Source organism: Malus domestica, chromosome 08 (assembly GCF_042453785.1).
Source record: "Malus domestica chromosome 08, GDT2T_hap1".
Taxonomy (NCBI): Eukaryota; Viridiplantae; Streptophyta; class Magnoliopsida; order Rosales; family Rosaceae; genus Malus; species Malus domestica.
The window spans coordinates 23,058,742-23,130,830 of record NC_091668.1 but is presented as its reverse complement, the minus strand read 5'-3'; the positions used below and the strand labels follow the sequence as shown (position 1 = coordinate 23,130,830).

Sequence of the window (72,089 nt, the reverse complement as noted above, 5' to 3'; positions counted from 1 at the left end):
CTAAGCATAGAGGCGAAGCCAGTAGCTGAGGTGTCACAGATTGGAGTCTAGGAAGCTCCAAATCAGGGAAGCACGCTACTACATGTGGAACGGCATTCTCATCCGAAGATCCTACACCGTACCACATTTTCGCTGCTTAGCACCTCCTGATAACTTGAAGGTTCTAAGCTTGATCCACGAAGGTGTTTGAGGAAATCATTCTGGAGGTCAATCATTAGCACATAAAGCTTTTAACGCAGGATACTATAGGCCTACCATACATCGAGATGTTAAGGAGTTAGTACAAAAATGTGACCGTTGCCAACGCTACAGGTCGGTACCAGCACTGCCTGCCAGCGAGCTACACCCACAGACGAGTCCTTAGCCGTTCATGCAGTGGGCAATTGATCTAGTATGACCTATGCCACCTGCTATTGGGGGCAGAGGCATGATGATCGTGGCAACCGACTACTTTACCAAATGGATAAAAGCAGAGCCCATGACGACCACGACTCAGACGGACATAGAGCGCTTCATATGGAGGAACATCATTTGCCGATTTAGCATCCTACAGTCCATCGTCACCAACAACGGCCTTCAATTTATGGGTAGAAATTTGGCGAAGTTCTTCCAAAAGTATGGCATCAAGCAGCACATGTTCACGCCGAGATATCCTCAAGGCAATGGGAAGCATCTAACAAGATGATCCTCGACTGCCTCAAGAAATCCCTCACCAATAAGAAGGGAAAATGGCCAAATGAACTCCCTGGATACCTATGGGCATCTCACACCACCAAAAGACGAGCAACTGGTGACACTTATTTCTCTTTGGCATTTGGCTCAGAAGCAATCATTCATCCCAATGTCATCAAGCCAAGTATCACCGCTCTACTACTAAGCATTGAGCAGAACAGTAATGAGATGGCCACAAACTCAGATCTGGCAGAGGAGAAGCACGAGCTGGCCATCATCCACATCGCATCCTACTAGCAGCAGCTCCTCTCCAGCTACAACAAAAAGGCCAAGATCCGACAGTTCCAGCCCGAAGATCTAGTCCTAAGAAAAACCTTCATCACTGCCCACAGAGAATGCTTCAAAAAGATGGATCTCATTTGAAAAGGTTCGTACAAGATCAGCAGAGTAGACGACAAGAGTAATTACACCCTCGCCACCATGAAACGATAAAAAGATCGAAAAGCAGTGGAATGCCTATAATATGAGGAAGTACCATGTGTGACCTCCCGCTACATCAAAGCCCGAAGACTCAAGCATCTCAACGGGCACCACCTCACAAGCCGATGATCATTCAGTTGTTATGTAGTTCTTACCTTACAACTAAGTTCTCGTTCGTTCCACTCATTTTTCAATGAGGAATTCAGAAGTAAGCACAACTTGGCTCGGTTGCATGCTTACAACAACTGATCACTTATGCACTTCAAAAGAAGACCGCGCCCTTCTTAGGGACTTATCGCATGAATTGCACCCCCCGAAGGACCAATTATGCTCTCCAGTGTGAGATGGTAAACTAAGTACTATCCAGTGTGAGATGGTAAACCAATTCCCCGACACCCACATGGGTCAGCTCTCCAAGATGGGAGGATAAACTCTACACCCTGAATATCCAGATGTGGATGAGTTTGGCTACCCTAGTATAACTAGATGCACGATGGCTTGCACCGGGATTCCTAGAAGTAGCCACAATGGTTTTTTTCAAGACTTAGCTAACTGAATGATTTTGGGTCTCTTGGCCTAAACCGTAGGGAACCGGGCCCTAGAGACGGAGATGGCACATTACACAGTACATCCGATGGATGGCTGCCTTGGAACCCTAAATCTGCTACCGAATGCACTAAGGTAGCCTACTGTTTCTAGAAGACTGCCTACGACTTACCATTCAAGCAATAAAGCCATGCTAGATTTATACGACCGTACATTCTTGTGAAAGGTTAAACAAACTAGCATGCATGTATAAAGCTTTATCCACTGCCGACATGTTATGTAGTCGATAAGCTTCACCTCTGCCAAGCGTAAAACAACTTACACCAAGTCTTAAAGTGTTGTGATACTTGCTACGCAACCTACGGAATTGGAGAAGGCCAAGGTTAACAGTCTAGTGGTTACGCGGACTTGTCTACTTCTGTAAGTAAGGCATCTGGCTGCCAACCCTATGGCTAACAACTTTGCAAAGTTCTACGCCAACACCTACAGCTGCATAGGCTACGTGGGTCTATCTGCTTATAGAAAAGTAGCACGCCTGCCACTGGTCTATAAAGTCTAAAGGTTAGGGCATGAATAAAAGAAGCGAAGATGAAGAAAAACAAAGGAAGCATGTTTATAAACAACTAGCAAAGGCCGAATGAGTTCAAGAAAAACAAAAGCTACAAGGAAAAACAAAGAAAATCCTAAAGGCTACCTAGAAGACTACATTTCAGCAGCTTGGACATCCTACGACTACTCGGTCGCTACATCTTTAGTAGTCGCGACGCTCTTGGCAACAACATCATCTAGCACTTCACTTCTGACTGCCCCAACCTGGGCACCAACTTCTCCAACTATTTCACCAATGGAAGCCTCAAAAGTAAAAGCAAGCAAGTCTTCCAGAGAAATAGAGAAGGTCTCAAAACCTCAAGCCTATCATTCTCACCCTTCAGCTGCTCATTTTCCCCGAGCAGACCAACATGAACGCGCTGCAGCTCATCCACTTCATTCTTTAAACTTTCGTTGACCTTCAATACACCTTGAAATTCCAACACTTAGGGTATAAACTTATCTACGATTCTCTTGAAGTGGATCACTTAATCATAAGCAGTAATCAACTCTTCATCCTTTGCATGAGCAGCGAAACGAAGCTTAGAAACTGCAAACTCAAGATCTTGAATCTGAGGTATGTAACATCCAATCTTCTTCTCTGCACTTTCATACTTAACTTGGATCACATCAAGCCTAGTCTTCAAGTCAACGATCTCTTGGCAAGCATTCTTAAGCTACAGAGAAGTGGGGGCAGAAATATTAGACCTCTTCAAAGCAATGAGCTCAGAATCCAATCTAAGCAACGAGCTCAGAATCCAACATCTTGATCTACTCGACCGAGGAATAAGCTTCAGTTGCCATAGTTTTCGCTACTTCATTGGCAGCCTTGCTATATCTGTATCATAGCAAGCAGAGTAGTCCTTCTATATTGGGTCGTATACTTCGCAAAAAAACTTTTCTAACGCCATCAACAAACTTGGCACAAGCGTCCATGTCTTTAAGCAGATCTGGTTTCAAGAGCACACAAATCTCAGCAGCCTCCCTATAAGCAGGCTTAGTGGATTTCTCACAGCTGTCCATGTGAGCAGTCTCCTTCTTCCCAGCAAGCGAATCAGTCTTAGCAGCAGAGGGAGTGGGCATTGGTGCCACTTCAGTAGTAGAGTCTACCTTATTGCTCTTCATAATAGTAAGCATCTCCAAAGGTGAACCAGACTTTGCTTACAAAGGACGTCTTGGTACAAACTTTGGCACTGGGGGCATGATAGGACATTTACGCTGAGCAATCTTATCAACAATTGTACTAGCCATTCTCGACATGGAAGGCACCACGGGCTCAAATCTAGCAGCCTTATTTTTCTTCCCATTGGAAGAAGTTATGCCAATCACAGGCGTCTCGACAGCAGACGAATCCTCACGAGTACCGGAATAAGTCTTCAATTTTTTCTCAACCTGCATTTCTTAAGTAGGCCGGGAAGATCTCTTATTTCCATCTTCATTCATAGTAGGTTCCACGACAACAATTAGGCGAGCCAATGTATCCGCCTTGATCCTCTTTACCTCATCTTTCGGGAGCAACCTACCTTTCTCCCAGCTAAAAGAACTAAGCAGCCAACACTATTCACGGTACTCAACAGAATAGCTCAACCCAGCATTCTAGCAGGCAGGAGACCTACATGCCTAGCATTCCAGCAGCCCATGAAGCCCACGACCTCCTCATTTCTCTTAGTCGTCAGCCTGGCCCGAGTAAGGTCCAAGAGCCCAAAGAACATGAGCCATGCGACTCACCTAGCACTGTGCCCCAGTGCCACAATCAGCGACCCCAGCTGCACAAGCTGCCCTTGGCTCTAGCCAAGTCGAACAGCCCAAGCAGTGGTCCATACCACGACGCCTCATAGGCTCATGCTTAGCCGACTCCTGGCCTCTGCCAGCCGACGTGCTGTACTACCTCGACGGCTGCCCTGCAATAGCACTATCCAAGAAGAAGACAAGAAAAAATTAAATTTTTCTTACATCAGTGCGGCATGGAGAAGACAAAGAAATCAACGAAAGACGGTAATTTGCATGGGCAAGATGTAGAAGATTGCTAGAGGAGGGGGAACAAATATCCTCTAAGCTCTCTCTCTTGTAGGGTAGAATAAATCGCTCTCCAAAGTTGATTTAATAACCCACTTAAGGTGGACTTAAATACGCTTTGAGAGAAATTTATTTCCCTTTCCTAGAAGAACCTAATTTCCTATTAAAGAGGGAATCTACATCAAAATAGGAAGCAGTCCTACGTTTTTTAAAGCAAGATGATCTCTACACCTGCTGCCCTTTCCTATGAGCAGCCCAACATGTGTGGGGGCATTTGTAAAGCCAAAAATAATCACAAGACGACACGTAGATTTTGGATAAAAGAGGACAAAAATACCTTTAAGGCATGCAATCATCCCTTAACCAAGTCAAAAATGCCCAAAATAGGTAACAAATTCAAAATTATTTCATCCATCCTCATCCTATATTCTCCACAAGGTAATTATTCCATAACCTCCAAAACATTCCTTTTAAATTATGTTAATTGGCTAGTTAATGAATTTATTACCTAATTAATCTATTAATTGCCAATTAAATCACCTATTACACCCAAAAAATACCAAAGATGTCGGTCACCCTCTATCCTAAGGGGGTCGGCCATGTTCAATATATTCAACCTCATTTTCTCTAAAAACCTAAGTCCACACTCTTACAAAACTCCAAAAACTCTCTAAACACTTTTCTCTCTAAATTCTAACTTTGGCATCGGAGGTTCTTCGGCCAAAGCTCCCTCCCCTCAATTCATCGTGGGTGTGTGAGGCTCTTGGCCTTGACCTAAGGTGTTAATTATTTTATAGGTCCAATTTTGTCCAAGGAGAAGAATGCGGAAATTTGCATCCACATCTTGTCTTTAATGGTAATTGTATAATAGGAGTAGAAAAGTTAATTCAAGTTAAAATTTTAAGTTGGGTATAAAGATACAAAATATAGCGTCTGATCAATTTGGCAATCAAATTTAATTTTGGGTAAATTACATAGTAGCCCCTCAGGTTTGAACTCTATTGCAATCTCATATAACATCTTTAAAACATTTCACTTTCATACCTCAAGTACTATTTTATTTCAATTTCATACAACCGTTAGATTTTCCATCCATGGATCTGTTAAATGCTGACATGGCTGTCACATATATGACACGTGGCTGCCAAATGTCTGCCACGTGGCAAATAAAATAATTTTTTAATTTAAAAAAAAAAAAAACATATCTGCCACTTTTTTTTTCTTTTTTTCTCTCTCTTCTTCTTCTTCTCTCTCTTTCTTCTTCTTCTCTCTCTTTCTTCTTCTTCTGGGTTCGGACCTTTTTTTTTTCTTCTTCTTCTTCTTCTTCTTCTTCTCCCTCCTCCTCCTCTTTCTTCTTCTTTTCTTCTTCTTCCTCCTTCTTCTGGGTTCGGTCCCTTTCTTCTTTTTTTTTTTTCTCTTTCTTCTTCTTCTTCTTCTTCTTCTTCTTCTTCTTCTTCTTCTTCTTCTTCTTCTTCTTCTTCTTCTTCTTCTTCTTCTTCTTCTTCTTCTTCTTCTTCTTCTTCTTCTTCTTCTTCTTCTTCTTCTTCTTCTTCTCTTTCTCTTTCTTCTTCTTCTTCTTCTTCTTCTTCTTCTCTTTCTCTTTCTTCTTCTTCTGGGTTCGGACCTTTTTTTTTTCTTCTTCTTCTTCTTCTTCTTCTCCCTCATCCTCCTCTTTCTTCTTCTCTTCTTCTTCTTCCTCCTTCTTCTTCTGGGTTCGGTCCTTTTCTTTTTTTTTTTTTTTTTTCTCTTTCTTCTTCTTCTCTTTCTCTTTCTTCTTCTTCTTCTTCTTCTTCTTCTTCTTCTTCTTCTTCTTCTTCTTCTTCTCTTTCTCTTTCTTCTTCTTCTGGGTTCGGACCTTTTTTTTTTTCTTCTTCTTCTTCTTCTTCTTCTTCTTCTTCTTCTCCCTCCTCCTCCTCTTTCTTCTTCTCTTCTTCTTCTTCCTCCTTCTTCTTCTGGGTTCGGTCCTTTTTTTTTTCTCTTTCTTCTTCTTCTCTTTCTCTTTCTTCTTCTTCTTCTCTTTCTTCTTCTTCTTCTTCTGGGTTCGGACCTTATTTTCTTCTTCTTCTTCTTCTTCTTCTTCTTCTTCTTCTTCTTCTCCCTCCTCCTCCTCTTTCTTCTTCTCTTCTTCTTCTTCCTCCTTTTTCTATGTTCGGTCCCCTTTTTTTTTTTTTTTTTTTTCTTCTTCTTCTTCTTCTACCTCCTCCTCCTCCTCCTCTTTCTTCTTCTTCCTCCTTCTTCTGGGTTCGGACCCCTTTCTTTTTTCTTTTTTTTTTCTTCTTCTTCTTCTTTCTCCTCCCTCCTCTTTCTTCTTCTTCTTCTCTTTCTTCTCTTTCTCTTTCTTCTTCTTCTGGGTTCGGACCTTTTTTTTTTCCTTCCAATTTCAGGTTTTTTAAAAAAAAATTAAAAAAATATTTTATTTGCCACGTGGCAGACATTTGGCAGCCACGTGTCATATATGTGGCAGCCACGTCAGCATTTAACATATCCATGGATGTAAAATCTAACGGTTGTATGAAATTGAAATAAAATAGTACTTGAGGTATGAAAGTGAAATGTTTTAAAGATGTTGTATGAGATTGCAATAGAGCTCAAACCTGAGGGGCTACTATGTAATTTACCCTTTAATTTTTTATTATTTTAGCCATTTGGAGAATGATTTTTGTATTTTTATTTTACTTTTCTATACATTTTTTTCTCTTGTTTACGTTATTGTATTTCATTGTTTTTAATTTGTTTTAATTATCTAAACTACGTATTAATAGAACTTCCTTTGTTAACAAAGAACCAATTAACTTACAATTATAACCTTTAATACATAACTAAAAAATTGTGGTCATTAAAGTAATTTCGTACAAACAACTTTTTGTTTTTGTTTTTTTAAACCTCACAGCTATGTCACCCTATCACTATCTTCTAAACTCATTCTTTCTCTTTCTCTTTCTCTCTCCTTAGCCGCCAACACTTTTTTTTTTCTGATGCCTGCCATAACTCCTACCATCAAAAAATAAAAAACAATATTTGAGAAAAATAATATAAAAATTATATTTCTCACACTGTGACTTTTGCTAGCATATTTATAAGAAAGTGCAAAACAAGAAAAAAATAGTCTGAAAATCACTTTTTATTTTGGTTTCATCCAAACGTGTGACAAAAGTTTAAAAAATGCAATCTTGATTTTCTTCCACGCCTGGAAATTGGGGGAATTAGGTTAAACAAGGCCCAGCCCACAGAATTACGGAGCCCATCCACCAAGATAATCATTCACTGCATTTACTAATTCTGGAAAGTTTAGGGTTTCTTTTGGTAATTTTGCATCAAGTTTGCATCTAGTTCCAAAAATGGATGTTTTGTTTTTTAGTTGTGGATGCTAGAGGTGGACATTTTGGTGAGCCTACTGACCAACTAGACTAACCCACTCCGAGTTAGGTGTTGGGTTCTAAAATATTTAAAATTTATTTTTGAGTAAAAGCTTGACCAACATTTTAAAGGGGTTGGGTTGAAAGATTAATAATCACATAAATATCAACCTTCTTTATTTTATTTTATTTTTTTTAAAAGACAATTAGTGGCAAGTCCAGGTTATTCACTTATTCTGAACTCGGAGAAGCTATAGGGAATTCTAAACATACATGTATATTAGGTTGATGTAAATATACAAATATATATATATATATATATATATATATATATATATATATATATAGGGACAGTTTCGTGGCATCATAAAAAAATATAAGTTCTGACACAAATCTTAGACCATTAGATCTTACACTTTTAATAGTTGAAAAGTAAATGAAAGGTCTTAGGTACGGATCTCGTAGATGACGAATTTGATGCTAAATTAGGTTGTTCATTATATGGCTTAGCCGAAGTCTCATTTCCTCTTAGTGTAAAATATATTGTTGTACTAAAAAAACAAAATAAAACAAAAATAGTTGAAATGTAATTTTTTTTTTTTTAAACAAATGTTAGTATCTACACTAATAGGTTGGGGGAGTGAGCTAAGCCTTACAATAAGTTTGCCATAATAATATTATTCAAATACTCATTTTGGTGATAATCAAACTTAAGACCTTTCACTTACAAGTAAAGAAAAATACAACTAGACTGTAATAATAAGTGGCAGGTGAAATGTAATCATAGAGCATCTCCAAAGAAAGTCAAAAAGTCCGCATCAACATAAAAATAAAAAGAGATAGCATAAATCGAAATGTCAATTCCTACATGGCATGATGTGGGTTGATAGTAAAGGTTGTTGCTGTCAAATTCGGCAACAACTTCAAATATATTTTAAGTAACTAATAAATGTTTTTAATCATTTTTCTTATTATTTTTTGTTCTAAAATACATATTACAATTACGAAAAGTATGTATAATTTAAATTTTGTTGCAATTCTATTAGATTAGGAATGTGATTGTATAAATCCTAACATATCTAGGATATCCTTATGAGATTCTACCATATCTCTTAGACTAGATATTATCCTATTAGAGTTGCAATCCTAAAAGGGCAAGGAATTAACCTTCCCTACTACTATAAATAAAGGCACAATGGGGTGGAATAGAGCACACCTCAGAATTACATATATCTCTTCTCTCTCTGTTACCGCCGGCCCATCTCCCTCTCTGTCCTTTAAATAGTTCAGTCAAATAGGCTTACAACACGTTATCAGCATGCTCTTGACGCTACGCGAAAGAGAGTTTATTCTTCAATAAGGGGAGTATTACGTTTTAATCATTCTTTTTATGATTAATTTATTATTTTATTGAATTGATCTACATGTTATTGATTCAATTTAATTTTTCTTTATTGAACGTGATACAACACATTTGATATGCAATTCAGGCTTTCAAATAAGGATCTTCTACAAATTCAGAGGCTCAATTGTTTTATGCCAATTAGGTCTTTTAAAATAAATTAAGATATTTGAAACAACCGTGAAGCATGAAAACATTCCCCACAATGCATGAACCTCCTATATTTATATTTTCCTTTCAATTTTATATATTGTATATATGTTCATATATTTTGTCAATATATGCAATACGCAATTATGCTATGTGGAATTTGTGAGTCAAAGAATCAAAATAAATTAGAAGCAATTAGGGTTTTTTAAACCCTAGAATTCGAAAAGAAAAAAAATTCTAGGATTTTAAGCCATAGCTATGAGCCATGCTGCGCCTAGCTGGCCTAAAGCCAAGCCAAGCCGTGCACCAAACTAAACCACAAACAACAACCTTCTTTTGGGCTTTGCTATGTACGGAACCCAAAGCCCACACATTGGGCTTCTGCCATCTGACAAGCCAACAGTTGAATGGACTTGGTGCACGCTTAAACTACAAGGCTTCGGCTTGCTGTTCTCATATTGGACTAGGTCGCCAGAGTCCATGGTGTTCGGCTTCACGCTCGCGACCCTTAACCCAAAAGCCAACACATGTTGGGCTTTTTCTCACCCCACTTCCAGCAGCTTTTATGTTGCTGGGCTCTTCCCAACACAAAGCCCGCGTCCCAAACTGCAAGCCTGCAGCTTGCTTTGCATGTTGGGCTGCACATCTACTTTTCCTAAGCCCACTAGCAGCCAATATGTGCTAGGCCTTGTTCTCTCTCAGCCTGCTGCCACATGCAGCCATGACCCAAGCCCAAAGTCCTGCAATTTTTGTTGCAGGGCCGTGACTTTGCAGCCAGCCAATACGTGCTAGGCTGCGTACTTTTTTGGTCCCAATGCTATACTTTGGTATCCCCCACTTCTTAACCATACCCAAATATTTTTGGGATGTTTTTGGTTAATGCTAATTAATCTATAATTTACTTGTCACTTGGCCCCTCGCCAATTGAATCTAATAAGACTCGCATGTCATTATTTTTGCTTCTACGATCAACCCCGAATGATCCTGATCTATTGAATTTATTAAAAGTGACCAACAATCCATTAATCTAACAAGACATCCAAAATTATTGGCCTGAAGCCCACTTTTGGACATTAACAATTCAATAAATTATCTTTTTTTTTTTTAACTGTTGACTCACTTTCGTAGTCCTGAAGCACTCACACTTGAGTTCCTGAAGTAACCCAAATCCACTACACTTAGTTGTATATTGTATTCTGTGTTCTTACAAGTACCTCCTTTTATGAATTGGAAGTTCATAACCAAACTCGAACATGTAGTTTCGAATTTAGTGCCTTTGAAACCCGAAGTTTTCATAAAACAATACACCCATGAAAAATCGATTTTTTCATGTAAACCATGTCTTACAACCCGAATGTTCTAACTTTGATGCTTATGGATATTTTATTTTCATAGCACTAATCACAATCGTGTTCCCTCTATTCAGTGGATTGTCGAACCGTAACAAGTTAGATTTCACTGATTTGGATGTTTCTAGACCAAAACCACTTTATGTGGGGTATAAGACGTGAATCCCCACTTGACTATCAAGAAACTGAGAAATCATTGTAGCCAACAATGGCATGGAAAAGCTGAATAAGCCTCTGTCATGATTTTCACTCAAAGACTTATGCCCGAAGAATTACAAAGGGAAATACCTCCCGAACAATGATTCCATGGCTCTTTGGCTCTCTCTTATGGACCATTTAATCATGAAAGACATTGCCTGAAACACACCATGATTACGTCCATGAATGAGTACGATCCTAAAGCTTATAAATCCGATCGAATGTTTACTAGAACATATTTTTCTCGCCCTTCCATGTTTCTAACCATTCTTGAAGCAGCAGTGTAGAAAGCGAAAGTTTGCCAAATTCTCGAATCTGATTACTACTACAAACGTGAAAGAAAGGTATAGACCCAACTTCGACTAAAGTCTACCGATCGGTATAGACCTAGTTCGGCTAGAGTCTACCGAATGGCTTGATCTAGTTCTATCAAAACCTACTAAATAATGATGCCCTGCTTCGGTAGGGATGCACCGAAGGGCATACTCTATTACGACAGAGATGCATCGAATGGTATTGCTCTGCTTCAGCAGAGGCCTATTAAACAGACCCCTCCGGCTTCGGTTGGAGCCTACCAAACCCAATTTTGGGTCTGTCTCTCTCAATATCCAATTTCGAGTTTGTTTTTACAACGTATGGTAGAATAATGACCTGCCAAGATGTGGCATCATGCTCGAAGCGTGATCCTTGGCACCTAAGACCTAAAACTTTAAGAATAAGGGATAGTATTCCCAAACCTTAACCATGCAAAATGTACTTCCGTCTTGATGAAATAAATCATCGGTTATGCACATGTTCTTGCCCCTACCATTGTTGTTAAAGAGTACCATTCTAGTAGTCAATATGTGAGACTAATTTTACTCCATTGAACACCGTTAGAAGAGCAGAATTTTGACATAAATGGCCTTGTTGGCCGAATCCACTCTAGTAACTTTGGTTTACTTTGTGAACATTTTTCCATGTTCTTGGATTCAAGTTTGGTGTATGTTTTAGTTATGGATAATCTTATTGATATTGTCCTCAAATACAGTTAATTGAATCATGTTTCTCATATACATGTGACCAAATTCAATTAAACACATGATTAGGTAGGAATGTGGGAAAGTTAGTTGTCTTGATGAATGCAATACTATACACACTAACTTTATACCTAAATCACATTTCTAGCAACGACTTCAGGTCTATGCAACCTGATTAAAAGCATTGGCATGCTCCTTGTTGTATGAATGGTACGGAATTACCATGTCAGAGACCTTATATTCTCCTCGTTCCAGAAGAACGTTGTTGAGTTTTAAAGGATATTCGAGATGACAATGATCATGAATGAAACCCTTGAAGAAAATAGAATGAAATATCTTTGCACCACCTCCAAAAATGAGCCTGAAGCTTTGATTTAAGGCCAATGAGTTGTCTCCCAAACATGCCACATGTGGCCAGCCTGGAGACAAGTGATTGGGCAATTTACTTGCTTTGGCATGGCCATTTAGGACATTTAGGTGGAATAATGATGCTACGATCCATCTCCTTACCCAAAGTAAGGATTTTCTGCCTACAAGCACAATTTGCCAAGCCTGTTTGTTAGAGAAATTGATTTTCTACATCATCCCTTGCAAAGATACGAAATGACCCTATTTCACAGTGGATTCAAGGGAATATATATGGACTAATCCAACCAATATGCAGACTATATAGATACTTATGGTTTTGGTTGATGAATCGATAAACTGGTCACATGTTTGTCCACACACACATTGCTGCTAAACCTCCTGGCCAATTTTAAGGGTTCATCACCCTACTTATTCCTTAAAGTCTGGGAAACTGGATAATGTCGGAGATTTTATATCGACAATTTTCGATAAAGTATTGCATGTCTTTTGGGTTTGTAATTGAACATTGAATTCCCATGTTCACCCCCAAATAGCCTCGCTTAGTGATCATAAAACGCAATTTAAATGATTGCCCGGACCTTGGTGAACGTACCTATTGCCACCCAACCTATTCGACATTACAGTTGGTTACTGGGTACGAACCTGACGCTTCGTATTTATGTGATTTGGGTGTGCATTCCATGTGCCAAGTTGCGCCCCTGCAACATACCATGGGTCCTCAAAGAAAGATGTGAATCTTTGTCATTATGATTCTCATTCACACTAACTCTCTTAGAGCCCTTGCATAAGATCTCTTTACCGTTCATTTATGGGTTGCCACTTCAATGAGACAGTTTTTCCGCCATTAGGGGGAGATAAGAACGTCAATGTTCTTGTATAACAGCGCGAATTTGTGTGAACGTTGCACACTATATCTCATCTCGATCCTCGTATCGTACAAGTGTGATAAGCAAGTGTGATGAATTCTAGCTTTCAGAATGTTGCTCCAGACGCATTCCTCTGATCTAGCCAAAGTGACAAGATCATATACCAGCTGAAAACATGCCTACAAGGATAGACGTACTTAACGGACATCGAGTCAACATCCTTGGAGGGTGTGCCGCCCCTGTTGGATGGTCTAGTACACTGACAGATAGCCAATCAATCTGTCTTGGCCTGAAGCATAACATATCACTCGGTTCATAGAATTCAGTTCCCTAGAAAAGGAAGACATATCACAACAATGAATCCATATTAATCACTGTCTCAAATCATTTCCATCTCATGAGATTAATTCAGATTACTCCCAAGACATGAAGTTCTTGGTCCAGTATATTAGGTTGGATGAGTTAATGGAATTGAAATGAGATTATCATCGATGATGTTTTCACTTATATGGTAGCTATCGACATAAATGAAAAGCAATGATATCAAACTGTGTTCTGTTGATTAGTGACAATGTAGAACATATTGGACAACTAAAATTACAATCTAGATTAAATTCCTTACGTGTGTTTGGACTTGTAGTTTCTACATTGCCCAAGGTAACCCTGTGGGAAAAGAAGTGTAATGAGATTAATGAAATAGTGCGATATGATGCACGCCTTACGGCGCAAGGGTTCTCTCAAATGCCTTGTGATTTATAGCAGCATTATGAAATGTGGTTAGTGTTTCTCCATAGGGATATTGATACGGAGATTTACATGTAAGTTCCTGAAGAATTACATGGATTGGTTCCAATAGTTCTAAATCACGGAACGCCCTCTCAACTCGTTTGAGGCATTCACTTATGGATTGAAACAATCTGACGGATGTGGTATACCTTTTTAAGTGATTATTTAATCAGTCAAAGATATGAATGAATGCCCTTGCGTGTTAAACTATGAAGTCTTATTCTAAATTGCTAGATTTACAGTTTATGTTGTTGACATGAATCTCACTAAAACTCTAGAACAGCTTTGAGAAAACTGCCTCGCACCTAAAAACAGAATTTGAGATGAATGAACTTGGGAAAACGCATCTTAACCTGAAGTTGAAGCATTGTTCTGATGGTACTTTGGTCTCCCAATCGAACTGCAACCTGAAGGTGTTACCCTTGAGTATACATGTGATCGTCCATACGTTATATGCAAATGAGACATTTGAAGAGGTTATGGAATTCGAAATTCCATATCTAAGTTCAACTTTGCGCTTCGTTGTACTTAGCTCATTATATGAGATAGGACATCTCATTCGCTATTGATCTATTGGTAAAGATGCAATACTGTGCCTACACGCAATCACTGCATTGGTATTAAAGACGTACCCTAAAGGTACTACAAATTTGGGCAAATCCCAATGCATCTCGAGCAGATCCAACCCCCTGATCCTCGAAATGATGCTTGACTTGTTTGTTATGCTGATGCAGGTTACTTATCAAACTCGCACAAGGTAAAATCCCCAAATGGTTATGTCTTTACTGTTAAGGGATATCGCAATATCTTGGAGGTCCACGATATGGCTTTAGTTGCGAAATCTTTGACACATTTCAAGATTCACCTCACTTCACTACGCCACAAGTGAGACATGGTTAGGAGTTCTTGTTGAGCATATTCGAAGTATTTGTTGTTTTCATCCATCGTTGAGTCCCAACAACAATCCATGAAGACTATGCCGCATGTATCCACCCGACCAAGACACGATACATCAATGAAGTCACCGCTAAGACATATTGTGTCTACATCTAGATCAGCAAAGTATCAGGAGATTGAAGTCACGTGAGCTGATCCCAGACAACCTAGCTAACCTCTACATGACGTTATTGCTGAAGACAACCTTCCAGAAGCTTGTCTGAGGAATTAGTATGCCTAACTATTCATATGCAATGCTTGTAGTTCTCATTTGGAAGTTTTGTCAAACTTAGGGGGAGTATCTAGAAGTATACTCACTTGATCTTAATGTACTCTTTTTCCCTACGATTAAGAGCATTTTTCCTACTGGATTTTTGCTACCTAACTAGGTTTTAACGAGGCACCCATCCTAGGCTAATCATACCTTTGTGAGTTCTTCTACTTACGTCCAGAAGACGTATAGTTTTGACTTAATGCAACTTCTCACTTTTCTCCATAGCCTATGGGTTTTCTCCCACCTTGGGTTTTACCATAGCGAGGTTTTGTGAGTTTTACCTTTTATGCTTTCTTCCGTTGATTTAAGACTCACATTCGCTCATTGTGCCGACGACTTCACCAATTGATCTACTTCATCGCTGAAGACCTGATGCACCATTTGTTTGAGTATTTACGCACTCAAGAGGGAGTGTTGCAATCCTATTAGATTATGAATGTAATTGTGTAAATCCTAACATATCTAGGATATCTTTATAAGATTCTACCATATCTCTTCGACTAGATATTATCCTATTGGAGTTATAATCCTAAAATGGTAAGGAATTAACCTTCCTTACTACAATAAATAAAGGCACAGTAGGGTGAAAACACCTCAAAATTACATATCTCTCTTCTATCTCTGTTGCTGCCGGCCCCTCTCCCTCTCTTTCCTTTATACAGTTCAGTCAAATAGGCCTACAACAAATTACAAATTTTAATCCAAAACGAAATTCACCATCGTCCACTAATGTGAGATTTTTCTTCTTCTTCTCTATACTTCTCTCCACCTCTATTGTTCTGTGTTTATCTCTCTTGGTGGTTCGACTGTGGTGGTCTATGCCGATCTTGCAAGGGATGATGTTTAGCCCAAATCGAATTGTAGCCCAATTCCTATTGGATAGTCATCTTCATTTGCTTCTTGTTAAGTGACTTGAAGGCCAAGCAATTTTGGAGTCGATTATAGGTCATTGATGTTGAGGCCCGAGACTTGTCCGGTCCGAAATCACTCCTACAACAAAGGTGGTTGGTCTAGATTAGATGGGTTCGTATTTTGGATTAAAACTTCATTTTTGTTTGGTTATTTTAGACTGTTGATCCCAACTTGTGTTCGAAAATGCTTTTGGAATGGTGATGGGTTAAAAGAAAACACTTGTTACTAATTTATGGAACCGAACTTACCAATGCGTAACGCTTTTTAGACAAGTACTTACAAGTGCCTAGCGATTCTAACATATATAGTTTCGAGTATTTCTTAATTTTACTCCAATTTTTCCGAGTTACAATAAATTATTTGATATATACCAAACAACCTCCGAAATGTGCATACTGTACAAATTTACATGATTTATTTTTTTTCAACAAATAACCTTTTAGTGTAACTATCACAACTTCATCAAAGTGTTCTAGCGACACGCACACGTCTCAAACGAGTGTTTTGCACGCGGAGGTCTGTGGGTCCCACATCGCCGGGAGCAAATATTTGCGTCCACGTACCCCAAACGCATTGTAGCTAACTCCCGTCGTTTTGTCCAGAATAACGTCTCCAGGATAACCCGGGTAAGCCCCTTTCCCAAATATACCAGTGCACGCGCTCACCGCCTCCAAGGGCGCGTCTTTCGATCCCTGAAAATATCCGTTGTCAAACGGGTTTGTCACGGCTCCCGCCAAAACCGTAGCCAAACTGATAACCATTCCGTCGATCCCCACATCGCCGTTTGGAGGAACTAACGGAGGCGTCTGCGGCCCGTAAATTGGCTGGTGAAATGGCCATGCGCACTGACCCGGAGCCTGGCTCGCCGGGTTACCCACCCAAGCGTAAGCCAGCTTGCCCGTCTTTCTCCCCTCAATGCCCGATCCGTGGGAGCCGCAGCGGCTGCTACAGAACCCGTCAACTGTCACATCGGCACCGGTCAAAACGACGTTAATCGCTGCGTTTTGGCCTTTTGATGCTTTGGCTGCCAGAGCTACGAGCTTCTGATCTGTGAGTGCTTTTCCGAGAGAGTAAGTTTCGTCCAGGATTTGATTCCCTACGATGGGGGTAGAGGGGCCTCCTTTGTATCCTCCAGTAGTCTGCCACCACGACGAGACGGAGGGCTGCGGGGTGCGCTGTCCGGAGCTCAGAGACTGAACAAAGTCGACTAGTATGGACCGTTGGCTGGGGGAGAACTTGCCGTACCATACGATATTGACGGTGAGGTTCCCCTTAAGGAGTGGACCATTGTGGTAATTGAGCACAAGCGGCTGTTGCTGCACTAAAGCTGAGAGCTTGCGCATGGTGGCTGTACAGGGGCTGAGGAAGGAAGAAATGGTAAGAAAAAATGTGACCCAGATGGCCAAATGGGAAGTAAAAGCCATTGACGAGGAGGGTTTGAGCAGTTGTATTGGTGAGTGATGAATGTAAGGTGTCTGTGAATGCCTGAAAGAGATGGGGGGTATTTATACAGAGGAAGGTGGGGACGTACGTGTGGTATGGGGGACAGTCAGGGCCAGGTGGGTTGAGTGAGTGAGTGACGGGCGTGTTTTTAAATGCAGCCGCGTGGGTTTTGGGTTTTGACTTTGGGATTGGGATGAATTAAAAGGAAGCACTGCAGCACCTAGGGTTTCAGTTTTCGATGGCATATACAGATCATAAGGTTTTGGCTTTGACTTTTGAGAGAGACAACATTTCTTCCCTGCATCTTCCTCTTCATGTGTATCCTCACCATTTGATAAAGTTCAAAGACTTGTAACGTCTGTTTAATTTGTACCCTACTGCACTAGATAACCTAGCATGCAATAATACTTTATATAATACTTTATATTATGCACATCCCACTTGTGATTATCAACAAATTAATTAGTTAAATAACAAATACCAATAGATTAGGTGTTTAATAAGGTTTTAGTTTTCCTGTGGTTTGGCTGGAGTGGAACATAGATGGTGGTGGTGGTGGGTATAGTGGTGATCTAAGATTCCTTCGCATGCTAATTTTTAATCACACAATTAGGGCTTCCTTCCTGATTATCCATCTTTAATTTACAACTTGGTAATCTGTTTGTTTCAGTAAAGCTACCCAACTTTATTATAAGGTCAATTGGTGCTAAACTATGGCTTAGTATTTATGCTCTTTTGTGTTGATGTTGATGCGTTGAGAAAATCTCATTTCTATTGAAATTTCTTCAATTTTAAACTCATTTATTGTCAAATATGATTACTTAAGGTATATAATGGTATTTAGAGCTTCAATATACTCAAAACCTGCTACTGAAGCGATGAGCCAATCCAAGACTAAAACTTGCAGTCGGTCAATAGATCGGATCAAACTTCAAAAAATTGAGTAAAAGTGAGATTTTCTCAACATTTTATGTCTTAAGAAAGGCTAGATGGACTTCCTTAATATAGTCTACACATACAATGAACAAGTTGTAGTTATACTACTTAGAAGTTTCTTATTTGTGCTTACAACGTATGAAAACACCTTATGGACATTGTTTTATATTTTTATTAGTTTGTTGATAATTTTAACCTTATCCCATTATCTGAAGTCCTCCCTTTATCGTATGTGGTGGGTTGCTATGGTGAATAGGTCATTCGTCTTCAACCTACTGCGTCAGTGATCACCCTCCCCCCACCCCATAGTTTAGATAAATTTAAAATAGATTCTATCGTTTGTCAAATAAACAAGTTGCCCCTTTAAAATGATTTTTGGCTCCGCGTCGAAGAGGAATCCGACCCCACTTAGTGGGAAAAGACTTTGTTGTTGTTGTTGTCTTTGCTTGAGCAAGTTGGTGCAAGGTAAACCAGATTCATCAGATGTTAATATATTCACCACTTTATGTGGCAATATTTATCAACCTTAGTAAATTCAAGTCTGAATTTCACTAGTCTACTAATAAGTGATAAATCAGAAAGTAAATTTTGAAATTATAATTTCAAATATTTCTTATGTAGCAACACTTCGTATAAAAGATAACTAATTAAGCTGTTAAACTAATAGTAGCGTAGAGGTGAAGAACCTTGGGAACTAAAATGGGGTACTTATACAGTGTTTATATAAACAGCTATATCATGGGTCGGAAAGACGGAAAGTTCTACACACCCGGCGATAGTGTTGAGTGGTGAGAGGTGGGTCGGTGCTAAAGATGTTCGGTTGTATTATAATTATTCACGTGTGGATTCGAAGAAGAACTTAAACAACATTGATATATATATATCCCCACGTGATTTTTTCGTGCCAATAAAATCTAGACATATGGACAAAAATTTATATATATTTTTATTTCATCAGTACAAAACATCAATATAACAGTGTACTCGTGCAATGTAAATCATTTTCATTGATGGGAGACTGGAGGGTGCATGAATTGTGCATATATGTGTTGTCCGAGGCATGTGTGTGTGTGTGTATGTATGGCTCTGGGCCCTTTGGTTTTGGGGAGTGTCTGTCGGTAAGTGGATGGTCGGCTAGCTCACTGCCAAATATGCGGCATGTGGAGGTCATCAGATTTATGGAATTGGAGTGCAAATGCTTCAAGTTTGTATGGTGCTGGCTCCTTGGACAGCGTTGAGTGTGCTCAAAGGAATAATGGTTGCAAGGACATAAACCTACCAGCACACTGTCATTGAATAATTTTGACGAAGAATAAAAGAGAGGATAAAGGACATGAACACATTGTAGAAGAGGAACATGTTGATGTATATATTATTTGTAGTTTCTCAACGGTGCGAAAATGATAGTATGTGGCGGTTTTATTACACGTTATGATATGTGCCAGTAATTAATATTATATGATATGATAACTATGATGTTACTAATCTAGTTGCGCAAATTATGTATTAAAGTTAAGGGAGATCAATTTTTTAAATTAAATGATGTGGTTGTTATTGATTGGATTATTATTTAAACATTAATTAATGTGCTTATTTCCTATCGATGACACGTCATCTAGTTTGCAATTTGGTATAAAATTTTGGTCTTCCTAGCATTACCCTAAAATCAATCTATACCCCTCATTTACTTTGAATTTTAACATAAAACTCAAACTATATAATTGGTTCGTTTTCTCTGGTCATGCCCAAGGTCGTATAGATATAATATAATACAGGCCCTTTAAGGAAAGAGATCTCCATTTTTTTTCATAAAAATAGAGATTAGTTGTGGAACCCACTCTACATCAAACTTCAATGATCCAAACCGTCTATTTTATAAGTCTCGATTCATATATTATCCTTGCAAAAATTCAATTCAATCCAAAACCATTTGCCTATTTAATTATCACAATGAAATTTTATTGTTTCTTATAGAACAAAGTGTTGGTCAATTTCTTTGAACTTAATTAGATATCTCGATTATTTCCGATTTGGCTAATATTTTGCAAGGATGATTGAAAATTTGCAACTTGAAAAATAGACGGTTCGGATCGTTGAAGTTCGATGTGGTGTGGGCAAACTAATCCCCACTTTTCTTTTAAATGGGGATCCCTTCCCTTAAAAACCTCCCAACGTAATGCATTGTTTGTTCAAAAATTGTTTTTCTTTGAACTAATAAATTTGGTAGTAAAAGTGGAAATTATGTCTAAGTTTGGCAATTTTGGACAATACTTGCCTCCGCATAACTCCTAACCCTTGTAATCAAATCAAAATTTGGCATGCGTAGAGAAACTATCCTTTTATGGTTTTAATCAAATATTTTCGTACATAATATCATACGGTAATCTGCAGTTTATTCTCATGAAGAAATTATTGTCCACCTCTCTTGAGGGTGTAGATTAATTCTATATGTATTTTGCCATGTGTACCATTAGGATTGATTTGTGTGACATACCCCGCATAAGATAACATAACAAAATAATACCGTGACAAGGATTAAAAGAAGAACAAAATAATGTAGTTTTATTATTTTCCAATGTGATACAAAAGAATAAAAAAATATTTAAATACCAAAATACAGCTCCCTAATGTTTATACTCCCTCTAGTATTGTACATATACTCTAATATTAATTCATATTTCCTCTAAACCAAAGTAGAACAAGTTGAACTTGAGGGGTCATACAAAGCAGGAAGCAAGTACTTCTTCCCGTTATATCCATGAGCATTATAGCTAACTCCGATTGTGGGGTCCATTAGTAGGTCTTCTGCGTAACCAGGGTAGGACCCTTTACCGTAGACCCCAGGGCAAGCAGAAGAAGCTTCCAAAGGAGCGTCCTTCGAACCCTGGAAGTAGCCGTTTCCGAAAGGGTTGGTCACGATCCCCGCCAAAAGACTAGCCAGGTTGATCACCATGTCATCCAGGCCCACGTCGATGTTGGGGGCCACGAGGGGTGGGCTCTGGGGTCCATAAATGGGCTGGTGGAACGGCCATACGCATTGCCCTGGGCATTGGGTCTCTAAGTTTCCGACCCAAATGTAAGCAAACTTGTTGGTTTTTGATCCTCTGATTTGACTACCGTCGTTGGATGATTCATGGGTTCCGCACGAGTTCATGCAAAACCCATAGACAAGGACATCAGACGATGTCAAAACGACATTGATCCCGTAGTTTTGGGCGCCCTTTGAGGCCAGCTGTTGGATCTGGCGGGAAGTGAGGGATTTTCCTATAGAGTAATTCTCATCAAGAACTTGGGTTCCCAGAGACAGGGCGAGAGATGAAGTGGGCTTTTTCGAGAGGTGGTAGTATTTCTCTATGGACTTCCACCATGTACCGACGGACGGTTGGTCAGAGGTGGGTTTAAATAGGGAGATGAGAAAATCAGAAACGACTGCACGCTGGGAGGGGGTGAAGCGGCCGTACCAGATCAAGTTGAGAATTTTCCGGTAAGGAGATGGTCGTTGTGGTAGTGGAATTGCATTTGGTTTTGGTCAGAAGTTTCAGCAAGGTTCCTAGCTGCTGAGCTGAAATGAAACAGAGAAATATCAAAGACTAGTTTCAAAATTGCAAACGCTGCCATGGATTTTTTTCTAAAAAAGGGTGATCAAATTTGGTGCTTGGGATCTTAATGGAGCTGAAGATCTTATGGAGTGGGATGGAAATGAAGTGAGGAGGTGAGAGTGAATATATAGGGCTAAAAAGTTGGGGAGGAAGAAAGTGCATGGAATGAGGTGAAGGGTATTGACTTAAAACTTAAAGAAAGAAGGTAAAAGGGAGAGTGCGAGAGGCCAGTAGGACAATGCGATGCGTATTTTAAAATTTTGGGTTTGCGGAAGGACAGGGTCTGAGGACTTTTGATCAAGGACATCGCTGAGCCAGCTATTAAATTAAGGACAAATAAAAAGATAGCACAATAATGTAGATGAAGAGGACATAGTTTAGAGCTCACTGCTCTCACTGTCAAGGAGGAGGAGGAAAATACCTGTCCGTTTTTGTTTGCTTGTTTTTGTGTATACCCTTATTTCAAAGGTATGGTGGACTTTATGTGGTCGAGGGTGTGACTAAATGAAAAAGTTCACTTCTATTAACGGGTGCATCTGGTCAAATATAGATCTGAAACCCCACCTTTTAAAATGAAAAAATAAATGGAGAAATAAATAAATAAAATTGATTTTATATGTGTATTAGTTTGTTGATTCTTTAATCGTATCTCATTATTCGAAGTCATCCATTTATTGTAAGTGGTGGGTTATTTTGATGAATAGGTCATTTGTCTTAACTCACTGCATCTAGGTCCACCCTTCCTAGCCCCTCACCCCGTAGTTTAAATAAATTTAGTGTAGATTATCATTTGTCAAAATAAACAAGTCGCCCCTTTAAACTGATTTCTAGCTTTGTCTTTGCTTGAGCAGGTTGGTGAATGATACATAAACCAGATTTATCAAATGTTAATATATTCCCCACTTTATGTGGCAATATTTATCAATCTTAGTATAGTCCGAGTTTGAATTTCATTTTTTTTTCTTATATAGCAACACTTTGTCGTATAAAAGATGACTAATAAGCTGTTAAACTAATGGTAGCGTAGAGGTGAGCAGCCTTCGGAACTAAAATGGGCTACATATACAGTGTTTATATGAACAGCTATTTCATAGGTCGGAATGATGGAAAGTTCTACACACCCAGCGATAGTGTTGAGTTGTGAGAGGTGAGTGGTCGGGGCTAAATTGCGACAACCTGAGCTTCGTCAGGCACTAAACTAGGTCAGTTGAATTAGTTAATGGGGTGTGATATCCACACACTCCTTTTTACTTGTCCCACATCTTTTTTGTTTTCGGCCATCGGATCGAATGAATTGAAGAAGATCAACGGACAGAAATTAGCAAGGGGTGTGTGAGAAGTAAAAAAGAATGTGTGGATAGCACACCCCTTAGTTAATTATGCACGTGTGTATCCCCTTAGTTAATTATGCACATGTGTATTCGAAGAAGAACTTAAATAACATGGGTATATCGAGATTTTTTTTGCTAATAAAATAAGGATATATGTACAAATATTTATACATACCTTTTATCTCATCAACACAAAACATCAATATAACAGTGTACTCATGCAATGTAAGTCATTTTCGCTGATTGGAGACTGGTGGGTGCATGAGTGTTGAATATTTTAAGAATATAATATAATGTAATATATATATATATATATATATATATATATATATATATATATGCGGCTGTTTGACAGGATGGGATTCAACCCAATAATCACACCTTTTGAAATGAAACAGTACACCTTTTATCTATTGGCGAAAAGACATAATGCATCCCGTACATATGCATTCCTTTACGTCTCTTGTATCAGACATATCCATTAGAAACATTGTTGCAATGTTCAGTTGTATCTCATGGTGAGAGGACACACCCAAAACCAAAAGATATGTCTAAAATGTGCAATTCTCTCTATATATATTGGTGATATTAGTAGAAAAATAATTATTCAGAAATTTGTTGTATACACAATTTCCTTGCTCTCTCTTCTCTCTCCATCACATTCATACAATTTATTTCTAGTTATTTCTAATGGAATATAATTCGGTTTTGCTAATCGAATAGTCCATACTTTGTTGGATCCTGGAAGTGATTTGCTAAGAACCCTTTAGCAAACTCATTCGATGATAGCTCCTTCCATACTTTGTTGTTCTTCAAAGTTTGCAACGACATTTCTTCGCCTCTCTACATGACCATCCAAACTTCAACTTTCACGATGATAGCTCATTCCACCTACTAGACAGACTCCACTGATCGGAACTTGCCACCGATGAGTTCCTTCCGGTGCCACACTTGGCCACTATCCTCATGCTTTTAATCAAAGCCTCAGTGCGAGCTTCCTGCGACAAAATGTCAGAGAGCTGCTCTGGACTTATCACCAGCTTCACCTTCCAAACCCCACTACTGTTGTACCTCGGAAAAACTTCAGGATCTGCCGGCCTCTTGCCTTGATTGTCACATGACATGCGATACGGTGTACAAACAATGTCGTTAGGGTTTGCATTAATATCATGATTTTTTGGGGTTTTGTAGGGGTTGAGAGGTAGGAGATAGTAAAGCTCTTTAGGATGAAGCTCTTCGTTGTGGAGAGGAAGTTGCGCGAAGAGGTCAGGGCTGTGGAAGATGGCATGGCCTGGGAACTCATTGGTTATAGAGTTAGTTGTGATGGGGGCAAAGAGCTCTATTATTCCCCCACTGTATGTCACGACTTTCACCATCTCTTCTGCCTCTCGAAGCTCTTTAAACACACAATTTCCCATTTCATATACGGAGAGATTATTTGGTGTATCTGATATACCAGCAAATATGGAATGACCACGGAGGTCTGAGCAGCATATGCTACACCCAGAATAAATAACACATGGAAGAAAAAGTGGGGGAAGAGAAGCCCCGGACGGCGGAGGGCCATTATCCTTTGCGTGCGACCTCAATCCTCAATCCAGTACGGCGGAGGGCCATTATCCTCTACGTACGACCACTCTTCTGTATCTACGTACGTGCGTTTATCGCTCTGTGCTCTCTGTAATTGTATGTTGAAAGCGAGGAAAGAGAGAGATAGCTCTGTGTTTCCATCGATGCCGTTTTGCAGTGACTGTGCAGGTGTTTGGTTTCTTCAAATTCACGGCGAAGGTGAAAAAAAGAAAGAAAACCGACATAGTTTTTTGTGTCGATTCCCACAGACGGCGCCAAATGTTGATGCACAAAACCGAAAGGTCTTGGAACAGCGTAAATCCGATCATGAATCTGCAAGAAAGTAGAAAACAGAAGATGTATTATGGTTCTCCCCAATGTTTAGGCTACGTCCACACTGATGTTGATATTGTTTCACTATGAATGGTGAATATATATAGGAGGCTAGAGGCAGTGTGCTCTCTAGCCTATTTTCTCTCTTCCCATGGCCTAAATTTGACCTCCCCTAATGAGGAGAGTGAGGAGTCTTTTTATAGCATAAGAGCTCATCACTTATTACATATTTGCCCATTCATTTATTACATAATTACATTTGAGTCCCCCGAGTATTTATACAAGGTCTAAATACGGAGGCCCAATATAATATGGTACCAATAAAGGACTTGAATGAAATGGATACTATCTTGGGAATTAAGGCAAAGAAGCATAATAGGGGTTACGCTTTATGTTAGTCACATTATATAGAAAAATTGCTTCTTAAGTTTAAGCATCTACAAATAAAAGAAACAAATACCCCTTATGACCCTAGTGAAACTTTGTTTAATAATTCTGGTAGGTCTGTTGCACAGCTTGAGTATGTTAGTGTAATTGGAAGTTTAATGTATGCCATGCATTGTACCAGGCCAGATATCGCATTTGCAGTAAACAAACTTTCTAGATACACTAGTAATCCAGGTACTGCTTGTTGGAAAGCAATAAATAGAATTTTTGGTTATCTTAAAAAAACTATTAACCTGAGTTTAACTTACTCTGAATTTCTAGCAGTACTTGAAGGATATTCAGATGCAAGTTGGATAACAAGTGCTAATGATAATAAGTCTACATCAAGGTGGATTTTTACAATTGCCGGAGGAGCAATTTCTTAGGCTTCGAAGAAGCAAACATGTATAGCACATTCAACTATGGAATCTGAATTTATAGCTTTAGCAACAGCAGGTAAAGAAGCGGAATGGATTAGAAATTTGCTATTGGAAATAGAGTTGTAACCATAACCAATGCCATCCATTTCTTTATACTGTGATAGTGAAGTTACTTTGTCTAGAGTATATAATAAGGTATACAATTGAAAGTCTAGACATGTTAGCTTGAGACATGAATATGTCAAGCAATTAATAACTGATGGAGTTATTAATATTATTTATGTTAAATCAAGTAATAACTTGGTGGATCCGTTAACGAAAGCACTTTAAAGAGCTTTGGTAGGTAGTACATCCAGTGGAATGGGGCTAAAACCCTTTATTGAAAATTAGCCACCAATAATGGTAACCCGACTTTATCTAGAACATCACTAGTTTAAAAGTTTAATAGGTAATAACAAGTTATTGATAAGTGATTGTGAAAGCACTGAAAATTAATATATAGCTCATTCCAGGATGATCAATGCAAGACTGCTACGTTTAGGAGGACGAGTTTTATCTCTTAATGAGGTTATTTGTAATTATGTCTATAGTAGCAGGGACATGGGAATGAACCTCACCTATATGAACATAAGAAATGGTGCCGCTTCTACCAAGAGTTGGGTTTTCTCTTGTAAATATTTGTGAAACCAGGATGAAGCACAAGGTCATAATAGTGCTTAATTAGTTCAGAAATTTCTTTAAGGAAATAAGACATAGTCATGTGTGTAGTAATTCTGGTTTTAACATAAGAATAGTTGGTATAAACTTAGGTCACCCTCGCATTCGTTATAACTTTGAATTGCTTACACTAATTAAAGGTTTAATTCGAAAGACACCTTTATTGTATGCATGATTATATCAGTATGCTTGTGATAATTATAAAGAGAGAATTGTTGTAATATTATTTTCTATATATGTTCTTAAAATAGGGAAGGATTGTTGAATATTTTAAGAATATAATATAATGTAACATATATATATATATATATATATATATATATGTGGCTGTTTGACCGGATGGGATTCAACCCAATAATGACACCTTTTGAAATGAAACAGTGCACCTTTTATCTATTGGCGAAAAGACATAATGCATCCCGTACATATGCATTCCTTTACGCCTTTTGTATCAGACATATCCATTAGAAACATTGTTGCAATGTTCAGTTGTATCTCATGGTGAGATGACACACCCAAAACCAAAAGATATGTCTAAAAGGTGCAATTCTCTCTATGTATATTGGTGATATTAGTAGAAAAGGAATTATTCAAATATTTGTTGTATACACAATTTCCTTGCTCTCTCTTCTCTCTCCATCACATTCATACAATTTATTTCTATTTATTTCTAGTGGAATATAATTCAGTTTTGCTAATCGAATATTTCATACTTTGTTGTATCCTGGAAATTATTTGCCAAGAACCCTTTAGCAAACTCATTCAAGTGGAGGCAAATAACACTTTAAGGAAACGATTCAAGTTGTACCTCAAAGTCATCTTTCGGATTATTCTCTATATTTCTACATTTTCTCTAACAATGAGTTGTGCACATGTGTGCTGCCCAAGGGTGTATATGTAGATAAGAGACCTTTAAGGGAATGAACTCTCTTTTTAGCCAAAATTGTCTATAAGATTTGGATAACTCTTCATTTTGGTCCCTAATATTTGAAATTAATAGAAGTGGTCCCTAAAATTGTTCACTAGCAATCATTTTGGTCAGTAGGTGAAAAATTATGTTAAATAAGGATCAAAATGACAAAACTACCCTCAATTTAATAAGCAATAGGCCAAAATCATTTGACCAAAATTGAAGATATTTTTGTTATTTTATTCTTATTTTATGGAGATTTTTCACGGAATGACCAAAATGATTGATTGTGGACAAACTCAGGGACCAATTCTATCTATTTCAAATCTCATAGACCAAAGTAAAGAGTTATGCAAATCTCAGGGATCAATTTGGCTAAAAACCCTTTTTTTTTTAATGGAGAATAGTTGTGGGGCTCACACCACATCAAATTTCAATGATTCAAACCATTCTTTGATCATCCTTACAAAATCTTAAGCCAAATGGAAAATATTTGAGACATCTAATAGAGTTCAAAAAAATTGATGAACAATTTGTTTTATAAGAACCAATGAAACATCATTGTGATAACAGAAATATAATATGTAAATAATTTTGGATTGAATTGAATTTTTGCAGGATAATCTATGAATCGAAACTTACAAAATAGACGGTTCGGATCGTTGAAGTGTGATGTAGAGTGTGTTCCACTCCTATTCCATATTTTCTGAAAAATAAAAATAAAGATCCCTTGTCTTAGAGAGGAGTGTCTGTCGATAAGTGGATGGTCGGCTAGTTCACCGCCAAATATGCGGCATGTGGAAGTCATCAGATTTATGGAATTGGGTTTGTATGGTCGGCTAGCTCCTTGGACCGTGTCGACTGTGCTCAAAGGAATAATGGTTTGCAAGGACATAAACAATAATTTTGACAAACAAAAGAAGAGAGGAGAAGGGACATGCATACATTGTATAAGAGGAACATGTTGATGTATACATTATTTCTAGCTTCTCAACCGTGCGAAAATTATTGTATGTTACAGTTATATTACGCATTATCATATATATGGCTAGTAATTAATATTATGTGACATGATAACAATAATGTTACTAATTTAATTGCAGAAATTATGTATTAAAGTCAATCTACACCTTTCATTTACTTTGAATTTTAACATAAAACTCAAACTATATAATGTATAGTTTGTTCAAAAATTGTTTTTTTTTTTTTTGAACTAATAAATTCGGTAGTAAAAGTGGGAATTATGTCTAAGTTTGGTAATTTTGGAAAATACTTGCCTTTGTATAACTCGTAACCCTTTTAAACAAATCAAATTTTGGCATGCGCAGAGAAACTATCATTTTATGGTTTTAATGAAATATTTGTGTACATAATATCATACTGTAATTTGTATTTTATTTTCATGAAGAAGTTACTGTCCACCTCTTTTGAGTTGTAGATTAATTCTATATGTATTTTGCCACGTGTACCATTAGAATTGATTTTTGTGGTAGACCTTGTGACATACCCCAAGATAACTAAACATGACAAAATAATACCATGCAGATAAGGATTAAAAGAATAACAAAATAATGTAGTTTTATTATTTTTTAATGTGATACAAAAGAATAAAAAAATATTTAAATACCAAAATACAGCTCCCTAATGTTTATACTCCCTTTAGTATTGTACATATACCCTAATATTAATTCATATTTCCTCTAAACCAAAGTAGAACAAGTTGAAGTCGAAGGGTCGTACAAAGCAGGAAGCAAGTACTTCTTCCCATTAGATCCATGAGCATTGTAGCTAGCTCCGGTTGTGGGGTCCACTAGTAGGTCCCCAGCGTAACCAGGGTAGGACCCCTTGCCGTAGACCCCGGGGCAAGCGGAAGCAGCTTCCAAAGGAGCCTCCTTCGGACCCTGGAAGTAGCCATTTCCGAAGGGGTTGGTCACGGTCCCTGCCAAAAGACTAGCGAGGTTGATCACAATGCCATCCAGGCCCACGTCGTTGTTGGGGGCCACGAGAGGTGGGCTCTGGGGTCCATAGATGGGCTGGTGGAACGGCCACGCGCATTGCCCTGGGCATTGGGTCTCTGAGTTTCCAACCCAAATGTAAGTAAACTTGGTTTTTGATCCTCTGATTTGACTACCGCTGTTGGATGAGCCGTGGGTCCCGCACTGGTTCATGCAAAACCCATCAACAAGAACATCAGACGATGTCAAAACGACATTGATCCCGTAGTTTTGGGTGCCCTTTGAGGCCAGCTGTTGGATCTGGCGGGAGGTGAGAGATTTTCCCAGAGAGTAATTTTCATCAAGAATTTGGGTTCCTAGAGAGAGGGAGAGAGATGAAGAGGGTTTTTTCGAGAGGTGGTAGTATTTCTCTATGGACTTCCACCATGTGGCGACGGATGGTTGGTCGGAGGTGGGTTTGGATAGAGAGGAGATAAAATCGGAAACGATTGCACGCTGGGAAGGGGTAAAGCGGCCGTACCAGATCAAGTTGACGGAGAATGTTCCGATGAGAAGAGGGCCGTTGTGGTACTGGAATTGCATTTGGTTTTGGTTGGAAGTTTCAGCAAGGTTCCTAGCTGCTGAGCTGAAATGAAACAAAGAAATAACAAGGGCTAGTTTCAAAATTGCAAAAGCTGCCATGGTTTTTTTTTTTTTTTTTCTTCTAAAAAAAGGTGATCAAATTTGGTGTTTTGGATCTTAATGGAGCTGAAGATCTTGTGGAGTGGGATGGAAATGGAGTAAGGAGGGGGAAGTTAATATATACGGCTGAAAAGTTGGGAGGAAAGAAAGTGCATGGAAGGAGGTGAAGATATTGACTGGAAACTTAAAGAAAGAAAGTAAAAGGGGGCAGAGTGAGAGGCCAGCAGGACAACGCGTTGCGTATTTTAAAATTTTGGTTTTGTGGAAGGAAAGGATCTGGATACTTATGATTAAGGACAGTGTTGAGCCAGCTAAGGAATCGAGGACAAATAAAAAGACAGCACAATAATGTAGACGAAGAGACAAAGTTTTGGGCTCACTACTCTCACTGTCAAGGGTGGAGAGAAATTTTTAATTATGACTGGAATATAGATGGTACATTATGTGTTTTTAAGTAAGTGATGATAAATTTTATTTTTGAAGTTATTAACTTTTTAACACATATATCCTATTATTTGTATAATGACACATGATTTACCACCTCGTGTGCCAGTCACACTGAAAAATCCTTCCACGGTTGGGGAGGACAAAAACGCGTCAGTTCTGTTTGCTTTTTATGTGTATACCCTTATTTCAAAGTTCTGGTGGACTTTATGTGGCGGAGGGTGTGACTAAATTATTGGATGTTTTTGGTCCTGCAACTAAATGCAAAAAGTCGCAACAGCTATTCAAGCTGGTCAAATATAGATCCAAAACGATGTTAAGTCCCCACCTTTTAAAATTAAAAAAATGGAGGGACAAAGAAACCGAATAAAGGAATATTATATTGGTAATGTTTAGGGAGGAAATATGAATTTAGGAATATTATGGATACATTTTGTATGAAATAAGATTTTTCTTTTTTGTACAGAGATGAATATTCTTCCTACAATAATTTCCATCAAGTGAATGCAAGAACATCTCGATGGGATGGAAAATTTACATCACAAGATATATACGATGTCTGATGAAATGTCTATTTAATATATCTCGACATCATGCGTCGATATAACTCGACAAGACTTATAAGCAAATGTACATATGTTTGCTCAACATTTGTTGACACAGGCCCTTTACCAAGGGGTTCTCATTTTTGGGTAAAAATAGGGATTAGTTGCATGGTCCACTCGACGTCGAACTTCAACGATTTAAATTGTTTAGTTTGTAAGCCACGATTCGTAGCTCATCTTTGCAAAGATCAATTTTCTTGAAAACTATTTGTCTATTTAACTATCACAATGAAATTTCTTTATTTTTTATGAAACAAAATGTTAGTCAATTTCTTTAAACTCAATTAAATATCTTAAATATTTTTTATTGGCTAATATTTTGCAAAGATCTATGAGATCAAACTTAAAAAATAAACAATTCAAATTGCTGAAGTACGATATGGTATGAGCTTTACAACTAGTTCCGAATTTGAAAAAAAAAAATTAAAAGCCTCCTTTTGTAGACATACGTAAAAATGATTATACATTCATCCTATTTTCAGGACAAGGATTGTCTGCCCTCCTTGTTCCCGTGCCCTCCCGTGCCCTTCTGTTTGTGTGGTCACGGTTAAGCCACGTCAACATTTTATATTACTATTCATTTTTGTCTTATTATCTCTATAAAAATAATAATATAAAATGTTGACGTGGCTTAACCGTGACCACACAAAACAGGAGGGCATGGGAGGGCACGGGAACAAGGAGGGCAGACAATCTTGTCCCTATTTTCAACATGACAGCTTCCTATTGGACCATTTAAATCTAATCTATCATATTAAAAGAGTTGAAAAAGAAAACATGACAGTTGACAGTAAGCTCTCTCTTTTGTCGCACTCAATTCTCATCCCCATTGGCTGTCTTATTTGTCCTAATTCACTTTAGCTGGCTCAACACTGTCATCTCGTAAATCTAGATGCCGTCTTAAAGCCTCCGCACCACCACTCCCTCCCCCACCTAATCTCAACTTTCTTATCAACCTCCTCCTCTCAGTCCTCACATCTATATAAACACCCTCCCCACCCCTCTCATTCCCCACCCCAACATCTCAATCCCTCCCAACTTTTAACATAAAAAACCTCCCAATTCTAAATCTTTTTTTCAGAAGAAAATGGGTTTGAATTCTAGTCAGTGGCTTATGAAGCTGTTTGTTGTGACCACCTTGTTCCAAGTGTCATTTGGTTCCAGCAGGTTGTTCCAAGTCTCATTGGCAACGAGGAAGCTGAGCGAGCTTGTCCAAGATCAAACCCAGCTCCTCAAATACCACAACGGCCCTCTCCTCTCCGGCAAAATTACCATCAACCTCATCTGGTACGGTAACTTCAAGCCCTCCCAGAAAGCCATTGTTTCCGATTTCATCTCCTCTTTGTCCTCCTCCTCCCCTTCCAAAACCCCGCAACCCTCCGTCGCCGCCTGGTGGCAGACCACCGAGAAATACTACCACCTCACCTCCAACAAAAAGTCCTCCAACTCCCTCTCCCTCTCTCTGGGGAGACAGATTCTCGACCAAAGCTACTCCCTCGGCAAATCCCTCACCACCAAACAGATTGTCGCATTGGCCGCAAAGGGCGACCAGAAAAACGCCATCAATGTTGTCCTGACATCTGCCGACGTGGCTCTTTCAAAACCGGACACACCAAGGGCAGCAAGAACTCCAAGTTCGCTTACATTTGGGTTGGAAACTCGGAAACCCAATGCCCGGGGCAGTGCGCGTGGCCATTCCACCAGCCCATCTATGGGCCCCAGAGCCCACCCCTTGTAGCCCCCAACAACGACGTGGGCCTCGACGGCATGGTCATCAATCTGGCTAGCCTTATGGCCGGGACAGCCACCAACCCATTCGGAAATGGATACTTCCAGGGTCTGGCCGAGGCACCATTAGAAGCTTCCTCGGCCTGCCCTGGGATTTACGGGAAAGGAGCTTATCCTGGTTATGCCGGGGACCTGCTGCAGGACCCAACCACGGGCGCCAGCTACAATGCCAATGGTGCTAATGGAAGGAAGTACTTGCTTCCTGCACTATATAATCCTGCAACTTCATCTTGTTCCACTTTGGTTTAGTGGCTAGATTAATTAGTACTAATTAATGTATACGCAGCCTATGTAGGTGTTACATAAATTCATTGATTCAATTTATTTTTGGTTATGAGGGTTATATATTAAAGACAGTAAATTATTTCGGTTTGCATTCATATTTTCAATGAGCATTTTTTCAGACTTTTGAGTAAAATGATGTACCTCTCTTTATTCTTGATTGTGATATAGACTTAATTAGGGATGTACAATGGTTATGGCGAGCAGGTAACCGCGGTTATTTACCCATAACCGTTTATGTTTATACCCGCATAACCGTTTACCCTTGGTTAATTGCCTAAACGGTTATACACATACCCATAACCGTTTATAAACGGTTAATCATACATATTTAACCGTAACCGTTTAATACCCGTTTACCCATTTACCCTTTTTAACCCGTTTATCTTTTTTTTTTTTTTTTTTACCATTACTCCTTTTTTACTCGTCTACATGTTTTTTAACAATTTGAAAATTAAAAAAAAAATTGTCATAATTTTCTTTTTTTTTTTACAATTAAACACTGTTATTGGTACATTCATTATACATTTTCGTATTTTAATTTTTTAAATCCTTATACCATTCTAATAATTGAAATAATAGTATACGGACGATATTTTTAACTGTTACCAATAAAGGTAAATATAATATTTGCTAAGTATTATTGGGTTACAAAAATTGTTTAGAATACATTTCTATCAATTTCACGGTTACCCGCAAGGAATTTAAATTAATTTGGCGAATTCCTTGATGATGAGAATCATCATTCCTGTAGCAGTGTTATTGAGAGAATGACCGATGAATTCCTTGCTAATTTATTGGGTGCTAAGTATTATTGGATCGAGAACATGATTTGTGTTAGTTTTACATATATAAAATAAATAGGTAAACGGTTACCCGTTTATAATCGCGGTTAATACCCATAACCGTTCATTTAAATTTCGCAGGTAAACAGTTATACTCATAACCGTTTATTTATCTAAACAGTTACCCATAACCGTAACCATTTAATTTAAGAGAGTTTTAATGAAAAACTCAGGGTACTGTTCATTTTAATGAAAAACTATATTTTTACACTAAAAAGTCAAACATGCTACTATTCACTTTACCATTTATTTTGTACTTATCATTAAAATTCAAAATTTTCAAGTCATTTTCATTAGTTTTCCGTTAATTTAAATGGGCGGGTAACTACTGTTACCCATAACTAATGGGTATTTGCCCGTCCCTAAACTTAACCCACAATTAACACTCATTGCCTATGAATTTCAATGTTTGATACCGTACTCTTTTAATCATTTTATGAAATGGAGAGTCTTAACACACTTCAAAGTTTTTCAAGAATGGCATAATAAAGTAGGTGAAGTGCAATAATATGGCATACACTTTCCAGTTTCCATCCAGCCAAATAAAATGAGTGTATCTAGCATAGGATCTTTATCCCCAATCTATAAAGAGAAAGAAAATCTGCTTTAACAACTTTTGTTCTTGTGCAGAGATCCCATGTTTTATATGTGCCGACTAATAATGTATGTAAATATTTTTAGACAAGGAGACTAAGAGCATTTTTAAAAGAAACGTTAAATTTAAAATATCAAATTTTAATTTAATAGCTAACTTAGTAATTTGATATATTGTCCTTCCCTCCTATATGTCAAAATTTATAGTTTTATTTATGTTTTTTCAAACAAAAATAATAAAAGTTGGGTTGTTGTTGATTTAAAAATAATAAAATAATACTTAAATATGCTACCATTTAAGGTAAGGCAAGTGAGATGTCTTTGGAAATAGTAAAAATCAAATTTGAAAGCAGCTTCAAATTTGACATCTCTTTGTCCATATCAGCTTAGCCTTCTTTTCCATGTCATCTTTGGCATCTCGGTTGGAGTATATGATACGTCATTTGTTACTGTTATATGCATATGTGGCATTTTTGACATCTCCTTTGGAGATTGTCTAAATCCATTAGCAAGTTTTTTTACTTCGTAACTGTTCGAGTACTAAATTAGAGTCATACTACAAAGAAAAATGCTATGGGAACTCTCTTAAAGGTGAGATTTTCCATACTCTCTAACACCTCATGTTTTTGGCACAATATTTATAATGTTAGCACGATAATTAATGTTAAACTGTTAAATGCGAGGGAGTCCATGGAGAGTCTCACTCCTCTTAGTTTTTCTCGTACGCAAAACTCACTTTATTTATGACAAATGCAAAGACCATCTCTAAAGGAGATGCCAAATATAAACATAAAATTTAATTTTGACAGCTCATGTGACACTTTGACATGTTTTAAAGTTTTGCCTCCACCCAATATGTCAAATATTAAAAAAATTTAAGTGCTGTCAACTTTGGCAGCAAAAGGGAAAGATGTCATTTCATATCGTGCTACATCAGATTTGGCTTTTCGGTTGGAAAACATTATAGCTGTCTTTTCTTATTGTTATTGCTGATTTGGTACATTTTGACATCTTCTTTGGAGATATTCTAAGGAGACACTCAAAAAATATCTTAAAAGTGAAACTCTTCATGGACTCTATGCCGCCTCATATTTTGGCATAATGTTTTATAATGTTAGCATGAGAATTGATGTTGAACTGTGAGGTGAAATATAGTCTATGGAGAGTTGCACTTTTGAGAGAGTTTCCTTAACATTTTTCTTATTTTATTCCATGTATTAATACACACAAAAATTCCAATTGCAATAATTTAACGTTTCTATAATCAACTACTTAGTATTACAGTTTAGTAATATTCCTATCTATTTGTAAGTGAGAGGTCTTAGGTTCAATTCAAACCAAAAGCGAATTTGAATCACATTGCTGTTAGTCTATTGTGAGACTAAACCAACCACTTTCCTTAGTATAGATAATATCGTTTGTTCAGAAGAAAAAAAAAACGTTTGCAAAATCATGCTTTATCAACATGTATAGTTGATATGAACGAGAATTTTTTACGGTGCCAGAAATATGTCTGATATACTAAGTGTCAGAATACAATTAGTTAGAAGATATTTTTGAAAATTTTCAACCAGTTGTATTATTACAATTAGTAAAATGGGCCATGTGTTTTTCGCATAGAAAAATCTCTAGATGTGAACAAGTGGTAAGCCACAAAGACCGTGGAACACAATTGCCTTAGCTATAAATTATTAGACACAGCTGGTAAAGCTCGATTCTTTGTTTTATTTATCTTTTCTATGAACGGTAATGCTCGCTCGAGGGTTTTCAGCTTTTCAAAAGCTCACCTACCTTAGCCCCAGTTTGGGGTTGAGGTGATTTTAAAAAAAGCTCCTATGAAAAAAAGCTGGGAGTGTTTTTGGTGTTTGGTAAACTTAAAAAAAAGGGCTTATTTTGGAAGCTGCTGTGAGAATAAGCTGAAATCAAAGGAAAAAGCTGAAATCAAAGGAAAAAGCTGAAGCTGCAATTTGTAGCTTTGGAAAACTGGCTTTTTTTCAAAGCACATAGAACTACAGTGCTCTTTTAATGAAAAGATCCACTATCAGACTGCTTTTTTTTCCAAAAGCACTTTTACAAAAAAGTTTACCAAACACTCTGCTGATTTATTTCACAGCCGCTTATTCTCACAGCACAGCCGCTTATTCTCACAGCAGCTTTTTTTCAAAGCACAGCAATACCAAACCAGCCCTAATCTAACTTTTTTCTTTTGCCAGAAACCATCAAACTCCTAATACGGTTCGTTATTTTTATTTAATTTAATGATGAAAAAATTATCAAAAACCAGTGTATAAAAAAAAAAATGTAAAAATCAGCTTGCTGAGCAAGTCCACCCCTAAGGACTTTGTGCCAGCACCCAGCGCATTTATCCACTCAAGTGAACAGTAATAGACTGGAGTGAACAGTAATAGGCCAAGGCATCTCCACCCCTAAAAAAATGCGCTGGCACCCAGCGCATTTATTTGGTGTGTTTTTTTTTTTAAGTTTATTTCGAATAAGAATTTTTAACCAATTTCAGATAAAATTTCAAATAAACTTAAAAAAAACACACTAAAATAAAATTACATAAACTCATCAAATAAACTATAAAAAAAACACACTAAAATGAAATTACATAAACTCATCAAATACACTTTATTCTTCAACCACAAGCTTTTTGGTATTTTTTTTCACACAAAAAGTATATGAAAGCTTTGGTAGAAAGTGTAGAAAATATTGAAATGTGGTGTAAGGTGGAAGATGAGGGTTAGGTATTTATAAATAAAAAAATAATTTTTTTTTTTAATTTTATGTATTTTTTAATAATTTTTTTGTATTTTTTAATAAATATTAATTTAGTTAATTAACGTGGACCGTTGATCTGTGATCAGACGGTCCAGTTTAAAAGTCAAATTTAAAATTTTTTACCATTAGAAATCCAACGGTCTAGAAAAACTAGCCGTTGGAAATCCAATGGCATATAGCGTGACACGTCGCCTCTCCTTTGAGAACTGAGTGGGCCTGCGCCGCGGACCCCACCTGTCGGCTAGATGGACCGGGCCACGCCTCAGTCAATTTTGGACTGGGCTAGAGACCGGCTTGGGCTGGGTGCTGGGCAATTGGGTCGGCTGGATGGGATTCCCTGTGTGCTGGCCTATTTATTTGGCTGGGTGCTGGGCAAAAAGCCCTCCGGTGGAATTGCTCTTAGAAAATGGCAAAAGCTCAAGCAGGCACAACATTTTCTGATGCAAATGGGAACAATTTGCATTTAATCTAGTGGTGCTATTCAGACATTTTATTTATATTTTACACACATCTCTTTAGTTTTGACGTTGAATTGAATGAATTAAAGAGAATTAAATGATTAAAATTACCAAAAAATATGTGGAAGGTTAAAAAAAATGTCGATAGCACAATCCTTATTATATCATTATTATCCTCACAACCAAAAGAAAATTGAACAAATCATACATTTGTCCCTCTGATGTTTCAAATCAAAGTAGAACAAATCAATGAATATATCTAACTCCTAATTTGGCTTTGGATTAGATCAGTCCTTGGCTTGTTTAATTAACGATTAAGCACCTAAAACCTCCCAACTTTCTTGTGTCATTCTAAATTGACCTCAATCATTTTAAACATTCCAAATAAATACTCAACTTAATGAAAATGTAACAACAGTTAAGCTCCAATTAATTTTCCATTACATAATACATGTGGCAACAATGGATCCTAATTTTAGCTTACTTGGACACTATAACAATGATAAAATAACTTCAAAAAAGACATGAATATATTAAAAATATATAACTAAACAAATTCACAAATAAAGTGGAAAACAAAAATGTAGATCGGGAAATATCAAGCCCGCCACCTCCAAGCTCAACCTACGACCATCGAAATCTCATCCCAACCCCAACCGGGTATATCATGGTCAACATTAATATTAGTTGTCTCAAAATCTAAATTTTAAACATAGGTTATATAACATATAGAACCCAATTATCAAACAGGTATTAAATTGAATCGAAAATGTATCCAAATTGAAATTACCTCAAGAGAGCAATCTCAAAGGGTTAAGAATTTAGATAAGATTTCAAGGAGCTTGTTTCTATTCATATGATTCATCATTCGCCGATTAACAGTTCGTAAAGCTTTTAATTCTTCTTTATGGGCAGTAAAGATGGTAGTGGCCGCATCATGATAGTCTATATCATTTCAGCAACTTGCATGACTTTTTTCTCGTTGTTGGCAGCTTGAGTTGTAGGGTGAAGTTAATGGTCCTGCGTTGGGTTTGAAGCTAATGGTCTGATGGCGTGGTGGTGATCATTTTATGACATTTATTAATTTTTGAGACAAAGTAAACCCTAATTCATTTAACAGAAATTTAACCAAAGTAAACCTCTCTTTTCAATTTTTAGTCGTTGAATTGAATGAAGTGAAGAAAATAAATAACAAATTATCAAACTACCCATAAAATGTGGAACTCGTGCATTATTTTATCCCATGTGCTAGTTAGTTAACACAAAAAAAGAAAAAAAGAAACCTTGTAAAGATTTTTCATTTTAGCATTCATGTTTTATCAACATGTAAAACGAAACCGTTGGCATGAAAAGTGGTATGGCAAAAGATGGTGAAGGACATTCTAGCTCTACACACTTAATCAGACACAACTAGTAAGCTCGTTCCAGGTTTTCAGCTTTTCAAAAGCTCACCTACCATTACTCCAACTTTTTTCTCTGCCACAAACCATCAATCTAATTAGATTAATTTAGATGGGTAGAAGACAAACACACAATTCTTCGTAATTTAGATAGGTAAAATATTAAAATAAGTGCGTAAAAATCAGCTAGAACTAAAGGCACAATAATTTCTTATGCAAATCGAAGCAATTTGCTATTTTTATATCATTACAATCCGCATAACCAAAAGAAAATTTGAACAAATCAATGAATATATCTAACACCTAATTAGGCTTATACATTAGTCCCTCTCATGTTTCAAACCAAAGTAAAACAAGATGAAGTTGCAGGATTATATAGTGCAGGAAGCAAGTACTTCCTTCCATTAGCACCATTGGCATTGTAGCTGGCACCGGTGGTGCGGTCCTGCAGCAAGTCCCCGGCATAACCAGGATAAGCTCCCTTCCCGTAGACCCCAGGGCAGGCCGAGGAGGCTTCTAGGGGTGCCTCGGCCGGGCCCTGGAAGTATCCATTTCCGAATGGGTTGGTGGCTGTCCCGGCCAGAAGGCTAGCCAGGTTAATGACCATGCCGTCGAGGCCCACGTCGTTGTTGGGGGCCACAAGGGGTGGGCTTTGGGGTCCATAAATGGGCTGGTGGAATGGCCACGCGCACTGCCCCGGGCATTGGGTCTCCGAGTTTCCAACCCAAATGAAAGCGAACTTATAGTTCTTGCCGCCCTTGATGTGTCCTGTTTTGGAAGAGCCGGATGCAGACCCGTGGGTACCGCACCGGTTCATACAGAAGCCATCGACAGCCACGTCGGCGGATGTCAGGACAACGTTGATGGCGTTCTTTTGGTCACCCTTTGCGGCCAATGCGACAATCTGTTTGGAGGTGAGGGATTTGCCGAGGGAGTAGCCTTGGTCGAGAATCTGTCTCCCCAGAGAGAGGGAGAGGGAGTTGGAGGACTTTTTGTTGGAGGTGAGGTGGTAGTATTTCTCGGTGGTCTTCCACCAGGCGGCGACGGAGGGTTGGGGGGTTTTGGAAGGGGAGGAGGAGGACAAGGAGGAGACGAAATCGGAAACAATGGCTTTCTGGGAGGGCTTAAAGTTACCGTACCAGATGAGGTTGATGGCAATTTTACCGGAGAGGAGAGGGCCGTTGTGGTATTTGAGGAGCTGGGTTTGGTCTTGGACAAGCTCGCTCAGCTTCCTTGTTGCCAACGAGACTTGGAACAACCTGCTGGAACCGAATGAAACTTGGAACAAGGTGGCCACAACAAACAGCTTCATAAGCCACTGACTAGAATTCAAACCCATTCTTCCTTTTCCTTTTTTTTTTTTTTTCTTCTAAAAAAATATTAGATTTTGGAGAGGTTTTTCAGATAAGAGCTGGGAGGGAGGGGTTGAGATATAGGTGTGGAGTAAGAGGGGCGGGCAGGCTGTTTATATAGAGTTGAGGAGGAGGTTCAAATATTTGGATTAAAAATTGAAAAAGTGCGGGGTCGTGGGGGTGGGGGTGGGGTATATTGAATGTAGGAAGGTGTTGAGACAGCGAGACAGTAAATACAAATGCAGGGTACTGTGTAGAGAGAGAGAGCGAGATGGCTTCTCATTCACGACTTGAGGGGTTTGGGCAGGCGGTAGGAAAAGAAAAGTGACCGAACGCTAATAATCGCAAGCGCGTCTCTTTATTATCTCAAACCTGCTCACCTCACGCTTTCACCATTTGTTTCCACGCTCCAACGACGAATCAAACCCCTTTATTTGTTTTCCTTAATCCAGCAAAAATACAAGTATATATCGAAAAAAAACCAATCCTCCTTTTTCAGTATATACTATATTGGTAGATGTTACTTCATTTGGTATTGTCTTAATCATTTTGACATGCTAAACTGACGTATTGGTAGATGTTACTTCATTTCAAAGAATTGCAAAATAACATACGATAACTTAATCACACTAAATTAATATTTAGACTTTTCATTTATAAGAAGCGAATTTTAATAAACTATTATTTGAATACAGTAATAGAGAGCTCACTACAATTTTTTTTTTGAACAATCAGTATTATTTAAATTAAGAGGTGAGATAGTGAGTTAAATTTCATAATGAACTAACAATAATGTAGTTAAAATTTATTTTTAATTAGAATCAAAACGAATAAAAAAATTATTAAATCAAATAATAATATTAAGTGGCAAACGCAATAATTTAAAAAACCAATAATAATCTCGAATTGGATTTGTGGCCGTGTATGGGAAGGCAGGGAGTGAGACGGTGAGAGTAGAGATCTGTCATTACTCTTCGGGTAAAAAGGAAACGTGTCTTTACAGCCAACGCCTAAACCGGAAGAAACGTTATTATTATGGGGGTAGGGCCCATCCTTTGTGAAAGTAAGTATAATCCTCTTTCCTACTACAAGACAAAAAACATTTACAGCCTAGCTACAGATTGCACAGACCACCTAATTGACCATCACACCCTTGGTTAAACGGACTGACCCCGAATATTCGGTGTGTAGAATTGTAAACTCACTTTGGAGATAAACGTTGGGATTCCAGGCTGGACGCATACTTGAATGTCTATCGGGAAGCGTGGAGTCTGACCCAACTGGCAGTCAGCTGGAATCCGATGTGGGGCGAAACGTCATTACACGCGCCCTCCCAGTCTTAAACGAAGCTCGTGAGGTGAGCTGGGCGAAGGCTAATCTCATCTTAGTAATAAGCATTTAAGCAGGTAATTAAGATGGGGTGAGAATTTAAGGCAGTGCCTTCGGGTTCCAGCTGGATCAAGCTAATTACACGTACTAGCCAATGACTGTCTAGAACCTGCTCAGGCTGATTCATGGAAGAAAGTTTTTAACGTGACATGAACACGTCTCGGTACATCAAATTTCATAGGAGTTCAAATTTAATTTTCAATATTTTTTAATAAATTGTAATATTATACTTAGTGTACGGGATTACATAGTGAAAAATCTCTCAATTTATAGGTGTACACAAAGAATTAAGTATATCTTATATACTGAAATATATGTAGGTGACTTGTACCTTAGTTGGTTAAAAAATTTGTTTTGCACCTAATTTTTTGTGTTTGATTCTTCCTCCAAGTAGCTTAGATGAATTTATTGTAGATTATCCCGTCGTTTGTAAAAAATAAAAAAAAAATAAAAAATGGTGTACTATCCGTACACCCCTTTTTACTTTATACACAATTTCTTAATTTGCGACCGTCAGATCGACTGAATTAAGGAAAATCAAATGATAGAAATTAATAACGGTTGAGTAAGAAGTAAAATGAGTGTTTGGATAGCACACCCCTAAGCAAATATCTTTCTACGATATTTCCGAAAGGGTAATGCTAGCTAAACTAATAGGAAATAAGTACGTTAATTAACGTTTAAGTAATAATTTAATCAACAACATCAGTTGGTTTACAATATTTGGTTTAAAATTTTGAATACTTTTCTAAAATTTCAGAGATATTTTGATAATATGGACAATTTAGTTAAAATTTGATACTTTTGTCTAATGTCTAACACATTTAGGAGATTTCTAGAGATAATTTTTTTTATCAAAATTTCAATAAAGTCAATGCAATCTTTATCATAAGATTTTTATAGTTGCTAGTCAATTTCTTAATAGTGTAATTTTGAAATTAAAAGGCAGCAAAAGCAAATCTCTCAACTACAATGTTTTTGCATTTTTTCTTTTAAAAAACACTTATGTCATATTGTCAATGTTTCATGCATTGTTTTAAAGTACAAACAACAGGGAATATAACAGAGAAAATATAATTCAAATTCTCAGTACTGTTGTATCTAAAGTCAACTTTTCCCACCTTGCAAGAAAAATTTCATTAGGGTTTAGCGCTCCCTAAAAACATTTCATTAGATTTTAGGAGCTCCCAATTTCCAGTTAAATTCAAGAAAGCACTGGAAAATTAGCTTAAGGAGCTCCCTAAAAAAATTTCCTCACTGATGCATTATTTGTTGATTTTGGAGTTTGTAGAAGTTTTTTTTTTTTTTTTTTGAAAGCTGAGTTTGTAGAAGTTTCGAAAGTAGCTTTTATGTTTCTTGGCGAGCTTCTTGTACTTTATATTTTAACTAATATTTAAATTGATATTAATATATTAGTTGATATTTTTTTAAAATTTTGCTACCTGTATAAAGCATGTGTGGTTGTTAACTTCACACGTAAGCCAATCTGTTCTAATACTATGAAAAAAATTGAGATTCCACCACTATCAACCAATCGGTAGTATTGAGATGTGAGCCTTTGTAAAGTTTCTTATTAATTAACAAACGTAGCTCTAATAACCTTGTTTTATTTATTAAAAACTGGCGTAAAAAATGGTTTAAGCTAGCATATCAAAGTTTAAACAAATCTGAATCACGTTAAACTAGAATAAGCAGTTGCCTATCGTCATACTCCATAAGCTACAACCTAAATTCACGAGCTGCGAGTAATATATACCAAAAGAAAACATTACTTATTCAAAACCCTAAATACGTTTCACCTGTAAGTATGAAGAAATGTAATGTTCTGAGTTTTGACAGTGCGTCCACCTACAATGCCCTAACATCCCGATTGACGCAAAAGCATAAAAATAAAAATAAATAAATCGTGTTCGATAGCGATGGGAAGAGATCTTCAGCACTAAATATAGTTGCTTTGTTTCTCCCCTGCAACAGACATATATATAACTGTACATTTACATAACCCATTAAAATGATTAATTAATTTATTTATAATAAGGTTGTGTAGTTACACAGAAGGGTTCCATGAATGTAACCTGCAATGTTTATACGTGGAGAGCTATTATATATGTATATATTGTTCACTACATATCTTTTTTTCTGGATCCTCTTTGTCTGTCTTCTGAAGGACTCCATGTTGTAGTTGTCTACATGTTTAGCAGATTTTCTTTTCTGTAGAATAAAAGAGCTGTAATTACAATAAATTTGTTCTTTGACTAAACCATGAAGGAGTAAACAATTGTAATTATGCTGGGTCTTGTTTTCTCAGTTTGAATGTGGTAACAGTTCATATGAGCTATTCTTGGTTACATTATTGTGCATAACAGTTTTAGATTTATTTATTCTCAAGATTATCATAGGAGATGGTATTCTGATTAAGTCTAAAGCATTAACGATGAGTTTTGGTCTCTTACTCTACGTATTTCATGTTAAAAAAATATTAATTTTTAAAGTAATGCTACATTTACTGCATAGGTAAGTAAATAAAACCTGTTTATGCATGAAGCATCCAGGTCTAAAAAACATATGGTTAGAAATGTTGGACACTTTATAAAGCTCCATTTGGATGGTGAAGTATGAAAGGAAGATTTGGATTTGATCAAATGTAGTATAGCACTTTTGACATTCGTTTGTAATACAATTTAGACAACTGCTTAATTTAACAACCTTAAAATCTATCTATACTTCTCGATTTAGAATAATGCCTTTAACCATGTGGGCACTATTTTAAATGTGAACAACCTAACTCTTGAATCATACTACAGCTTCAGGAGGCGAAAGAGTCGGCATAAGTTTGAGTAACTTTTATTCATTGAGCAACGATCCTTTCACTAGGTATGGCCGAATCATAAAGGTGGACTTTCGTCCAAATATCAATAGCGAAGACATCGTTACAACTTGTACAATAAGCTAATCAAGAGGTTAGAACTGGAGTCGTATTAAAATGTCGTAGATTCGATTAGCAAGGTGCTTAGTCTCCTCGGATGCCACCAGCTAGCCTGTCTAATGACTGATCACTTCACGTTTGTACCTATATTTGCAGACATGGTTACCACTACGTCTTATATATATATATATAACATGGTCGCCCTAATAAATGAAAATTTTATAATAGTGTGCACGAGTGGTGCTTTGGAAATCCAATTAAAATCTCACATCCACCACATTTTATATATTAGTGTATTCGACCAAGACTTGATTATCGTTAGCATGTGCTTGATGAGTTACATATAGACCGTATGGTCAAATTTCAATTATCGCATGATATAATTTACAGAGAATAATACTTGCATCTTGCTTTGGTGTAACCTCTTAGTTCCATCCTATTTATTTAACAATTTTTTTCTATACATATGATATATGCAATCAAAATCATTTTCTAGATTATCATTTCAAAATCATTTCTATAAAAGATAAACTATATAAAAAATCGGTTGGTCATTCATAAATATAAACTAAATAAGTGACCATGATAATCTTAATCGTCTATTAGTATTACATATATGGATGACTAAATTATCATTATGACATATATATGTATAAGAAACATTCGTTGAATAAAATGGTGGAACAAGAAGAGTCGATCGGGAGTGGGACGCAAGTTTTGTTCAGTACTGACATCGTGTGAGAAGCAAGATCGCGTAGCTGGCCATTGATCGAATATTGATGTGTATTGACTTTCATTGAAGAGATCTGCAGTGGATAGATCTAGCAATTCATAGTTATCCATTTCATTTATACTTACTTAGTAACATGCATTTATCTCCCGGTCCGCATGCAGTGACCACTTCAGGTCGGGTGAGGTATGGAACTTGTGGTAACGAGCATGGCATGCATGTGAACCCCCAAGGGCACAGGAGCCTGCGTGCATGGGTTGGCATTTGAAGAGTACCATGATGTTGAAGCTTGTCAAAGCATGGACCAGCTGCGCCATTTGGTCCTACAGATTCCAGTGAACAAGTCTTATAGCTGCTTTACAATAGTTGGGAAACATTATAGATATCGAAATTCAGTATATCAACCCCATATGAACCTTTGACCTTCCTCACCTTTAAAATAAGGAAATTGGCTGAAAGTAGCAAGTTACAAATTTTAAATGCTTAAATGATCACTTTTCAATTGATATGTGGACATTATTTGATATTTTTCAATATTCAGTAATTTGTAACATGATCATTTCATTTCCATTAAAAGAAAGGGTAAATAAATCTTGTCCAGCTAATTAAAGTCCCCTAACCCTCTTGCTTTGCAATTTTTTTTAACAAACGACAATATCTACATTAAAGAAGTGGAGGAGTATGCTTTTTACTTCGCCAAGTTACAAGATTGCTTGCAACAAATGTGAAGTACCTTGAGGTTGAACTTATATCCAACACTTTTCCTGCCCAATCTGCATTCGTATCCATTCACCTCCATATGTCCACGCTTCCTAAAAATTAACCCCTTTTCTGGGATTTTCTTTTAAATAGCTCAAAATTCTCATACAGCCGCCATGTGGTCCTTGCTCAGAGAGTGCATAAATTGATTAACCAAACTGATGGCATAGGCTATGTATAAAAGAGTAAGCGATAGATGGATCAACTTCCTAACCAACTAGTGATATCTCCTCTATTAGTTAGAACCTGATTAGGATAAATACTCAAATGATGATTAAGCACAATCGGAGTCTCAGCTGGTTTGCAAGCTAACATAGCAATTTTAGACAATAAATCAAGCATATATTTCTGTTGAGACAAGTAGAGACCTTCCTTCAATTGGGCCACCTCAATCCCTATGAAATATTTCAAACCTCCCAAGTCTTTCATCTCAACCTTGGATGCCATATACACTTGTAATTCTCAATTTCTTCAACATCATCACCTGTAACAACCATATATCCGCTTATATAATCAATAAGGTTACTATAACAGCCATATCATCCACATATATAGTCCCATCAACTTTGTGTTTAATTGTGAATACCCATTTGCAACCCACTGGTCTCTTCCCTTTTCAGAAAGACACAATATCCCAAATCTCATTTTTCTGTAATGTATCCATATCTACTTGCATACCCGCAATCCATTTTGGATCGTTCAAAGCATCTTCAAATTTTGTCAAAGTCTGAATACTTGCCACTTGGCTCACCATAGCTTGGTATTGTGGAGAGAGTTGGTGAATAGAATGTATTGGGAGGGAGATTTTTTAGTGTGACCGGTACACGAGTGGTACACCACGTGTTTGCATGAAGCTTTTGGGTTCCGCCTACCACCGCCTAGATTGCCTAGCGCCGCCTAGTGTCACCTAGGTGGCCTCCTAAACCCTTCCCGATTTTATTGATGTTTTGCCCAAAATTGCCACGGAAGCTCACCATCGAGCGCCTAGGCGGCCGCTTAGGCCGATTTTTAGAACATTGGTAAGAGTACAAGTTAGTTGTAGTAAGAATGCTCATGCAAGGTCATTCTCAATTTAAAAGATTTGGCAAAAGGAAACTAACTAAAAGAAACACTACATGAAACATGGAATAGGTGACCAAATTCATCACATATAGGAAAATTATGTGACGAAATGTTAAACGCGTCAAGCATAATTGGTTTGCTAGGTACATAATTTGGACCAACTTATGTGACGATAAATACGTCACATATTCCAGAATTAAGTGACGAATACAACAAGCGTCACTTATAATTAGTTTATATATTTTAAGATGAAGAAGTAGTGGCACAAAATTTTTGAAGTCCTTAATAAAATATATGGCGGAACAAAATGGCGCCATATGAAATAGGGTATGCGAGGAATTTCAAAGTGGGTCGCATATTTGTACTTTTGTGAGGAAAGTGGTCATCATATTACAAAGGATGAATAAAGTTCCAACAAAAAACAAAGGAGTGAATCAAATATTAATTTTTTTTGAGAATTCTCCCCGTCTCCCATTCGCTTTCTTGTTCTCGCTCTCATACTTGTCCCCTGTCCATCACCATGACCTAAAATCATGGCCCTTGCCTTGCAAAGTGATGGCTAATATCTTGCACATGAGAGCGTCATTGTTCCGATAGAGGAGCATTGCGCTTTGGTAGTGCTTCAAGTGTTTCTTCAGGGCTCCATCTCCTTTAAAGGATGTGAGCGGCATGCTGAACTTATGTAGAGGCTCTGGCCCCTCGATCTGGTCCGTGAAGGGTAAGCTGCTTATGTTGGTCATGTCCTGTTGTAATGCTTCGTTAGTGACCTCGTTGTGTTGGAAATCACACAATCGCTCGGTCATGAGCCTCTCTACTTCTTCCTAAATTTTCCTTTGTTGGGGTAGTGGAGCTCTCAGCTGCCCTTGGTCAAGACTTGCCGGTCTAGGTTGCTCTTCAATATGTTTGGCTCATTTATGCTGCGGCTACGGTGCATATGGTATATTTCTAGCAAGCAAGTGAATTTCTCGTAGGTTGCAGGTTGAACTTAAGTCGAAATGAGTGATTGCTTCTCTCTGTCCGTTGTGCTGCTTACTCCAATGTAAAGTGGATGATGCTTATTGTGAGCCTAGCCGCGAATGAACACTTCGCATGGAAGGTTGTTCATGTTGATTATCGGAGTGTGGCCCTAATCATGAATGTATGCTCGTCTGTGGGCCTAGCCGAGAGTAAGACGAGAGTTTACAATATCTTGGGGGCCCAGTAGGGAAAGTACACTGCCCAAATGCTTGGTTCATGGCTGGTTGAGGGGCTGCCTGCAGGATGCTACTGGTCGAGGGGCTGCCTGCCAATACGCTACTGGAAAGGTTTGTTGTCTGCCCTTATCCTACTTTGGAACACCTCGTCTGGGGCACGTTGCATCTCGGTATGCTTCAAGAGCTAATTCACCAAGGTTATTTGCTGTGCAAGGATGCTTGTCAACTCTATGACTGAAGGAATTTTTTTTCCTAGCTAAGAACATGTGAGAACATTTGAACACATATGCAAACTAATAACACATTAAAGTAGGCATGCATTAAAAAACAATTCTAAAACCCATGACTTTCAAAGCCTAGTGAATGGTGAACCACAAGACTCTTTAACAATATTAAAGAGAAGGAAGGATTTAGAGATTCATTACCCTTGAAGCTCATCCTTGTTTACACAAGGGATTCACCCAAGTGGAGGGCCTTCAAGTCACCTCCTAGCTCGTTGGATCTTCCTTATGATTTTCTTCCTTTTGATGCTCCTTTGCTCCTTGAGGATGTGAGGAAAGGATCTCCAAGAACACCAAAGATTTGGTGTCTCTAAGTCTCCACACCAAGGATGAGGTGTGAAGATGAAATGGATGACTTAGAGAAGAAAATATTGCTAGCTAATTCTTCCTTAAGTGGCCGGCCTCCTTTTAGAGAAAAAGAGAGAAAGTGTTTCTCTTCTTTGCCTCAAGAAAAACCCCTATGAGAAAAAGCTATAAAGTTGACTTTATACTACATCACATGTTAGTAGGAAACTTGTAATTAATTCAAGTTTGCATCCACTCACCCTTATGGCCGGCCTTGTCTTTGTTATTGGGCTAATTGCCCATTTTGTTTTAGTTGTCATACAACTTAAACATAATGGGCCTTGTGGACCAAAACATTTTTGGGCCCCGAAACCCAAAACCAACTTAAAAGCCCAATACGAACCTTTCGTAATATTAATTAACTAATTAATTAATCTTGACCATTCTCAATTAAACCATTTAATCGCTTATCCATCTCATTTATATTTCTTCACTTTCATCCTTACTCGGTGTATGATCCATTAGGTTCCAATTAGCGAGGCAGTGGGCGATTGTTACTCTTAACGATCGATTGTGAATTAAAACAACATTTCAATTCTCCCTTTGTTGAAGATTAGTGTTTGCTAATCTTTAGGGCTTCCACAAACCATGAGTGACACCTAGCAGTATGTCATGGCTACCCAAGCTAAGTAGAAGTGGTTGGAGAACCTATCCAGTTACAATTACAATGCAATACGGTCATTCTCTAATACAATACTCTTAATCACATTGTTTGAGTGATAGTTTGTTTCATGTCTACTATCCAATGTGATACTTCTTTATATGATTCAATTGAATATGATTTGGAACAAACTTCCTAAGTCATATTCATATGCTTTGGCCAAAGACTCCTGAATCATATCTTAGAGTATTTTCCCTCCACCATGGAAGGTTAGAGATCCATTGTTGTGCATTCATATGCCTACATGACTAGATATCTTGACCCCAACAATGCTGTGGACACTCTCGATGGAATGCATTTGACATGATCAAAGATCAAGGACCTAACCATTAGACATCTATGGTGCCTCAGGTCAAAGGACTACTTTGCATATTGCAACTAACGAGTTCTTACATGACATGTATGTTCGAACTCTCTTTTGATCATTGTTCAGTGTACTCTATTACCCTTTCAAGCACCTACATGTTTGTCTTAGTGTCCAACGCTAAATGACTTGAGACTAGTCATACTCACGCTTGAGTTGACATAACACATACTAACCTTAGCGGATTGTCAATGCCCAATTGGCAATCCTATGGGTAGGAACGTTTTAGGAATGAACATAAGAGAAAGGTCTCGTTAATCTAACTTACTTAGATTACTTCTCTCAGATTAAATACTTTCCTTGGATTCCCTTATTGCTTAAACACATGATACAATAAATAATGATTAACAATAAGCTTTGCCCTTCATTAAACATATATTAGTTTAATAAAATAAGTATTCCAAAAGCTATTACATCAAATGAGTGGCTTTGTGGGCATACTTCCAAGAATGACTTGTTGAAACAAGTGTTGTTCTCCATTTGGGTTGGAAGAGCTTGGACGGTATGCGTTTCCTTGAGTAGTAGAAGTGTAATGGACTTTAGACGTGAGATTTGAGTTTGGATATGTCAAAGAAATAGGGTGAAAATACCCTCGGTTCAATCATTGGTCCAAAAATCTAAAGCTGGGACAGTTGAACCGGTCTTGGACTGGTTTGGATTGCTTGGAAGGCCACGGGAGTGGGTTGCTCCATGTGGGGCGCACGTGGGTATTGGGCTTAGGCTCGGCTCAAGAACGTGTTGGCTCATCTTGGGCTTGGGTTCGGTGGGCTAGAGTGACACAGCTTTGGCCTGCGGGCCTTGGGTTGCTGTCTGGCACCGTGAGATTGGGCTTCGTCGAGGGTTGCTACCATCGTTGCTACCGTGGTGGCTCCTACAGTGGTGCCCTGTGGTGGTGGTGTCGCTCAATTTATCATCATGTTGAGCCTTGTGGATGATGGTGGACCAAATCCTTGAACGTTGGAAGTTTCGTTCATCGTGGACCAAAGAATTTTTATAAAAAAATTCTAGGAACAAGAACCTGCGAGAGCCCAAGAACCTACGAAAAATCTACAAATGAACAAGAAATGAGAAACCTTGAATGCGAAAGTCTTCTTTGAACGTGTGAATCAAACTCTCAATGAAAGCACCAATTTGTGGATGTAAATTTTTGTCGTCTTCTCTTTTGACAAAAATGCACCTGCAAAATAATAACACCTAAGACTAAGGCCAAAAGCCTCACGCGCCTACGATGAATAGATGGCTTTCGTCGAAGAATCTTCGATGCCAAAGTTAGAATTTGAGAGAAAATGTGTTTGGGAATTTTTGGGAGAGAATGAACTTAGGATTTTAGTGGAGAATGAGGCTATTTATAGGGGTGTGGTCGAACATATTTGGAGAAATAAGGTCCGACCATATATGGTGGGAATTTGAGTATAATTGCAAGATACTATGTGAAATAATATATTGTAATTAATTTGTTAATTAATCCTAAATTGAATAGGAAAATTGAGAGTTGCTTTTGAGTAAGGATTTGATGAGGAGTGATGAGAGGGATTTGAATAAATACCAATTTGATCACCTTTGACTCTTCCATGATTTGAGTCATCATTGTCCATTACATGCGCGTTGGAATTCTGGTGTGTCTCGAGGGTAATTTTGTCTGTTTTGCTGAATACTCCCCTAAGGTTTGATTGGTGATTAGCTGGAATCGGAATAAATCGCGAGCTTCTTCATGTTAAATCTTTCGCCAATCGAATACCTGCTAGTAGGGCTTCATACTCTGCTTCATTGCTTGACGTTTTGAAGCTTAGAGTGATTACCTGCTCGACCATCGAACCGTCTAGGGTAATGAGCACTAGGCCTGCTCTTGATCCTTGGTAGTTGGATGATCCATTGACATGTAAGCACTAGAAATCTTTTACAGGTGGGGCTAGTGCGTTACGGTGTACTTAGTTACCTCTGGGGCATTTATGCGCTGAGTTGCTGCATTATTCAAGCTTGGGGTGAATTTTGCTACGAAGTCCGCCAATGCCTGGGCCTTTATCACTATGCGGGGTTGGTATGCTAAGCCATATTGGCCAAGTTCCAACGCCCAGTTCATCATTCATTGAGAAACGTCTAATGCAAAACTCATCGCAGTGGGTACTCGGTCATGATGATTACTGGATTTCCCTGAAAGTAAGGTCTAGCTCTCGAGCTACAACAACTAGTACCAAAATTAGATTTTCAATCTTTGGGTATCTTGTTTCCGCATCAATGAAAGCTTTGGATGTGTAGAACACAGGCAATTGGGCCCCCAACTTTTCTCGTATAAGGGCAGAGCTCACCGTTACTTCTGATACCGCCATAGATGTATAGGTTCTCCACTGCTTCCTGCTTGGATAGTAGTAGAGGTGACGTCAAGTACCACTTCAGGTCCTAAAATGCTTTCTCGCATTCGTCATCTTATTTGTCTCTCTGCACTCTCTTGATTGCCTTGAAGAAGGGCTTGCATTAATCGGTAGATCACGAGAGGAAATGATTAAGTGCAGCTACTCGTCCGGTCAGGCTTTGGATCTCCTTCAGGGTCATGTTCTTGATTACTCTGATTTGCCTTGCACGAGCTTCGATTCATCACTGGGTTATAAGGTACCCTAAGAACTGGCCTGAAGAGACTCCGAATATGCACTTGGTAGGGTTAACTTCATTTTGTACTCTCTGGGGATGTCAAAAGTCTCTGCCAAGTTGCCAATATGGTCTGATCACTGCTTGCCTTTCACCATGATATCGTCGATATGGACCTCCATGGTAACTTCGATCTGCTTCTTGAACATCGTGTTGACGAGTCATTGGTAGGTAGCTCATGCATTCTTGAGATCAAATGGTATAACCTTGTAGTAGTATGTGCCTCGCTCGATCATGAACGCAGTTTTCTCTTTGTCAGGCTCATGTATGGCAATTTGATTATAGCTTGAGTATGCGTCCAAGAAGCTGAGCAACTGGTTCTCAGATGTTGAGTCAACGAACAGGTTGATTCGGGGAACCAGATAGTTATCTTTAGGGCGCACTTTGTTGAAGTTGGTGTAATCCACGTATACTCTCTATTTGCCATTTTCTTTTTTCATCACCAGCACGACGTTGGCCAGCCATGCTAAATGCACCATTTCCTCAATAACTTCAACCTCCAGTAGCTTGTCGATGTTCTCTTCAATAATCACTACTCACTTGGGTGAGAAATGTTGCATTTTTTAGATCACAGGTTTGGCAGCGGGGTTGACTTGCAGCTTGTGGCAAGCTATCGCTGGATCAATATCGGGCATGTTCGAGGGTGATCATCCGAAAACATCATGATTTTCCCTAAGGAAAATTGTGAGTTCCTTATTATCCGTCGTGCTTAGACGTGAGCCAATCATAGCCGTATTCTTTAGCTAGTAAGGGTTAAGAATGATGTACTCTACGTCTTCTTTGGGTTTTCATCATGATTCATCTGCCAAGGCATTGTCGACCTTGACGCAATCTTCTTGACCCATCTATTGTGATTGCTATTTTGGTGGAGGTAGAATCGTCTTTCTACACTTCAGCTGTTACTACTAAGGCGAAAGACATATTCTTCGACTCTTTGACAACTTGTACAGTAGATCGCCGAAACATGGCCTGGTTGCATTTGATCTCTCCAACTGCTCTTATTGGGATGCAAAATTAGAATTTTTTTTATCCTTGATCAAGGTCGTAGCTCCAATCTTCACTAGCCAAGGTCGGCCCAGAATCTAATTATGAGAGGATGAATTGCTGACGATCATAAAGGTCTGCGATGAGACAATTGAGGGCCTGGTTACGTCTAGTGTGATTGGGCCAATGGTTATTGAGGTAAGTTTGTTGAATTTGGTCAAGACCTCCGCTTTGTGTTAAATCGTGCTTTCTAGGCTTATCTTCTAGATGACTGACAATTGTATAATATTGATTGAGCTGCGATGGTCTACCATAATTTTTTCAAAGATGGTGTGGGCCAATTGAACACAAATCACCAAGGCATCATCACGGGGAAAGTATACTCCTTCTGCGTCTTGCTTAGTGAAGCTAACGATTGGTCCAGGTACATCATCTATGTCTTGAGCCTAAAAGACTAATCTCGCCTGCTGGTTCTTCCTCTTCTTGGAATTGCTGGTGGCCCATAGATGCTTAGATTCGGAAAAAATGTTGTTGATTCGGATTGTCTTGCATGGGGGTTTGGCATCGGTCGGGTAGCTGGTTCGTCGAATTATTGGTCGCATTTGCCTTCTTTTATGAGCTTATCAAGGTACTTCATCCATGTGATGCTGTTATTGGTTGCGTGCCTTGGACCTCTATGGAATGCGCAGTACTTCGTTTGGTTCATTTTGGAGGTATCTCCCTTTATTGGATGTGGCATCTTAAACCACAGTTTATCCTTAAGGTCACTAATGATCTGGTTGATCGGAACTGAGAATTTCGTGTACACCTTGGGTGCTGTGCATCATTTTGTTGGGGATCAAGCCCTGCCTTTTCTTCTTAGCTTGTTTTGTCATTGAGCGGTTTATCGCCTGCCTTCTTTTAAGCTGGCTCTGTGTCTTTGTGGGGCTGCTCATGCAGCTTCTAGAAGCGCTTGGCCTCGTTCCAAAGGGAATGTTTTTCTGCCAACGCATAAAAATCTACCAGGGTCAAGTTCTGGTCCATGATCAACTCTCTAAAAAGTGGGTGATTTGCTGAGAGCACCTTCTGGAAGGCTGAGCTTACAATGCTACCACTGAATCATACGATCTCCGTTTTCTTCGCCTTGAACCTCTTGACCGAGGGGTAGGATGAATATTCCTAGATGTCCTTGTAAGTTTTTTTTTTCCTTTCAAATCGGTGAAGTAATATTTTCCTTTCTTCCTTGTAAGTTTTTTGTTTCTTTCAAATTGGTTAAGTAATATTTTCCATTTCTTGCTTTTCTCTCTTCCATACACCAATAATCTTTTGATTAAGGACTTGACTGCAATCACTTGGTCATTCATTCTTTGTTCTGACATTACTGGTATCGAGGAGTTAGGATAATATGGGGTCTATCCCATTCTTCTCTAGTGAGGAACAATCCTTGCTCTAAAAGCTTTTGGGCCGTCACCTTAGTCGGGTGGCCGTTCTCATTAGCTCCTAAGCACTAGAAAATCCCAATGCTAGGATTATAAAAGTTGTCTTCTGCCACATTGGCAGTGGGAAGAAATGGTCGTGACTCGGCCTCCACCATATCCCAAAATCCAAGTCCCAAGGCTTCTTCCTCGTGGTAAACTGCCACTTGTTAATGCAAGGTGGAAGGTACTGAGATACTCTGATGAATCTAATCTCGGCCCAGTAAAACTCTATATCTGGAAGTACTATCAACAACGACGAAGGCTAGCATGATCTACTTGGAACCCAAGAAACCTCCAAGGGCAATATCCTATGAGTTTTAGTGATGGTTCCAGAAAAATTGGAAATCGTTAAGTCCATGGGGATGAGATCCTCCTCACTTCTACATACCTTTTTCATCTGCTTGAAAAGGCAACACATTGACTGTAGCTCCTCCATCAATCAAAACCATATTGAAAGGTACTCCCTCCAGATGAGTAGTTACATAAATGGGCTTGAGATGGTTGGCTAGGGCCATACTTAGGCGACTGAAGACCATTCTGTCGGTGTACATTCTCTCGGGTTTCTTCCTTGTAGGCTCGGGCAAATTTGCTTTGCCTGACTCCTATTTTCCAACTTCTTCAACACTAACATGTGCCATCATAGGTTTTGTTGCTAAGTAGTCACCCTCCATTATGGCAGGTTGATCAGGCTTAGTAAAAAACATGGTAGATAACACATATGTCATGTTTACGTGGAAGTTGTTAATTCCAGATAAGTCCTCCTTCTTGCTCCCAATGTTGCCCATAAACTCATCCAACTAGGCCTATGCTTTTATGGACAACACTAATTCAGGCACACTTCCTCATAAGTTATGCCAAAATTCATCATTTGTCGTGGGACTTCACAAAGAGTATCAACCAACAATGGTACGGGCAACCTCCTCTCAGGTGAGATAGTTCCAAAGTATATTGGTTCTGGGCTCCATCTTGAGGTTGGCACCATCACCATATCCTCTTAAGCTCTCCTCAAGATTCTGTATTTCCCAGGATAGAGGTTCTGCGGCACATGGTCTCCTTACCCTTTGGTCTTGCTATTAGCTTTCTCCACCTCTTTCTTGGTTCTCCAATGGAGTTGATTTCTTCCCCCATCAGGTATTTTCTCAAACTTTACATTCTCAGAGGTTTCTGAGGTAATGGGGATTTTCAATGAGTTCATGTGGGCTTTGTGTTACCTTTGGACTCTCCTGATCATGGAGGCTTCCATTTCTTTAACAAGTTTTCCATCATTTCCAACCACATACCATTTTTGCCTGAGTCAGGCGGGATTCTTCTTCGTGACTGGATTCACTATCCTTTCCTTTCTTTTGACATCTTTACCGGCATACTTTGGTTGGGGTGGCCTCACATCCACCCACCTTGGCACCTTGGCTTCTCTGTCATCTACCTTTTCAGAAGCTTCGTAATTCTTGAACACTTCTGACAAGCCCTTTGGTTGAGAGTCTCCTCCCAACAGTTGGAAAACATTTCTAGAGGCCTCTATTTCAGCTGCTCGCATAACATTTATGCGGGCTTCTTGCTCTTTTCTCTCTCTTCTTCTGATCAGCTTCTGATCGATAATGGCTTATGACATTGGGACTTCCATCTCACACTTGCATTGGCACTTGTTACATAACACCACTCTTTTGATTATGACTGCTTTGGGCTTCTCGGGCAACATGATAGCTCCTTTAGTAGGCCTATCAACTTGCCTCCGTTCTGCTTTCACCTCCCATGTAGCTTTTCTTTTCCCTTTTTCATCCCATGTTAAGTTGATCATATTTATTAGGGCTTCTGGGAAAGGGTCAGTGTCAATCATTATATTGGCTTTTGATTTCTCCAGCAACAACTTTTCTTTCACTATAAGGTCTTTTATCCAATCCTTGAACTGGACACAGTTGGTTATGGAGTGATTGAAAGTGTAATCCAGCTTGCAATACTTCTTCCCTCTTAGTTTTTCAGGCTTGGGCAACTTTTTGGTATTGTCGGGCTCTCGCCCGAATTAACTCCTCATAGATCTTTGTGACCTTGGTTATGTCAAAAGAATAACTATGGTATTTGGGGGGCTTCATGGGGACAAATCCACCATCATTCATGACCACTTTTTGGTCCTTGATTGGCTGGACTAACCCTTTCACTATTAAAGGCTTAAAGGGGGTGGTCATTTTCGCCGCGATCATGTCTATTGTCTCTTCTTCGTGGCCATTATTTCTTCTGGCTCTTTTCCATACTCTACTTGATGTATTGCAGCTTTGCTTTAGTAGAAAGAAGACACCTTAGATAAGTGCTTTACTTGTTGCTCCTTCAATAATAGCTTCTCATACTTGGTGGCAGCAATCACGAACACCTGTAGCTCATTGAACTGTGCATTATAGAACTTATTTCTTAAAGGCAATCTCAACGCATTCAGTGCGATGGATATGAGTTGTGCATGATTTATAGGGAATTTGCACCTCATCCTTGTCCTTTTAAACCTCATCATGAAGTTTTCAGTGGACTCATACTCATACTGCTTGACTTTAACCAGATCGTTGATAGTCATCTTGGACTCAACCCTGTAAAATTACTCATGGAAGACCATCTCCATTTACCCTCAATTGGCAATAGAATTAGGAGCTAATAGAGAGTACCACTGAGATGCTAAGCCGACTAAAGAGTTTTGGGCTAAGGTCATTGCTCGAGAAAGTCTTTTTTCTTGGTTCGGGCTTTCTTCACTTGGCATCCCCTCCCTTACTGGCCTTGGGTGCGGGGGCGCACTGGGCTTATGGATATGGCGGCTGGCTTTGTGTTTGCGTTGCACACTAGACCGATCTTGAGCTTGGACCGTGGGAGCTTAGGCTATTGGCTGAGCTCAACTGTTGCGGCTTGGGCTACTTGGTTGGCGGCTTGAGCTGCTGCAGCTTGGGCCTTCTAGGCTCAACCTACAGATTGGATGGATTGGGCCATCTACCTGTGGGTCATGGAATGGACCTAGGCCTCCTGCCCAGGGTTTTATGGGTTGGGGTGTTGCAAGGGATGTGACACTGCTCATTGGGCCATTGCCCAGCGGCCTTGCTGTGGTTGATAGGTCGTGGGAACTGTAGTGGCGTGGCTCCGTGGCAATGGGGCTCCTCCTGTTGTTGCATTGAGCCTTGAGGATCGCCATCTTGGGGCTCTCCACTCTTCGTCCAAGTCCTTGTATGTACGGGGTTCTGTTCGTCGTGGTCTTTGAATTTCCTACCATTGTATCATTTCTCCAGGGATTGATCAATAAACTTTTCTAGAAAAAATTAATTGATACAACGTGTGAAAAGTTCAATGTAGCAGAAAATTCAAGAAACCAAATGCAAGAGGCTTCTTCAAGTATTTGAATTAGCTCTCAATGAAAGCGCCAATTTGTCGATGCAAATTTCCACCATATCCTCCTAAGCAAAAGTCCACATCTCGCCTCTAGAATTTTTGAGATTATTTTAGGCTCCACATCTACCATATATATGTTTTGGGCATTGGCTTCACTTTTGATCACTCTCTAAATATTGCTCTTTGGACCAAAATTTGTCTCTAAAAAAGTTCATATTGCCCTTGATTAATCAAGAACGGTAAAAACGCAATGAGGCTCTAATAACACCAAAGACACTCTCCTTTTCTACATTCAACAACACACATCTTGTTAATTTTTGTCATTTGATCTTCTTCAATTCAATTCGTTTTAATTCACATATCTTAGCTTAAACCCCTTCAATCAAGTGAAACACGTAAGCACTTAATTAGTGAGGTAGGTTGAGCTGGGCCAATAATTCATTACAATTCCCACTTATTATCTTCCTTGCTAAATCTCACTTGGGTTATAGCCCATAGCTTCCCCAAATTCGTTCTTGCTTTTACATGCAAACGGCTCATCCATCACTCTACTCTAAATTTTTCGAGTGCATATCATAAGTTCACATTTAAGTTACTACATGTATCCTCCTACTTTCTCCTCTCTATCTCAACCAATAACTCAAACCTATCTTTCCCTTTGATATTCTTTCAAACTCCAACAGTCTAATATTCCTATAACAAAAAAAAAAAAAAAAATTGTGGAAGTTAGTGGGTTTCTCTAGATTTTCTAAAGCCGCTTCTCCATTTCTTTTGCATTCACTATTGACCCTAATGGTCACTGCCCATGGTGAGGCAGTTGAATGCTACCATTTTAATTAGGGAGTGTTGGGGACCTTTTGATCAAGCAAGACTTTGTGGTCTATGAGACACCTTAACTCCTCGTAGTTTGTTTCTGCCACCAAACTCTGAAATACCTCGAAAGAAAATGGAAACTGAAGGTTATGTGGGGTTTGAGGCAAAAGATCAAAGGAAAGGAAGAATTAAAGTTTGAGAACTAAGGGGTTTTCCATCACTTATGTAGCTCACTCTACTTGCTGCGTTAAGTCTTTTGTTCTATTTTTCATTGTTGAAGCTACTTCATACCTATTCGGAGTAAGGAAGGGATATGAACTTCATCTCTCACTGCTTTCCCACACGATGCCGAAGTTGTGGGTTTGGATTTTGGCACTCTTGTTATGTTGATAGTTCACATATAATTCATACCTCTTTTTCTATTATTTAATCATGGTTGACATTAAATTGTTGGGTTTAATGTGTGTTTGTACGAGTTTTGTAGAAAATATAAGTAGTAAACAAACATGAAATTGTAGGCTTATATTGGAGAAATCTCTAGGAATTGCCGAGCTGTGTGCGTGAACTATTTTGGAATGGTACTAAATTTGAATGATTTGGGCTCATTGCGAGCCAGTCCACTGAAAAATTATTCTTAATCTATTTTGGGTTGAGGCAATCGGTTCAATTTGTGTGAATTATTATGCTGAAGTCAATATATGATGTGGTGATTAGGTTTCCTAATTGAATTGGGTCAATATAGAAGTCAACCTAATTATGTAGGGGCGGTGTTGCCTTATGTTTTTTTTTTTTTGACAAACGATATTATCTATACTAAGGCAAATTGGAATTTTGATTGTTTTCTTTCTATGTTTTCGATTTTATTTAGTTGTCTTTTAAATTTACGATGAACTAAATATTTTTTTGTTCAAGCTATAAGATGTAGCCTAGCTGAATACTCGAAATTTATAATTTTATAGCTATCTTAATTTTTTATTATTTTTTTCATGTTGAGTGTTCGTTACTATTCTTAATTCTTGCAATTAATTGGCCACTATATGTTTGATTAGAAAAATTAGATTGAGACCGGAGGAGATATATAATATATGGCTCCTTGTAACATATGTTATGTCTTGAATAAGTGCCACGAATGGACTAACATGATTCATGCAGTTTTTTAGGGCTTTTTCATAGTACATAATGGGTTTTTGGTTTTCTAATGCTCGGAAGAGAATGAGTAGTTAATCAGAATTCTTATGGTTGAGATTGGAAATGGATAACAAATAATTTAGGAAAATCAAGGGAAGTATTATTGGTACTCCAAAAATTTCATTCTACACTCCTCATAAATGTATTTTTTTTCCTAATATAGAAAGTTTGGAGTGTAGAATGAAATTTTGGAGTGCTAATAATAATTTCAAAATCAATTGTCAACATGATTAATAATTAGGGTTAACATACTACAGATTTCGGGTTGGATTTTTGGTCTAGTGAAACCGGTTCTTAGTGTTAATCTTTTGCTTTGTTTTCAATTGATTGTTACCTTTATTTGCATTTAGTTCTTTATATATCTAATTAGTCATCACAACTTTTGTTTTATTTATTTTAAACTAGCATATGGGCACACACAAAATGTGTGAGAAATTTTTTTATTTTTGTTTTTGAAATAGGAGGAGAGAGGAAAGAGTGATAGAGAATGTGCGAGTGAGAATTTTTATTTTTTTTAATTAGAGGTATGTTAGGATTACATGTAGGTGAGGCTTTGAAAAGAAAAAAAAGCAAAATTTGGTTGTGTGAAATTACATTTTTACCCCATATTTCTTATTTATGTTTTGTTTTAATTAGAAGGTTAAACTGGTAATTTCATAGGGTTTTGGTTGACCATGTGTGTGTTATTAATTAGTAGAGATATGTGTTCGAGCGAAGATTTCTTCGAAGAAGGCTCCTCGGCTCTCAGCACAGCTCCCCAAGGGATTGACACTTTGGACGTGTAGTTAGGCTCTTGCTTGTTGAGATGCAAGTGCTAGGTGTGCCACTGCTATCTCAATATAGCAGATGTAGAACAAGATTGTGTTTAGTCAATTACTTGCACCCCAAGTTACTCAGACTTCTTGTTATCAAAGGATTGTCGTGGATGGGTTAAGTCCACTTTAAGTTTTTTTTCTTGCCTTGTGAACAAGGACTTTCTGTTCATAGTCTTGTATATTTGAATAAGGGGAGTCCAGATCCCTTAAGTCATTTGTTTGGTTCTTGATTGGTTCAACTGAAGACATATCCATTAAAGTGACCAGATCCGGATGCAAATGAGACTTTTAAAGTACGAAAACAGATGGATATGACTTGAATACATGCTGGAGAATACATTAAGCAGTAGATCTATTAACTTGTAAAACAAACAAAAAGCTTTGAGCAAGATTTCACCTTGTTGGGCAATGTTGAACTTGTTGCAATCACTTATCTTTTGAGTTTACAGAGTTTATATGCTAAAAAGGGATGAATGACAAACAAGTTTACATAAGGAAATCGATACTACGCCACAAGATGGCTTTTGTAGGGAATGATCCTGAAAAGGACTGAGATCTGGGCTGATTACAACTTTTAGATGCAAATCTGGCTCGAGATCTGAGTTTGTATGTTTGTTTGTTTGATTGGTTGAGTGTCCTTGTCTCTGGGGCCTCTTCCTCCTTTTATAGGCAGATTAGCCCGACTGCAGTGACTTTGCTCTTGCTGAAAGCACTTGGAGAGTAATAAGTCATCAGCTTTTTACTTGTATTGCCCCTGAAAAGTGCTTTTTGGCTGATTCTGAGTTAGTCCCTATCACTTGATAATTAAATCATAGGCACATGGCCTATGCATTAATGGGAAGGCACCAATTTGTCTCTTGGCTTGATGCTTGGACCTCGGGCAAGTCTTCTTTTAATTGTCATCATTGAGCTTTCAAACACTTGCAACCTAATGTTCAAATATTAACTCAAACAATATGCAATTATCACGATTAATGAATAAGATTAATTCAATCCTTATAGACTTATAGTTGCGAGGGATTTTCTTTGCAACTTTTGTTTTAAAAGAAAATAAAACTGTTTTAAGACCCCCCCATGTGAGGGGATTTTCCTTCATGGCACACACTAAAACGATAAGACAAATGTCAAATAACACTTTAGACATACCTGAATGTGAATAGAATGATTTTACCGCATTGAAATCAATAAAAATTACAACGATGAAACTAGATATGAACCAATACATGGAAATTAACAACTGAATTTAAACTCATAAGACAAACAGCGATTAATCATTTCACTCTACTTTTTTTTTTGTGATAGAAGCATCTGGTTGACCATTTTATCGAAATCCACAAAAGATGATCCATTAGGACCACTACTGGCCTCCTATGCCAACTTTTTCTACTCCAAGGCTTTCTTTCTCATCTCTTTGCCCTCCTCCCCTTCCATTAACTTTCTGTTGGTTATTTTAATTATTTTAATAATATTTTATTTTAAAAATTCAAAACTTATTATTATTTTATTTTATTTATTTTTAATATTTAAGAGTTGTGTTTTATTTGAAGAGTCATATTCCTTTTAAAAGGGTATGAGAAGTTCTTTAAATAAGAAACCTTAGACAGAAAACAAAATACGCTAAACTTTTCTATCTCCCTCAATTCTCACATCTCTCTCAGTCTATTTACATTCCTACTTTATAATTCTTGGGGAATTGATCACTACTTGGCAATTCCGTTTGCAGTTGGCGTGCATATCGGATCAGACATCCTGTGATGTTCTGGGTTGTATCTTGGAGTTGTAGGCACCAGCATAACCTGCACGTAGGGAGGCGTCTATGGCTTTAGGGTAGCGACATCGCGCCTCTGTAACATCCCACATCGCCCAGGGGAGTGGATCCTGTAATCCTTATCCACTATACTGTACTTACTTATGCTCTAATGTCACGTGTGAAGTGGGTTCATTCCCGCTCACCAGTGCACTCTGATATTTGGGCACTCTTAGGTTTAAATTTATTCACATTTTTCCACACCATCACACTCTATGGCTTCGTCACCTTTTAGGTGTCGGCCAGCACAGCTCGATTTGAAGTCCTAGTGGACGTCCCGGGTCGGGAACAACATCCTAAAGTTTCATTATGATCCAATGGTCGGATCTCCGCCAATTACCAAAACCAAGTGGCGGTTAACATTTTATTTTATGAACTTACAAATCCAATTCGGGAAGATCTAACCATTGGATCATAATGAAACTTTAGGATGTTGTTCTAGACGTTTAATGTGTATCTTTGCAAGTAAGGGATCAGAAATCCGTGATGTGGATCTTCCGGATCGAACTACGTAGGAATGTGTTTTATACAAGTTACTACTCCATTGTTAAGATTTCTGAGACATGATTTGATAATTGTTCTAGGCGCCGATCGTTCATGATGCCTCTATGTGTGTGCTAGGGAATGGTAGTGCGGACTTCAGGTGAGTGGACTTTTGATTTTTAGTACACACACACACACACACACACAGAGACTTGGTATTTTCCCAGAAAACTTAATTAAATGGTTTTATATTTTGAAAATCCATGTCAAATACTCTCTATGTTTGATTATGCATTAGTATGGATATATATTGTTGCTTGACGTTGTGGACACCCAGGTAAGTTTCAGGTGAGTATATTGATGGTAGTGAGTATAATTGTGTTGAGATGTATTTAGAGTTTATTATCCTGCACCCCGGTGTTAATGCTCTGCCTGAGGTTAGGGCCTAGCCTTCACGTGATCGTTCACCTCTCGCACCACACATTCACCTTGGATCCAAGGCAAGTGCTAGCATATTGTACATACCACATTAGGTGGTTCCGACTCGTAGGTGACTTGTGATACTTCGCACAGCCTGCACGTAAGGTGGTTCCGACTAGTGTGCAGGATTTGATTGATGAGCTATGGTCCCAGCCGTACAGGTCACTTTAGGTGACTCCGGCTGGCATACTATTTCTTATTGGTTTATTCCACCTGGCTTACTTATTTCTTGCTGAGATTTGAAATGGTATATTTGTGGAATTGTTATTTTGAATATAGTTTTGAGATATAAACATGCATGCTATTTTCTAGGAAGTATACAGGTTTTACGGCAAGGGGTTATTACCTTTGATAATTGAAATGGTTTTTGAAAAGCTTTGTTTTTGCCCACTTACACTTTTTGTTTTGCCCCCCTCCAGGTTTTAATTGCTAAAAGTTCGTATCGACGAGGATTCTTGGCAAATCTCAGGATATGAGGCTACTTCTAAGGGTATAATCCTTATCCACTATACTGTACTTACTTATGCTTTAATGTTACATGTGAAGTGGGTTCATTCTAGCTCACCAGCGCACTCTGGCATTTAGGCATTCTTAGGTTTAAATTTATTCACATTTTCCCACACCATCACACTTTATAGCTTCGTCACTTTCCAGGTGTCGGCCAACACAACTTGATTCGGAGTCCTAGGCACTTTATTTTAGTTGCTTGTAACCACGGTTACAATTTTGGTTTAGCTCTGATACCAAATTGTCACACCTCGACCTGGGCCCCCACCACATCCCGGGCTCGACTTTACCGTAGCACGATATTGTCCGCTTTGGGCCCTGACAACGCCCTTACGGTTTTATTTCTGGGAACTCACACGAGAACATCCCATGATGAGATCACCCATCAAGATGACCTCATCAAGGTGTTTTCTATCCATATTTTTAATAATATTTTGTTTTATGCATGCTTTGAATTATTAATCATTGTGCTTTAAACTGTCTCTATTAATGCTTAGCTAACATTATGATGTTTAGATAAGTAATCAGATGTTGCTTCTTGTGGTTGATAGTTGTAATTTCACCTATGATGAATACCACGTCATAGGGGTTGCATGATTTTTCAAAGGGTTTTCACAAAGCGTAATGAGTCATGCATGTTTATATTATATCTGAATACCACATATGAATTGCATGTTTGATATACATTCTAGGTTGAATAACATGAGTAGAATATGCATTAGGAAAACCTAACATTCAAAGTTGCATGGGTAATTCATAAGTAATTAGTAAATCTACATAAGATTGTTAAGGTGACGGCGGAACCCTTGGCTTTTACAATTTGGTTTTGAAAACTATTTTATTTTGTTTTCTTTACTTCGTCAATTTATTTAATTGTTTTAATTTAAAACTCGTTTGTAATATTTTAGGTCATAAATCAACCTCTTGCAAACTTTGTTTTAAAATAATTAATTAAAATTTGGTATTTACATAAATTATTCATTCAATCCCTGAGGAAAACGATCTTGATTGAGCCGTTTATACTACAACTACCTTAGTCTCTTGCGAGTATTTTTAAGTGTTTTTTTATCTCTACTTTTGCAGGTGGTAGAAATCCTATTAGAAAATTGGTGCCGTCACCGGGGATTGTTTCAAATAATTTGTGTTTATCAACTCTTAAATTATTATTTTTGTATATATCTTTTTATTTACTTGATTTTAATTTTCTTTTTCAGGTAACAATTTGTTGATTTTGAGAGCATTTTTGGTTCCTCACAAGGAGCACCTACAATTTGTGTTCTTTGCAATTTGAATACCCATGATATTATGTATTGTCCTTAAAGGCAGTATTTCCCCAAGTTTGTGTAGCACCATATTAATATGAGGAACAATCTTCAAAGGCCTAGGTGCGATCCTTACTCAAATTTCTATAATCCAACATGGCTAGAGCATCAAAATCCTATGTGGAACCTAGTCATCAGCTTTATGGATAGCCTATTGTACCAACAAAAGCTGATTAGGAGATTGCAATCGAAAACATGGCTAAATGCTCTGAAAGCAGCCACCGTGAGATTCAAGATGCCCAGGGTTCATTAGATAATCTGGTGAAACAAGTTGGGTAGCTCATACATCAATGGGATGAACACGAGGAAGACGAGTTTCCTTATTAACAAATTGATGGCCCACAAGATTAAGAGGAATGGTGCGTACTTCAAACACCCTAATGTGTAAAGAGTTATGACTACATGCAGGAAGACGCTAAAATTGAGGAGCCACGGGGCATTGAATCTCGCCCAATGGAGGAAACTGCTAATCTTGAAATTCCCACAAAATCCATTGTTACCCAAATCTCTATGCCACACATTCGTTATTGAGTGGTTGCAAAGCAAACAACAAAGCTACATGAAGGCATTGAAACTGACATGTTCAAAGGAGTTATTCATACAAATTCAAAATTTGATCCAACACATGACCATCACTTGACAATCAACCAAATTTCGATACTGGGCAAATAGCTAAAGATAAAATAATTTTTGCTGCTGTAACAGATAGTGCACCTGCATAGCCAATCAAACTCAAAGAAATTCAAGATGAGTCCTACCAACAGGATAAGTTCTACGTGGGAATGAAGAAAAAGTTTAATGGTAGCCCTATTCTTTGTTAAGAAATTCGGCTAGTGCAAAAATTGTGGGTGTTAAATACAAGGTTTAAGTCAGTTCAACGGAGACGCAAGCCTAGCTTGAAGGAACTCTCTTTGATTACAAGAATTCATTAACATAGAAGAGCAAACATTAAGGACTCAACCATAACATTTAAACACTCGGTCAATCAACATCAAGTCACTCATTACCTAATATTGTTCAATGATGCTGCTTAAGAGTGGTTTACTCTAAAAGAACAAGTGACGTGATCACTGAGCTCATTCAAATTCGTCTAGCTATAGACGTTAACTAAAGCGCTAATTGGGAGGCAACCCAATTTTTCTAACTCTTCTTTTTTCTGTTCGTATATTTTATTTTATTTTCCTGCTTTTATACCAATTACAATAAAATAATAAACAATAAAAAATAAAAAATCAGAAAATTGAACTCAACAAAAAAAATAAAAATCTTGTTATTTTTCTTTACTTATCTAATTAGGTTTTTGATTTGTAATTGCAGGCTGCATTCGGAACTGATTTAGTCTAATCTCAACTACTCATGGATTCATACATCCATTCATCTCAGTAAGCATTCAACCATCCATTCATCACATCAAATTTCATCATCATATTCATAAAAATATTCACAGGAGTTAAATTCAACATAAATGCAAGCACAAAATACAGAAGGAGCATAGGATGAGGTCCAGGGATACTCATAGTGGGGATGTTGAGAAAACCTCTATGCTAATGGTCCCCTTTCACTCTCTCACTCTCTCAAACTTCATTCCAAGTATAATTACATTGAAGTTTAGGGGTGGGGATCCAAGCAGCACAAAGACGAATAGTAATCAGGACCATCCATATGCATATATTTTTGCTCAACATACATCATTAGGAGACATGCAAGCACACACAAGTACAAATCCATGGATGCATGCACGGACAAAATTCACAGAGGTAAACTATAGATAGTTATCAGAGTTTCATGTGGGCCATCATCCTAATGCTATGAAGAAATTCCAACCAATACAGTGATGGGAGCATGTTTTATACCTTTTTAGTTCCGAAACTAAGGATTTCGTGAAATCCACTGGTTTCTTGTTCACCAGATTTCCAGTTTACTGTGCTTCGTATTCTTCATCTTTGTTATCACCGTCACTTTCAGGACTCTGGCACAAACAGTAAGTATGCATGAGAAATCCTGGCATACATTTTTACCTAATCTATGTTCTGGGGACGAAATCATAGGACGATGGAGTGGAGTTTTACCTTGTGGGTTTTTGGCTTTGGGTACTGGATTTCTGAGCCAACCTGAGACTATGATTGTTTGGTTAATATTCGAACTTTGTACTGCAAGTGTGTGGGAGCCCAAAGCCACCAATTAAAGGAAGGCTTTCCTGAAGTCCAATATCAAGCCCAGAGACAAATTGGCGCATTCTCATTAATGCATAGGCCATGTGCCTATGATTTAAATGTCAAGTGATGGGGACTAGCCCACAATCAGCCAAAAAGCATTTTTTAGTGGCAATATAAGTAAAAAGCTAATGACTCACTACCCTTCAATTACTTTCGAGCAAGAGCAAAGCTATAACAGTCGGGCTAATCAACCTACAAAAGGAGGATGAGGCCCCAGAGACAAGGACACTCAACCAATCAAACAAATAAACATACAAATTCTGCTTTTAAGCCAAATTTGCATCCGAAAGCTGTAATCAGCCTAGATTTCAATCCTTTTCAGGATTATTCCCCACAAAAGCCATCTCTTGTCTAGTTTAGAAGCTGTGCTATCACCCCTAATGGCATAGTATCGATTCCTTTGTGTAAACTTGTTTACCATCCATCATTTCTTAGCATATAAACACTGTAAGCTCAAAAGAGAAGTGATTGCAAAGAGTTTAACCTTGCCTGACAAGGTGAAATCTTGCTCAAAACTCTTTGTTTGTTTTTAAAGTTAATAGATCTACCGCTTAATGTATTCTCTAGCATGTATTCAAGTCATATCCATCTATTTTTCTACTTTAAGAGTCTCATTGGTGCCTAGATTTGATATCCTTGATGAACATGCCTTTATTTAAAAGTAATCAAGAATCGAGTAAATGGCTTAAGGGCATCTAGACTCCCCTCCCTCGAACATACACGACTATGAATTGAAAGTCCTTGGTCACAAGGAAAGGAAAAGAACTTAATGTGGACTTAACCTATCCACAACAATCGTTTGATAACAAGAAGTTCAAGTAAAACACACTTGTTCTACATCTACTATATTGAGATAGTAGTGGCACGCCTAACACTTGGTTAGTTTTGATTGTGAGACTCAAGGCCTACACCTAAAGCCCTACAAAGGCACCTTTCAAAACTAACTCTATTATCTTCTTGCAGTACATCAGCAAGCAAGAGCCCAACTACATATCCATATTGTTAATCCCTTGGGGAGCTGTGTTGAGAGCCGATGAGCCCTCTTTGGAGAAATCTTCACCCGAACATTGTTTTGGCACGCCTAGTGGGACCCCATTATTCTTATATGCCAAAAAGAAGAAGGAAGGAGAAAACCTTCAGGTGGAACACAGAGTACAGGCTACCCTAGTTTCTACTAAAATTAAACATGATAGACCGCCCAGAGAATGTTCCTTCCTTAAGTCGAGGGGAATGGTAACCAATGAGGACTTGCAAGCCACCATTGTGCAAGTGTTGAGGAGTATGGAGAAGATTTCCCTGGAAACCAGGGGAGAAGTCAGCATACTCTGTTCTTTAATAGGGAGTTTGCAGAGAACACTAGATCTGGAGTATTCCACTCCAAAAAATGGTTATGCCTAGGGTGTAATGAGGGAAGCTAGTCCGGAAAAAGAACTAGTTATTCCATTATTTCCTTTGCTTGAGGAGAAGAATGGTAAAAATAAAAACAATGACGAATCTGGCACCAGTGGGCCAGTGTTGAAGGAAATATTAGAAACGGAGTTGCCTGACCCTTCACTTATTTTACTTAATAGTAGGGGACAGAGCGGGCAAGAAATAACGACGTATGGGATGCCCTAGTGGAAAAGGCGGGCCTACCAAGCCATACATGCATTTTCCTTATAGGCCCCCACAATTGGCCAGTAAGGGAAGAGATGCCAGGTGGAGAAAGCCCGATCCAAGAAAAGAGACATTCTCGGGCAATTATCGTAGCTCGAAATGGGAACCTCCTTATACTCTTCCTGATAATACAGCTCTCTAACAGCTCAGAGATGAGTTAGCCGAGTTGAGGAGGATGGTGGCTTAGAATGCTCAGCCACATGCTTGCCCGCTGTTGAGGATCACTTATCAAAAGCCTTATCCTGAGCATATTGACGATCATAACCATTTTCCAGTCAACTTCCAGATGCCTGCATTCCTAACATTCAGCGGAGAGGATGGCAATGTGTCTTCTAGAGATCACATTTTCAGGTTCTATAATCACGGTGTAGCATTTGAAGACAATCCCAACTACAAGTTATCTATTAACCAAGAGAGCCAAATAAGACAAGATCTTTCAGCTCTTGGCAAGGTTAGGTCCAGAATTTGAGGATCTCAGAAGCCGTGCTTTAATGAATGTTGAGCTTTCCTCATTCTCCAGTGTTTGCACCATCATGCAAAGGGAAGAAGTAAGAAGAAAGGCCATGAGTCAAGATACTAAAGGCAGTATTCCTAAGACTAGGGCTTATGTCTCTAGCAACAATCAATTTGAGGGAAAGTTTACAAAGGAAAGACCAGATTTGAAATGCAGCTACTGTGACACACTCATGCATACAAGAGACAAGTGTTGGATACTTTATCCAGAGTTAAAGCCTAAGTTCTTGAAAGAGACAAGGGGTCTACAGAGAAACATGAACAACAATAATGCCTACTAAGCCAACTATGTAGCTACTTCTTCGATTGAGGGAATGGCAAACTTCACTACCAATCTTACTGCACTAATCAATGAATTTGAGGTATACATACACAGCAAATAGATGCATAACAGTGGAGATGAAGCCAATGTAACTGAAGAGAAGAATCACACAGTTCTACTTGGAAAACTTGCTAGTTTCTTGGCTGAACATGACCATGTCTCACAGAAAAATATTCCAGGTATTTCAAGTGCCTTTTTGACTACTCTAAATGCTACTAGTATGCATGATTATTGGGTAATAGACTCAGGAGCCACAGATCATATGACAAATCAAATTACCAACCTGAATAATTTTGAAAAAATGTCAAGACCTTCTCTAGTGTTAGTAGCTAATGGTAAAGGTGTCTCAATGGAAGGAAAGGGAAATGTCAACTTACTGTCAAAGCACATATAGTCAGTTGCCCTTTACATTCCTTTTTTTCTTTTTCAACTTTTATCAATAGGAACCATCACCAATTCTCTCAACTGTCTAGCCATTTTCTCCCCTCACAATGTTATTTTTCAAGATATCATCACCATAGGACGATTGGTGAAGGTCTCTTTTCAAATGGCCTCTACTACCTCACTAAAGACACCAAAGATCCCAAGTTTTTTCAAGTCAGTTCCAATGTTTCTCAAGAGCAACAACTTTGGCACCAACATTTGGTTCATCTTTTTGAAAAAGTAATGTCTTATTTGTTTCCAGGACTATGTAAAGACAAGTTACATTGTGATATTTGTCACTAGTCTAAGTCTTCTAGGTTGCCTTTTGATTCTTCCACCTCTAGAGCTATTCATCCTTTTAAAATCATTCATTCAGACATTTGGGGTTCTGTACTAGAGTCCTTTGATGGGTATAGGTTTTTTTTAACCTTTGTTGATGATTTTACAAGACAACTTGGTTATACCTTTTGAAATTTAAGAGTGAACTTCCAAATGCTATTCAAGATTTTCATAAATTGGTTGGTACTCAATTTGCATCAAAAATTCATATACTAAGATCCGAAAATGGCACTAAGTACATGTCCCATAGCATGTCTCAATACCTAAGTGTTCATGGCATTCTGCATCAAACAACATATGTAGGCACAC

General features: G+C 38.3%; 4 protein-coding genes and 2 pseudogenes across 4 annotated transcripts; 1 reads left to right on the top strand and 5 right to left on the bottom strand.

Annotated features, from left to right (window-relative positions):
• Positions 1 to 16,227: 16,227 nt before the first annotated feature.
• LOC103413276 (protein EXORDIUM-like 2) lies at positions 16,228 to 17,621 on the bottom strand. The gene has a single exon (XM_008351750.4). The coding sequence runs from the start codon at positions 17,341 to 17,343 to the stop codon at positions 16,411 to 16,413; it is 933 nt and encodes a 310-aa protein (XP_008349972.1). The 5' UTR covers positions 17,344 to 17,621; the 3' UTR covers positions 16,228 to 16,410.
• Positions 17,622 to 20,840: 3,219 nt separating this feature from the next.
• Positions 20,841 to 22,004, bottom strand: LOC103413278 (protein PHOSPHATE-INDUCED 1-like; annotated as a pseudogene).
• Positions 22,005 to 24,097: 2,093 nt separating this feature from the next.
• Positions 24,098 to 24,646, bottom strand: LOC114826297 (uncharacterized). Its single transcript, XM_029106389.2, has one exon. The coding sequence runs from the start codon at positions 24,644 to 24,646 to the stop codon at positions 24,098 to 24,100; it is 549 nt and encodes a 182-aa protein (XP_028962222.2).
• Positions 24,647 to 29,124: 4,478 nt separating this feature from the next.
• Positions 29,125 to 30,452, bottom strand: LOC114826587 (protein PHOSPHATE-INDUCED 1-like). The gene has a single exon (XM_029107165.2). The coding sequence runs from the start codon at positions 30,197 to 30,199 to the stop codon at positions 29,264 to 29,266; it is 936 nt and encodes a 311-aa protein (XP_028962998.1). The 5' UTR covers positions 30,200 to 30,452; the 3' UTR covers positions 29,125 to 29,263.
• Positions 30,453 to 32,051: 1,599 nt separating this feature from the next.
• LOC103448624 (protein PHOSPHATE-INDUCED 1-like) lies at positions 32,052 to 33,416 on the top strand (annotated as a pseudogene).
• Positions 33,417 to 39,603: 6,187 nt separating this feature from the next.
• LOC103448808 (protein PHOSPHATE-INDUCED 1-like) lies at positions 39,604 to 41,055 on the bottom strand. Its single transcript, XM_017335951.3, has one exon. It carries the CDS (start codon positions 40,733 to 40,735, stop codon positions 39,734 to 39,736), a length of 1,002 nt encoding a protein of 333 aa, XP_017191440.2. The 5' UTR covers positions 40,736 to 41,055; the 3' UTR covers positions 39,604 to 39,733.
• Positions 41,056 to 72,089: the final 31,034 nt, after the last annotated feature.

What these genes read in the sequence shown, in the direction of transcription:
- LOC114826297 (XM_029106389.2), bottom strand. Translation starts at nt 24,646, where the DNA reads ATGGGAAATTGTGTGTTTAAAGAGCTTCGAGAGGCAGAAGAGATGGTG.
- LOC103413276 (XM_008351750.4), bottom strand. Translation starts at nt 17,343, where the DNA reads ATGGCTTTTACTTCCCATTTGGCCATCTGGGTCACATTTTTTCTTACC.
- LOC103448808 (XM_017335951.3), bottom strand. Translation starts at nt 40,735, where the DNA reads ATGGGTTTGAATTCTAGTCAGTGGCTTATGAAGCTGTTTGTTGTGGCC.
- LOC114826587 (XM_029107165.2), bottom strand. Translation starts at nt 30,199, where the DNA reads ATGGCAGCTTTTGCAATTTTGAAACTAGCCCTTGTTATTTCTTTGTTT.